The following is a 72,089-nucleotide window of genomic DNA, read 5'->3' on the forward strand; positions in this document are numbered from 1 at the left end:
ATAAATTGTCAGATGTTCGACAGTAGCTGCTAATACAATATCAATAATTTTGTAAAGATTGCAGGCAGTAATGCTACTTTAATTGAACACCATGACAACTAATATAATATGCGATGGTTATCTGCTTGCATCAAGCATTTGAAGAATAGTTGAACAATATTTTCAATATCCTGCCGAAATGCCCATGTCTGTCTTTGTTAAACATGCATCTGTTATCATCAAGTGTCTAGCAAAATATTTCAAGCACATGTCATGTCAAGAAAACTTCAAACAACAAAAATGCTTATTATCGTTAGCTCAGCGTTGGTTGTCTGTTCCTTCCCAATAGTGCACAGAAACAGAAAAACGTACGCCTTTTCTCCAAAGAAGGATGCCGTCTCTCAATCAGCTAAAATATTTTATCAATGAATTACATCAATATGATGATAATTCATCATTCTAGTCAGTAGTAGATATTTTGCAATTGGTACAACGTAGCCGAAGAAACTTGTCGGCAATCCTGTACTCTGATCACCTGTCGTTGGCACTTGTTGAGACTTTTTAGGTAAATGAAATCAGCATAATCTTTCAAGCAGGCTATAATGATTAAATCCAGCTATATGTGCATGTTTTTGCGGGGGAGGTGTTGCAAAAATTTCTGGAAAAACCTGGAGCTATTTCACTCTGTGAAGGTGGGTGACCAGCCAAGCTGTTTCGCACAAGGATTTTGTTTGCTTACTTTTTTTATCTATACATTTATTAAGACTTAAAAGTTTAGCATATGCTTTTTTGAAGCAGTTCCACCTCAGTTTATGTGGCCTAGAAGTGCAACATGCAGGTTATGGATTTATGTATGCATTTACTTCTTTGCTAATTAATTTTTTCGTTCACCTTTTTTCTGTCTAATTTTTTATGCCCCAGTTGCGAGTGGTAATGTTTGCCCCATTTCTTTGGTGCATATCCACCAGGAGCTTTCTGTAGATTAGGTATGTGTTTGCGGAGTCGCAGTACGGCCATGCTTATTACTCTCACGGTTGCACTGACGTCAGTCAATTCGCCTTGTGCTTCAGCTGCCAATTGAACTTGAATCTAGAGACGGTTGACGACCATAATTAATTTTCCGTTGAATATGCAAGCTCGTGGAGTTGTGTGGACCTATACACACAACTGATACATTCCCGCTTAATACAATTTCTCAGCTGATTGATATGTGTGATTTAACATCCCAAAACCACGATATGATTATGAGAGACGCCGTAGTGGAGGGATCTGGAAATTTTGACCACCTGCAATTTCTTAACATGCACGCAAATCTGAGCACACGGGCCTGCAGCATTTCCACCTCCACTGAAAATGCAGCCGCCGCAGCCCGGATTCGATCCCCCGACCTGCAGGTCAGCAGCCGAGTACCTTTTAGACCACTGCGACAGGGAAATGATTTCCCGGCTGCTACGCTCGCAATCGCGAAAATAAATTAAACCAATTTGGATCATAATTATTGTCAGCTCCTGCACTTACTGTGCGCATTTTTTTTTCAGAAACGTATCGACGTTTTATTGTATATTGGTAGACTGCATCATGAATGTAAGACATGATTCCAACTTTGAGGCAGTCTAATCACGTAGAGATTAACCTGCTTTGACGAGACGACGTCGCTGGAATGTTGTTGTGTCTCTGTGCATGAATAACAAAGGAACCAGCACGTAATATAATGATAGCACTGAGGTAACATCCGAGTTCGCATCCCACTGTGTCGGTGCTGCAACATGGCTGTTTTAGGGCCAGCAGTGCAAGCCATGCATAGCCTTGCTGTCAAGAACATTGACACTACTCGAGTGCAGTGATCGAATTAGCAGCACCTATTTTACTGTATTTACATTTGCTTGCCATTCTTCATTTCTTTATGAACACGTGAACCATGCTGTGAAGGACGGAAAATTTGTACACATTGTAGAATATTGGTCGTTGTAAACTCTACCAGTGTGCCAATTGCGATTGTGACCGCAAAGTACCTATATGTGTCTGTTAAGCAAATCACGCTCCTGTGTAGCTGTGAATTATTTTAGATGCTGTGGTTGTTGGTGACGATGAATTATAGCTGGGCACTTTGTAACGGTTTGTCTTGGAATGACTTATATTAGTGGCCGATAAAACACTGGGCTTTTGTTAAAAATAACCTGGAACGGTTTTGGTGATTTTGTACAAACACATTGGGCTGGTAGATTAAGTCTCAAGGGTTATTTAGAGACCAATTTGACCACTCTGCGTAAACTGTGTAATTTATTACTACGCTTTAAAGCTGCCAATTGCTGGAAATCGGTGCAGATCGTAGCAACTCGGCCGAATGCCTTTTAAATTGCCCATTCATAGAGCAACATGCTCTGCACAGAGCACGTCACCAGCCACATCAACATGGCTGCTTATCTGATTGGCTGTCATGGGCTGTAGAGTGAGCAGAAGTATATAAGATCGACTGGTAGGGTGGCAGCACCTGTCAGAGGAGATATCAACCACTTACTTCGTGGTCTTTGTTTCTGTTGCCAGATGGCGTGCGTGCTGCCAGGCGCACTGCGTGATGGCCTCCGAGACTGCACGCAACCTGTCGGTGTGCCATCTCGGGGGTCTAGACTGGTGAAAGCTCAAAAAGGCGAGCGCACTCATGAGAGCTCTGCGATCGCCAGCGTGCCTCGTGAGTTGCGGCGGTCAGGCATAATTGAGAAGGAGGGCATGATATAATTGTCTGTAGCGGCCTTGGTATACTCTGTGTCGCTCAATTTATGGTGCGAATGGTTTCATGATGCTCTAACCTAAACGCTGACAAAACTTTAAAAACCGTTGCAGGGTCTCTTTGATGGAAGTTCGCCGAGTTGAATATGCGTTGAATTACAAGTATAGGTAGCGCTACATAGAGGCAGGAATGCATAATGGAGATTCAGGTGGGGGAGCGGTGCAGAGTCGGAGGTGCAGACACTTGATACTTCATGAACTCGGAACTTAGGATTAGGAGGTGTAAATGAACAAAGAAGAGGGATCTGTAACTTTTATAAGCGCTAAATGCATGTACATGACAGGAGTGAAGGACAAAGGACAAGCGGTTCGCCTTCTTACATACGTGCATTTAGCGCTTACTAATGCTATGGATCAATACCAACTAACCTGAACCCAGTGCCTTCTCAGAGAAGGAGGAAGTGTAGAATTCCAAAGAAGCGTGTGGCTTGTGTAGGATAGGAGTGTGTTTCACTTCTAAGTTACATTTCTAGTTATTCGGGCTCTTTTTCGTGTGTTTCTCTTCATCATTCAGTCCTCGTTAGCGCTCGTGTCTTTCGTGTCCTTCTTGTCTCTGTGTCGTCGTTTTGTTCTCGCGCTATAACTATTGTGTAGGATGCTGCAAATGATGGTTGTGTCATCTGTGCATAGGCGTACCAGACGGAGAGGGCAAGGGGGGCGCGATCCCCCACTGAGAAAAGTTAGGGGGCTGAGCCCCCCCACTTTCGACAGTGGTGACTGTTCGCTGCACGGCGGGGAAAGCAACAATTGAGGCGAAGTTTTCCTTCTCCACAGTATTCACTGAATTATGTTATTACGAGGGAATATTACAATATAGTGAAATTTTTCCAACATTGTAGTTGTGACGATTTTCCTTGTGGGCTCTTGCGGTGCGGGCCGCATAAGCGGCACTTTCGTGTCTTGTGCTCTAGCATTGCGGAGCAGGCCAGCGCTGAACAGGGGCCCAATAACACTGCATAATTTGTCCATGCTTTAGTTCTGCTGCGACAGGCTGATGCAGTTACGAATGCGAACGGGCAAACTTTTTATGGACTGGTGAAATCGTCTGCTGCTTCAAGAAAATTATTTTATTTGATCGAAAATAGATATCATCAACGCTGCTTCGCAGCTGTTGTGAGCTGATTAACGTTACGAATCTTTTTTAACGTTCTAGTGTTATCTGCAAGCACCAAAAAGGGGTTTCCGCTTTAGTCTCCGATAAACCTGATCAGCCTTGCCTATGGTAACTAGGAGCGATGGTGGCAGCTTGCGAAGTGGAGACGAACAAAGCAGTGAACTCGAGCACAGTTGGAATCTCAGCTTTTAAGCTTGTCCTTCAACTTGAGCCACCAGACCAAGAAGAAGGTGAAAGGTATGGTTTTTAGCACTATGGAGGCTTAATTGAGAGTCAAGCTAGTAGGTTTTCATTCAACTCGAACGGTCTTTTGCAGGTCAAAATACAACTTGGACAACAAAGAAGCACACACATGCAGCGCTGCTTATTTCTTTTTCTTCCTTTCTCTCTATCTCAGCAAGGACGAGCTCACAGATGTGTGCGGGCACAAACTACTAAACGCCTTGATGCTGCAAGTGAAATTATGTTATTACGCTCATGTTATTTCATCTCGGAAGCTGCTATAAGTAACCGTTCATAATGTGACCGGCGGCTACTTCACTTGAATATTATTTAAAAGAATATGCTCTCCGATTACCCCAAAAAGTTTTGGGTATTGTTCAGTGCGTGAATGCCCTGTTCAATGTGCATGCGCTGTAATGAGCCACCGCGATATTTCACAGATTCCTGATGTCATGTAAGAGGCAGGTGATTTTATGGCACACAGACAATTTTAAATGCCGAAAAACCAATGGCAAACAATATGCAGCCGTATTGAAAATAGTTTATTCTCTTCCTTTTTTTCGTGATCGTTTATAGCGAAATAGAGTCGGTAGTCAGTACGCCCTTGCATTTGTGTATCTTTTTTGCTTTATTCGTCCCTTTCTGAAGTCAGTCCTTCAACCAACTGCAAAATCCTGGAGCCTCTTTGGAGGCTGCATGGTTCTTTGAGGTCCGATAGAAATTCCAGTATGCTTCGGTTGATCTGTCTCTGGCTCACTGACTTCAATGTGTTTGTCTGAGGAAGGGCTAGCCCTGTTGAGTACTCAGTTCCTTCTCAGGATGCTGTCTTCCATCTCAACTTCATACCACCTGTCATTCATTGTCGCTTATCAGAATTCTCGACACCCAGTACATTGCGAAGTGAGTCTTTAGTTTCGGTATCACTTGGTTCGAAACCATCAATTTGACTTTGTCCACTTCCCAAACGTTGCTGTAATAATTGGCTGTAACCAAAACATTCTTTCCCTAGAGTTTGAGCATGTCGCATCTAGCCCATTCCCATGCATGGATAGCTTGGTTCTGTATGGAGTGAAAGAGTTTCCGTTTGCTGGGCTTGTGCCTACCTGTAGCATATTTCACAACTCATGAACAAGTGTTTCCATTCTGTGTTCATTCCTGGCCAGATGACATTCACGAGCGCATTGAAGACAGCTCTCAATTCCAAGATCCGTTGTCTGGAGTTTCACTTTGCTTTCACCTCACAGAAACATTACAATAATTAGGCGTAAGTTTTTGAAAATCAGCCCAGTCTCAACAGGTCTTCATTCTTGGAAATGACTTTTTCAGAAAGCCTTATTTCTGTGTGTTAAGTATAAGTGCATGCCTTTGGGTAGTCCATGTTTGTGTTGTGGCTAGCCTGAATGAAATATTCACTTTAGTCTTTGCAGTAATTCATCACACTCAGTCACAGCCTTCATCTTTTCCAAGGTTTTCTTTCTCACAGGGACGTATTGCACGGCATGGATGTTCCAAAGTTCCTCTTCATTGCTTTCGTTGGGAATGAAAGCCCTAGATATAATGTCAGCCAAGACTCATTCCTTTCCTGGTCTGTTTTCTATTGCAATCCTGTGTCTTTGCATCTGAAGGATAATGCTTTGTAGTCATCTTCGAACTTGATACAATCATTTCTTCAGGATTGCTTGCTTCAGTGGCTTACAATTGCTCAACATCTTTGTTTCTTTTCCGAGTGTATACTGATAAAACGTTTTTAAGGCAAAGACAATGGCCAGAATATCATTTTCTCTTTGTGCATAACAAACTTCCATTGTTATCAGTGCTCTGCTAACGAAAGAGACTTGCTGTCCATTTTAAAGAAGAGCTGCTCCGAGCCCAAAATTGCTCACATAACATTGGATTTCTAGCTGCTTTCATTGTTCAAAGAAAGGCTAGAAGTGGAGCTCTTCTCACGAACTCATGCCTTTTCGAATGCTTCGTCCTGCTGTTCCCCGTCTGCTATGATGCATTTTTGACAGTAAGCTTCCTCAAAAGCCCCAATACGCATGACAATTCAACTAGAAATCTGGAGAGGTAGTTAATTTTAGCTCAAAAGCACTGCACTCTTTAAAATTCATTGTCTTTGGCATCTGCTGAATTGCCTTGACTTTATTTGGATCAAATTTTTCAGAATTAGGAAGGTGGTCAGCAAGCTTGGTTTGTCATCGATTACCCCCTCTTGAAACTGATTCAGCTTTAAGAAAACTTTTGCTTTAGCAGGATCTAGTTCAACATCATCAACAGTGGACAATGCGTGACATGCTCTCTGTAGAGCTTCGAGCACTTGTGGATAAACGGATACTCGCATTGGTCCTTTTTTTTTAAATGCGGAGCATTCCTTAGCAAACTTTGGCCACTTTGAGTGTATCTATCTATCTATCTATCTATCTATCTATCTATCTATCTATCTATCTATCTATCTATCTATCTATCTATCTATCTATCTATCTATCTATCTATCTATCTATCTATCTATCTATCTATCTATCTATCTATCTATCTATCTATCTATCTATCTATCTATCTATATATCTACCTATCTATCTATCTATCTATCTATCTATCTATCTATCTATCTATCTATCTATCTCTGTCTATCTATCTATCTATTTATCTATCTCTGTCTATCTATCTAGCCACCTACGACTTTTATCTCTCCTGGCCGTTTGCATAATGACATAACATGACTGTATGATGAGAATATGTTACTAGTCATAACATGAAAGTCATGACTTGTATGTCATGAATGTAATGATTCATGTTTCGTGGTCTCACTGGTCTTGTGCTTTTGGCCACGACATGTTGCAAAACTGGCATGGTGTGACGTTACTACATGGTGAAGACAAGTGACACGTCCAGACATGATAATCATGACATGCGTGTCATGTAACAACGTGACTACATGCCACACTGATGATGCGTTCACGGTCGTTTTGCTAGCTTCACATATATCAAATTTGGTACTACGTGGCGTGAATGGACGACAAAGACAAATTACATGTCCAAAAATCATATTAATGGCATGCGTGTCATATAAAACATGACTGCATGGTACGCTAATAGCGTGCTCGCGACCATTTCGCTAGTTCCACATATTCCGAATTTGGTATTACGTGACGTGAATAGACGAGGAAGGTAAATGACACGTCCGAACATAATAATCATGATGTTCGTGTCATGTAAGACATGACCACATGCTACGCTCACAGCACGCTCGCGGCTGTTTCGCTAGCTCTACATATACCAAATTAGGTATCACGTGACGTGAATAAACGACGAAGGTAAATGACATGCCAAAACATAAAAACCATGACATGGAAGTCATGTACGGCAAAATTCACGTCCTCCTCGTACCGTCTTACTGATTTAAAAGTGACATATCAATCTTCCTCATTCGTGCTTCGCATAACATCGATTTCCACAGTACGTAGGATCTGCCATTTTTTTCGGTTGCGACAACCATTCACTTAACCCATTGTGTTGGCTTTTAATATTAACACAATGGCTTAGGTGAATTATGCTTTTGATGACACCTCTTTTCTTTAGGTTCATCAGCATTTGTTCGAGATGCAGTTTAATGTTGTGACTCGCACTAAGCAACTCATTATTGCATTTGGGAGCGGATCAGGCTTACTTTCCAAATGAAAAGTTCCCGGGAGTGTTCTTAAAGTGTATCCAAGGGCGTCAGGGTATTTTTCTATTATCTGGCGCATGAACTGCTCTTCGGGAAGTTCATGTATTTAAATCACAAAGTCATGGGTGAGGCGATGAGAGTTTTTTATTGGGAGGCGGGGACGGAGACAACAAGCGAGTTTCGTCAGGCCGGCACAGAGGCGGCGAAGTTATGCATCGTGTTTGGCATAGGTTTTCTTTTAGGGGGGGTCCCAGTGCAAACACCCCACCCTCCCCCAGCGCCGCTTTTGCATAAGTTTATAGTCTACAACTGTGAGGCCCATTTTATTAGATCTTGCTCTTCCAATCAGAAAGTGAGGTCTTCTCTAAAGACTATAATCTCACTGTTCGTTTGCTGTGGTGACGTCTAGTTGAGTTTCGCCCCAGTATTGCACTTCACTTCCGTTCTAAGTTCGCAGTGTCATTGCATATGGTTCTAGTTGCTGTGCGTTGACGTGTCTAGCCGAGATGACGTCAACAGTTGCTCTTCTGTGCACTTCAAGCTTTACCAGCTTCCCATTCACTGTAAGGAACGTGTGGTTTGAGCTTGGTTGGCCGCTTTCAACTGCCAAGATTGTTTTGTCCTCACTATCTACTGCATGCCAGGTCTTTCTACTTAGCCACTTTTACAAACTGCCGTGCAGCGCGTTTGTTTGTTGTACTTGCTGCATACCCTCTTTAAATGCTTCCATTTGAACTGCACTGGCTTCATGGGCTCACGCCTTTTCAGCCTTTTCTGACACGCCTTTTCAGCCTTCTCTGGTGTCGGACCTTCTATTTTTAGAATGTCTTTGTATTGTCCATATTTTACGTGTAACCGCAAACTTCCATAACGTAATCAGACACCTGCAGAATATGCTTGGAGTGCACGCCAAGTTGAAATCGCTCAATCGTTGGAACTATTGTATTTGAATTGGGTGTGTTTTATCTGTGCTAGCCACAGGTGTACAAGTGCAAATAGTGTGCAGAATTTGTTAACGCTAGTCGAGCCCAAGCTTCAGCAACAATAATACACATAGATTGAGGTTGAGGCAGAGGCTTGCACTTATCGAGCTTGGGGCACTGGGTCTGGGTATCTGCCTTGCGCACGATAGGGCAAGGTTGTGACTTGGCTGCACTGGAATGAGCTCACACTGGGTCGACACCTGGCCCAGACCAACTGCAGGGATTCACCTTTTTTTTTCACTAAACAGGATCTTCTGTATTCTTCACATGTGCCTATCAACATACTTGTACAGTTGCACGAGATATGAAAGTTGCCGTGCCACCGTTGGCTTGCCTAACATCCCCGGGAGCCTAGTGGCATGAACAGTGCAAATCAAGATTGTGCATTCTTCTCTCCCTCGTTGCCTGTTGCATGCTACAACAATCACCCATAAGGCGAAATGTACACATTTAATTTCTCTCAGTTTTGAGCCCCTCCTTCGTTGCAATCCAAGTGTATTCTTCATGGGCTTTTATCTCCACAGCTGGTTACAGAATTACTTGGGAAAATATGTTATAGCTGGTGCTAGGCACTGCTTCATTGAAACAGCTTCTCTAGGCGGGAGTGATCGCTGCTTAAGGAACAGCAAAAAGAGTGTGTGAAGCTTGCGTAATACCACCTTCTTCTCGAAAGTGTATTCTGAGACATGGAACTGCTGTAGTTCTTGGTTGTAGCTCGCGGGATAACCTTCAAATAGGGATTGAGTGTACAGTTTAAACATTCCTGGCTAACAGCCTTGACCGGTCAGAGAGCACAGCGTTGTCTGTAGCCTCTTATTACACTAAGGAAGGCTGTCAGCTGGCCTGCTCATTAATAACTACAAACGATCCTTCGTTGTCAGTTCCCCACACACACAGGGCAGACTTTTAGTCTGGCTGATGCACCACTGGCCTGCTTTTTGAACTCCTCACCAGATACTGCATTCCCTACCACATCAACGAGCCACGTCTCCAGTCAACCAGATCTTGGAAACTGTCAGTTGACGGAAGATGTCGTAGATGTGACACTGTATGTTCAAAGCCTCTAACTTCATGACAACCTAACTGTCCTCTCGTCCCCTTGCATTGTTAGAATACATCCTGTTTCTCCAGGGGCATTTGCATTTACATACAAATGCTTCGGCCTGGAGACTTACAAAGAGGGTTCAGCTTAAATTGAGGACGACGCAGCGAGCAATGGAAAGAAAAATGGTAGGTGTAACCTTAAGAGACAAAAAGAGAGCAGAGTGGATTAGGGAACAAACGGGGGTTAAGGATATCATAGTTGAAATCAAGAAGAGAAAATGGACATCTGCCGGGCATGTGGCGCGTAGACAGGATAACCACTGTTCAATAAGGGTACCTAACTGGATTCCCAGAGAAGGCAAGCGAGTTAGGGGGAGACAGAAGGTTAGGTGGGTAGATGAGATTAAGAAGTTTGCGGGTATAAATTGGCAGCAGCAAGCACAGGACCGGGTTAACTGGCTGAACATGGGAGAGGCCTTTGTCCTGCAGTGTACATAGTCAGGCTGATGATGATGATGTTTCGGCAGGGATACCCTATGGGCACATACCATCCTCATTGTCTCACTGGTGAAGACATGCTCACGTCATTAGATTGTACCAGTCTAAACAAATGGTCAGTTTAGACAGGTACATTCTGGAAATGAAAGTCAACCGAATTTCATTATAATTGTTTCAGACATTCACCGAGTGAAATTCCTTGGGAGCAATGATGAGGAGTGCTAAAAATATTGACCACAGAATTTGAGTGGAAAACAAGAAAGTCTATTTTCTGCTGGCAACAGCAGCGTACAGCACATGTGACATGGCAGCAGCATAAAGTCAGTCACACTGAAGTTAATAAAAAGAAAAAGTACAGTGCATCATCGATGCATGTGCTTGTACGAAACAAAGTTCACACTCAGTTTGTTTCAAACAAGTGTACGCATCCATGATGCACTGTTCCTTGAGTGCACACGGAGTTCAAGATGTCTTGCAAGAATATTTTACAGGGTGAGTTTTACGTGGTAACATCTTTCTTGCATAATCCTGAAGTGTATGCAAAAAGAATGAGCAAGGTTGGCACTAGCAAACAAGTGCGGGAAAACATAAAAATTAAAAACGAAAGCAGATGACAATTACTGGCATACCTTGTGATATTTCATTCGCATAGCATGGTGGTTTTCTCCTTCCAGTGAAAATGCAGCCGAGATAATGTGGTAAAAAGGATACGTAGCCACCACCACAGTTTTTTGAAGGAATGATTATGAGTTACACTAACCACATGGGTTAGTGTAACTCAAACACTAGAATTTGAGCACTACAGTGACTTCAACAGATATTATGACTACCATGCGAGTACCCATAAGAAAGTAAATGGTTTTGTCCTAATGTAGAAATGCAATGTAAGATTTCACTTTGTGTAGGATGTTGGTCAACACTATTTTTGTTGTTTGCGCACAAAAGCGAACCGTTTCGCATGAATGTACATCTTTTTTTGCTCCTCGGGAAACATGAAACACGCTTCTATTCTTAGCATCATAATAATATCCACACCGCAAGCATGCACAAGAGATTCTTTATTTTGGGCCAATGAATACTCGCACTTGAATATGTCATGTGTGTTGCCAGAAATTCTTTGGATCGAAATGCTTTGATTTTGTCACTTTTACTAAAAAAACATGAAAGAAAAGCAGCATGTATCATTTGAAACACACGGTTTCATAGGAGGGTACGGCATAATGCATAATTCTGAAGGAACCCAAGCTTGTCAATGTTTGCGAAATAATAAATTACTTTGTGTAACATGAGACAACAAAGCAATGCAAATAAGTTCTGTGGAAACCTGCAAGGGGGCAGAATGGTTCAGAAAGAGAAACTAGACAACCACCCGTTTGTGGCATGAGGCCATAAGTAAATCCGTACGGATTTCTCGCAAGGAAAAGCTTCTTAATTGCCGAAATATTTATTCTGGTCCGGGGATCGAACTAGAGACCAACGCCTTTCCGGGGTGGTCGTTCTACCAATGCGACAACAAAGGGACAGGTAGCAGAAAACAAAGGCATACAGTGGTGGCGCAAGGATTTCTTTACCATGGGGCATCACCCATGATACGCAAGTTCCTTCAGTGGCAGGGACGCTGAGAATTTCTGTGCTGCGTTTCACTATGTTTGCTTTTATGCTGGCAGGGAGGGGGGAGGGGAGCAGGTAAAAATTTTCAGGAAGCTCCAGCCCCCCCAACCTCCCCCCCACTGCTGGCACTGCACCTAGAGGTGTACTTACTAAATGGCAGGCAACTGTTTGCCATTAGTAATCCCCTCAGCAATTTTATGGAAGCCAGTTTTACATGCAAAAATGTCATTGCACGAGAATTTAACGTTAAAGTTGAACTCACTATGCAAGTGGCAACATATGCTGTTTACACTTGCATTGAACCACATTAATTGTTTCAAACCAATAACTGGTATAATAATTGGCAATGTGGTTGCAGACACACTTCCAAAAACATAATTTCAGTTATGTGTTCAGTTGTGGTACCGCTGGTTCGGTATAATGTCCTACATTTGAACGTTTTGCTCTAAATTGGCAAGATATATTTTTTGGCTTGGGTTCAGGCGGGTTCTGAGAAAACTGATTTGGATTGATTCTTACTAAAATTACTCTTTGGGCACAGTTTTTTTATTGGAATTTGATGCGACACCATGGTATTACTACAAATAATTAACGAGCAAATATGTTGCGAAGAAGGCATCTTACAACATGCATGCCGACTAGTATAAGCATGACGTGCACAGTGCCATCCTCGACGACCCACTTAAGGTTGCTTTCAGTGCAATAAGGTACCATTCCCATGATTTCTCAGGCTTAGTGCTTAAAAGCTAGTGTTTGGACATAGCTGAAATTTTGTTTTGAGGAAATCAGGAGTGGGAAGGGGGGGCAATATAATCACTATGTACATACAAATGTGAGTGTACATGATCTTGCACATTCAAACTGAATCATTTTTAGGTGTTTCAAACATATCCTTTAGCTTGTTTGTGGTCTGTAGCATAGGCAATATAAAAAGGAATGAAGCATTACTTGTGTTGTGTGGATTTGCATTGAGTATGTGAATGCACCATTAATTGACCTTCAGCACAATGGCTTGGCTGCTGTGGCTTTATAACAACACAGAGTCTTAAATTGTTTTTTTTAGTGCTGATGGTACTGTTTCCATTATACTTGTTTATATGAATAGCTTACTGTAAAACATGCTCACAGTATCACATTTGCATGCAACATATTTTGCACTGTTTTAAAGGGGTGCCCAAGAACTGCGAGTCTGTACTACAACCCAAGAACAACGTGACATCTTTTCCTGCATATCCTATGCTATATCTTGTGCAACCTGCTAATAAACTACCTTGAGTAATACAACCGTTATCGTCTTTCATTAGAGGATACAAAAGTTATTCAGACAAAATTAATGAATTGATAGGCCATAACTTGTAGCAGTTTACAATTAGTATGATAGCACATGTGGCTCAATGTTCTATCCTATGTCATTTATTGCAAGTTTTCATCTCATTCTCCATTTAAGCAGCTTGCTAGAAGGAATGCACATGTTCTAGAAGGTAAACCTCTTTTTCTACGACACCACTGAACCCGCTTTAAATTTTAATCAGTGTATTATCTTGGTTTAGTTTAGAATAAAATACAGGTACTGGGCAGCTGTGCATGTCATTTCATTTTATATTTTTTTAGCAAGTGCTGGCTTTTTGACACTTTATCACTGTGCTATACATTTTTTTAATAAAGTGTAGTGGCAGATGGTCAGCCACCAGGACCTTGTTTTGTAGGTTTTTGTGCCTTCTCTGCACTTGTAATGCTTTATACTCAATAAATGCATGAATGAAATTTGGCACTATGCATCACCACATGAGAAGAAAAAATACCACAGGTGGATTTTTATCTACTGTTATTTGTTCTCACAGTGGTGACATTAAAAAACAATAATTAAAATCAATTTTGAATTTGTATGAGGATACTGTGATAGTCTGGTTCAAGACAAGGGAAGACCATGAGCAAGATATAAATTTACTGCAAATAAAAACAGACTTTTTTTTTCAATAACGTGGTTTTTCTGAAGCGAAATTTTCTAGTGAAACAACACCTACAAATAGAGTATTTCACATATTACAAAAGTAATAACACTGCAAGTAATCATCTTCTTGGGGTGTTCATGAGTATGTTTAGCCATTCCTGTTCTGCTCTATGGCAACAGACTGTCACAGACAGACAAAATGTCTCATCATACTGACTCAAGAAGGGCTTCCAATTTGCTGATGATGCTTCAGTACTACAGGAGCAATATGAAAGAGACTCATGTTATCAGCAGAAAACACTTCATGTTATCAGCAGAAAACAATTAGTGATCTACCCACTAAATTTACATTACTACCACAGGTGACAGAAAGAAACGGCTTGATGGGCTAGTACAGCATAATTGATATTTGATTTTGGGATGATACAACAAAAACATTAGCATGCCAATGCCCCATTTCAACTCCACATGTCACATCATGTTCACCCTGCAGTCAGTGGAAAAAGGCTATGCATACACATCTTATGCTTAGAGGACAAGGCATACAATGTTGATGCAGCCCAGTGGCAAAGGCAGGGGTTGGCACACCAGGCTCACACCCTCCTCCCTTTTTCGAATATTTTCCCCAGTAGTATACAGAGTGCAAAATAACGCTCGATCACATCCACGGACCGGGCCCCACTTAAGATCATAGTGGTGCCCCTCTTCCAATTCCATGCCCACAAAAAAATTGAAAAAAAATCTGCCTACACCCCTGTGGCAGCCGACACATATTCTGGTGCTCACTTCAGTGCTGTCAATCGATGCAATTACCATGTGTACGCATAATGTGAAGGCACACATTACATGCACATTTAGAATAGAAGGACATGCATACAAAAAAATAAAGTGCTGAAGTTCACGCACTTTCACACCAGTCAGAATTCAGGATAATGTGGCAGATTTTGCAAAATAGTCTATACCTGTTAACTTGGCAACCAAAAAAAAAGACATCACAAATTGTATCACAAGTTGTTCCGAGGACAGCTAGTTAAAGCCAAGGCCACGCCTTGTGCCAATAGAGTGGTCTTGCACAGCGTATTACACTACGTTGTGGCTGTTCTTGTTTATGTAGCCAGAGTTAAAGCGAACAGAAGTGTTCTCTCTGCCCACTGAGGAGTGAACAGATTTTGTCTTTTCTGAAGCTTTACACATTTCAGCTCATTTACATTTTAGACAAGGTTTCTTTGCAAGAACCTTAAAATTCATGAATTGCAGAATTGACAAATGATTTGAATTTACTGATACAATTATGCCCCAAAATGATTGCTAGCTGCAAATGTGTCTCAGAAGGAGATGTTGTGCACAGCTCAACTGATCATAGAGAAAATGCCTTAGATGCTGCCCATGTTTTACTGCATTTGGCACTCTGCACCAGCTAGCAGAATATGAAATGGAGGAATTCAGGCTACCCAGAAGAGACAGATATTGAGTGATGAGAAAGAAGGTTTACCTTAGAGTAAGCACAAATATGCGTCAGTGAACGAGATTAATAGTTTCATTGGTGTCCAAAAAGAAAAATGCATTTGATTCAAACATGCCCTTCACTGGACTACTGTGAACATAGCCAAACAGAAGATTTCCTGCTAACAATTACTTAAGCGGGGGGAAAGGGAGCTGAAGCACCAAAAATTTGTCACACATCATCCACAGAACATTCAAGTGGGTGGAGAAACCTAATATTTTGAAATGAAAACCTGGTTATGACATCATGTTAGTCCATGTAGCATTGAGGCTGTGTCGGGGTTTGTAATGAACCATATTGCCAATGGGAAAACATGATAAGGTGAGCAACAGGATTGTAGAAGTGAATGGGTTGTAGCAAATAAACTGTGAAACCTTCAGATGAGTTAAAATAACGGCGATGTTTGTGGTGTCATTTTTTACATACACCAAAAGAATATGTAGACATGTGTTTTCGACTGCAACAAGGTGTCTTGCATAAAATGTAAACACACATTACACTTCATATTTGGATTCTTTTAAAAACAAGCTATAGCGCCTCTCATATGATGCATGACTACTTGATGTGCACATACATTTAATTCCAGCTTTATATATCACACATGCTAAACATTTTCTTCTAGGCTAAAACTTCAATATCTGCAATACTTGTCGAGCTCATTGTGACATGTTATAGAGCAAACTCGAACTTCTATTAGAGCAAAGTAACGAGTGCGTCAGCAAACCGCGCACAACGACATACATCAGCGCCCAATCATAAACATTACTGAGCGGTCAATTCCTTCGGCTGTTTGTAAATAGCATCGCGGTATCGCAGCGTGCAATGCCGCTGCCGCTGTAGCCTTTTCTTCATTGTAATACAAAGCTTTGTGCATGTTGGCGCCCGCATTCCTGTTAGTTGTAAAAGATCACCGTCGCGCCAAATGCAACTCGAGCGATACGACCTGTGTGCGGTAACGACGACGACAACAACGAAAAGGGAGCGCGTAATTAGCCTCGAACACAGATGACTACGGCGACGCAACACTTGCGGCCAAAAAACGCGTTGTGAAAATACAACATCCTCAATTTAATGATAAACGTGGCGGCTTGAACCAACGCATTCAAGAACTCAGTGTCAGCGTTATCTGCTGTTGGTGATGGTTGCCGACCTCAAAAACTGAAGCTCCGCCAAAAGGTTGCCAGCCTCAACAGTCGTCGCATCGTCCAACCAAGGAGGATTAAAGAAAAATTGCTGAAGTTGAAGCTCCTGCGATGGCTTGCCAGCAGAAGTGAAGCCACCTTTTGCCACTGCCAAGATGGCGGAAACATGCTCTTTTCTGATAGTGCCCACTTAAAGATCAAGTGGCTTTGATACGTTATGTAAATGTTACGTTAGTTCTATATAAATGGATAGTTGTTCCCGACGAAATAACACACAGAAACAAGTATGGATGGCTGAATCTTCAAAGAACTTCGCCTCCAATTAGAGGCTCACTACGGAAAACTAGTAACTTTAAGACGCACTTGGAGCACTATGTGGCCCGAAAAAGTTCCCACATTAAACCCGTTGGGCGTGCGAGGAAAACGCTTCGCTTTTAATCGCTGAACAGCGATACTTTATCATGTCCTTAAGATGGCTGCCATCTTGCCAGAGGAACGGCTTCACTTCTGCGCAATCGTTTCCACTTCAGCAATTTTTTAATCCTCCTTGCGTCCAACCAGAGTGCGCATCAGAGTATAGTGTACTAGAATATGGGGTAGTGTGTTCAGAGAGGAGCCATGGCTGCCGCGGTTGGTATCGACAGCCGCGAGATGACGCCAGCTTAGCATAGGCTGTCACCTCACGCATTGCCACTTATGCACTTCTGTGCTTTGATATTAGTAATAGCAGGGGTTTAACGTCCCAAAACCACCATATGATTATGAGAGACGCCGTCGAGGAGTGCTCCGGAAATACGACCACCTGGGGTGCTTTAACGTGCACCTAAATCTAGGCATACGCACCTCAATATTTCCACCTTCGGCAAAAATGCAGCCGCCGCGGCCGGGATTCAATCCCGTGACATGCGCTTGCATATGTCGCTCTTAATAGTCCTGTGTTTAATTGCTGACACGTCCGCGAAAAGGTTTCTGAATGGGTGTGTTCATACTGCATTGAAAACAAAACGGAATGTCAAAGCTGCAACGCACGGTCCGAATGCAGGTATTAACAAACGACGGCGAAGCAGTCATCCCTGGGGAAACTGCCTGCAGTTTTTAAAGCTCGATTGGTGAACGAATAAAAAATTAGGAAGATTGAGGTACTTAAGGGGCATCTCTGAACCCGAAAGTTTCTTGTTATATTACAGCTATAGCGAATCGTAGTCTGCACACTGTGACAGCTTCGACTTCCTTCGTTACGCGTGCGGCACCGTTCTTGTCGATAGTTGCATCATGCAATTGTAGTTTTGCGGCTAAGGTGACAAAACAGCCATTTGATTGAGAGGCATGCCGTAGCTGAAGACTTGGGAATTTTGACAATCTTGGGTTCTTAAACGATTACACGCCCACCAAAATACTGCTGCTGTGGCCGGGACATTGCACTGTACAGTCAAAAGCAAACATCACTTGGCACCACTGCCAGAGTGTAGGAAGAAACCCTTTATTCACGAGCGCGCATACTGCAGTGAGAAGTAACACCGATCAAATTCGTCGCCATTCCGTAGAATTATCTGTTTACGATCACTTCATCATGGTGACACCTATATGAACACAAACTGATCTTTGCGTGCAGCTTTTTTTTTTTTTCGTTTTGCCTCTCGAGACTGGTTGATACCCAAGGGTTTCACAAAAAAAAAATGAAATTGTGACAGCACGCAAATCACCGCTCTCTTTGACACGAGATGCAGTGCGATCGAGTACATATATAATGAAGGCAAACAAAGCTTGAGTAAGCGTTTCAGCGACGCTGCAGTCCCTGTAGTGTTCACCCCCTCGGGTTCGTAGCCAGCAGGAAGGTCCATCGATGAACCTGAATCAGTGGCCTCACCGTCAACACAGGGTGCTGCAGTTTTCTTGGAGATGGTAGATTCGACCGCCGAGCTCTTCCGCTTTCTCGGACGTCTTGAATGCGGCGCTTTATTCGATCAGTAGCTTGCAGCGTTGGGCAGTAGCACCGGCAAGGCGTCCGGCGATAGCTCTGGTCTCCTACGTGGTACGCGAACTTCTTCGCCGTTTATAACGTGCACGTAGGCTCCGAGAACACATGAAGGCTCGATGTGTAGCTCACCTACAGGGCAGCTTTCGTTCAAGGTCCCATCCTTTCAATGTAAATTCTGTTCCCAAACCTTCCTCCGTGCTTCGTCTTTGGGTGCAGGGAAAAGCGACGGCTGCTCACCTTTTTTCCAAAGGTATACCTTGTTTCGCACCTAGGTGCGAAGCAGTGTCGTTGCCACTGATGACTCGGCATTTGGCTCACTGCCACGTGGCCAGCAAAAACATTGCCAGAAAAACTTTCGTTAAGCGGGCGTGAACACAAGCAACAGGTCACTGAACAGCACCCGAGAAGGCAGGGCGGCGCGGAACTGACAATCCTGACAGCCCATGCTACGGCAGCGCCGCCTTGAGAACCGGTTTTTTTGTCCACGTGCGCCGCTTCACGCGATGCATGGCGAGAGAGGGTGCCTGAACACACTATAATCAGAGCCACTCATGCGGCTAGCGCTTGTGTTGCATTTTGGCGCCGGACCGCCATTTCGCTCTCCGCTTGCAGGGGACACTACGGACGCATGTGAAACGCTGGCACATTATCCCCGCATCTCGTAGCATTTCACGAGAAAAAATGAAAGAAAAACGCGCACGATTTTTTATTGCGTCTCATTATTTATTTCAAGTTTTATTAATCTCTTGAAGCAACAAATACACAAACTACGCATGTTGTGTTAAATAATATTGTCATGTCATGTGGTATACTGTTGACAACGTCAGAGCAGAGTCGTCTACGTAGAGGACCAACGTGATTGCATTGGCGTTTACGTAGGGCCATTCATACGCCCACGTCATGCCCTCATTCTCTAGGCGTGTGCAGGGGAGGGGGATCAGCGTTCATCTTGAAATTTGGCCCATTTCCGCGGCGCGTAGCGTTGCAAATTTTGGCAGACGTGATCATGAACGGTTCCTATACGCATTGCGCTTGTCAGCTCAAAATTGTCAAACCTGGTGAGTGGACCTTTAAGCACTGAATTTCAGCGACCCGACGCTCACTCTAGAGTAGATATATAGCTCGAATGTGCGCCGCGGGATGGTTCAAAGAGCGATAGATAGGTTAATAGCGTGTAAACGATACCAAACAAATGTCCCAGGAAACGAAAAAAATTGCTTTATTATAGCGATCTCACACCAGCGAATAACGCGCCGGTTAGAGTACGTGCAGCCCAAGACGGTGATTTCGCCAAGTTTGCATGTTAGTACGGCGCTGATTTTAATATGGCACCTCCCTATCGCGATTATTAAAAAAAGGTGTATAATGGCCATTCCTTTACGCGAAAAATATAACGTTCACGTATGCGGTAAGATTGCCTGGTGCTCGAAATCTTCTCGCCCAGAGGTTTCACATTTCTGCGGAAAACACTATCCCCAGCGAATGCATAGGCCTCACACGCAATGTAAGCATCGCTTTCTTGCCTTACAAGAAATTCGCGCAATACATCGCGTCGTTCGGCAATTAGCGCGAAATATGCCCATACTTTTGCGGCGATTCCCGCAGAATGTTTTGTTTTTTCGCACCATTAATTATAGCGTTTCAAAATTAGTACATGAAAAAGTTCTCGTCTTAGGATTTAAAAAGAAAAGTAATCAGCAATACTTTAGGCCACTCGGAAAGAGCTTTGCAGTTGTACTTGGCGATTTCCTCAGAGATCAAGTATTCGAACCTTCACATCGTAATGCATGAATGTGAAAACGTTTTCTTAAATATGTTAGTTGTACATAACTCTCACCATTAGTTGTTGTGTTTTCCTTCAGCTGTCCTGTCTGGACCATAAAGGTATGCACTATCGTAGAAACAAACGAATAATATATCCAAAAGAAAGATGCATTCGAATTCAATTGAGTGATCAAAGTAACACTCACGCGTTGCGTGCTTCTGAAACCGGCCTCACAGGTTCACTACTTAACAAGATCTTTGAGAGCGCAACGCATGCAGCTCCAGGCATTACATCTCGTCTCAATCAAGCACTGTGAGTGCGTACCTGCGCGAGCTGTGTAATCGTCAACACTTGCACAAAACGACGCGTCTTGTGCCAACACGTGTTCTGATTTGCTTTTGCACACGCCGGAGGAGCTTTTCCAGGAGGACGTGGGAAAAAAGGAAAGACTAAAGAAGTGTGTGCGCGTAGCAGGGGCAAGTAGTTGTTCTATCGTGTTAAAAAGTATTCATTTCTGTAAACCATGTGGGAGCACGGCACGGCGTCGTTAGGAGGAGGGTAAAGAGGGATAAGGAACTTAGATAAAGGAAAGGAGAGTTTCCCTCCCCTCTTGCTGGTTGTGATGTCAAAACATTCAGCAACGAAGGATAGCCGGGTTGGCATACTGTGTAATACCTCTAGCCACATCAGGATAGTTAAATAAACTGGCAATCGATTTTTATGGAACCTTTTTTTTTCTTCAGCGTCTCGGAAATTTTACCAGTCATGGCGTTTAATTGCGGAACTATACAACGTGTAAAACTTCGTGAAACGCTCGTTATCTGAATTTTTCTACCCGCGATGAATATGAAGTCGCATGCACGCGTCAAAACACGTGCTCCAAACCGCGAGCGTGATAGTATAGACGGTTTCAAGGTTGCAAGCCATGTACCCCAAAAAACTTTCGGTCACTTCATTTACCAGCTCCTAACGTCGAAACTGAAAGCACGTTTTCATGTTCCTTTCAATAGTAAGGAAAGTTTTTATTTCATTTTTTTTTCATTTAAAAGCAACGTGCGTAAAGTACAAGGGAATATTTAATAAGTTTTGTGCAGCTTCGAAGAACATTTATTTGAACATATTTTGCCAAATAAGGGAATAAACTGTAGAAAGTCAGCGGGTATTTTCTGAAGCTCTTGTTGTCCACCGAGGCTATTAGGGCACGTCGGTGGAGAAAACCGGATGTCATCAAGGACCTGTGTATGTAAACATTGAACGGAGCTATAGGTAGTTCACACGGTCACGGCTGCTCGATCTCTCCTTTTGCTGCGGCCCGCCGAATTGCCGAATAAGCACCTCTAAACCGGCCGCGCCTGCGATCGCGTGAGGGCCATGTACGCTAAGTTGGAGAAGAACGATTTACCCTGCTCTTTGAGAAGCTGCTCTGAGTCATTAGAGGAAAGATAAGGAAAACGATCGGGACGCGCGGCAGACACAGCCGCTTCGGTGCGAAGCTTACCGAACGGGCCTTCAATCACAACTGTAGAGATTGGTAATTAAGCACTCTGCTCCTCGGCGACTTGCCTGATCCACGCGCATTCTCCTGTAAAGTCATCCGGAGACACCAATGAAGGATGGACAACGTCCATGGTTGCCGCTGAGTCTCGAAGGGCTCGACACGTTTTCCCATTCACACTAATTTCTTTGAGATACGGCTCTAACAACCGCATGTTCTTTTCCTCGGATACTCGGATTGTTGCGAAAGCAAACTTTTGCTTACAGTTTATCGCGATGTGCCCTTCCTTTTTGCAGTTTTAGCAGATTAGCGGCTTTCGTGATTCAAACGCCTGTGTGAGTGCGTTGTTTGGGAACTTCACTCGATTTCTCCGCTTCCGTTTGCCCTTCCCCTACAGTGTCCTTTGTAAGAGACGGGTCCTTCCTGAAATTACGGTGCAAGCGGGTTTCCGTTGATCAGGTTTCTTTGAAAAGCCCTCTTTCCTGTCATATTTTTCAACGCGCACTGCCCTGCTATGCAACTTTCGGCGAGTATATCACTCCTCAGCTAACTCTGCTGCCTTGTTTAGCTGTACTTCACCAAGTTTGTCCTGCGGCAAAGCTTGACATCGTCCTCAATGCAGCGGTAGAATTGCTCCAATGCAATGCATTCTACCACTTCATCGCGTTCGTCATAAACACATTCCCCCTTGAGCCATTCAATTGAACCGGCTTTAAGACGAAACGCGAAGTCAACGCGTGACTCTTTCCCCTTTTTAGCATACCGGAACCTTTGCCTGAAAGCCTTGGGTGACAACTTATAACGTACCAAGAGCACTTCCTTACCTCGTCATAGCTCTCAAACACTTCCCTCGACAAGCAAGTTATCGCGTCGGACACTTCGCCGGGAAAAAGAGCTAACATGTTCTGCACCCAAAGAGACCGCTCTAAAGCATTTCGCTCAGAGACGTGTTCAAACTTGACGAGATACTTCGCCATGCCCTCGCCTACTACGAACGGTGGCAGTTGGCCCCGAATTCTATAACCGCTGACCTGAACTGTCGCAGACGCTACACTAGGCGCCTGCGAACACTGTAGGATTTCCAATTCTATTCGTTTCAACTCGAGGCGCCCCTGTCTCTCGGCCTCCTCACGCTCGCGACGTTCGCGCCTTTCAGCTTCTTCAGGTTCGCGAAATTCTACTTCTCGCCTTTCAGCCTCCTCGCGGCGTGCTTTGATATCCACCCAGGCCTCATCGAATTCCTCAGCCGACACTCCTTCATCCTTCATGATCTCAAGGATCCCTTGCTTTCGTTTCGCACGGCCCAAAGTAAGGCCAAGTTCCTCGACGAGTTTCTTCACTTTAAGGTTCTCTATCGTTCACGCTAGCATCTTGCTGTTTGCCCCTGTTAAGAATCTACTTGCCGTACCCACTGTAAGTCTACTAGCAAGACACGCAAGCGATTTTTAACACTGCCGTGTTTACACCCTCCGCATTAACTTTGGTTTCAAAGCGCTTCGACTTGACTTTAAACGATCAAAGCTTACTCTAATGCTTCACACAGCCCTTCTCTAAACTACTATAACCTGTGCTAGAGTAGTCTGGTGAACTAAGGGGAAAACATCAGGCACTCACCACGTCGGTGTCTCTGACGCCGGCCGATTCCGCAGCTGCCATCCACTGTTACGAAGCGTGCCGCCGACGAGGTTACGATGGGCGCCACGAAACTCGCCACTTAAAAACGACACCGGCCGCGCCGACAGCGAAGGGGCTCGAAGCAACGAGAGCACAGAACACCTACGAGAGGCTTCCCTGACACATAGATCAACTGCAGGTGACGCGCCGCTGGGCTTTTTAGATAGACACCGGGTGGATCTTTGCGCCACAAACGTCCAACCAGAAGCGCCGCTGGCCGTGACGTCAGAATTCTCCAACGGGGACCCGCCACTGCGCGTGGTCACCCAAGGACGAGGGAGGTCGCCACGCATTGCGTAACACTCGCCACACAGGAAGGCGCCGATTGCTTCATCGGGATGGTGGGGTGAGGGAGCTCGCTGTGCGTTGCGTAAGACAGCCCGGCGCCACCGCTTGATGACGTCGTTGAGTTAATCGCGTCAGGCGGGCTCGATCGCTGGCCTTGACACAGTTTGCCTTTGCAGAGGCAGGGGCGTTCGGTGTGGACTCCCAGGCGTAACAATTCACTTTAGCTGATTAGTGTCCGTTAACTGAGTGACACGTATTAGCGCAAGGACTACGACGAACGCAGGAAAGAGGATGACCCTAGCCGCGGCTCGCGGTGGTCTAGTCGCTCAGGTGGTCGGCTGTTGACCCGCAGGTCGCGGGATCGTATCGCGGCTGCGGCGGCTGCATTTTCGATGGAGGCGAAAACGATGTAGGCCCATGTGCCCGGATTTTGGTTGCACGTTAAAGAACCCCAAGAGGTTCCCTCCATTACGGCGTTTCTCGTAATCATATGGTGGTTTTGGGACATTAAACAGCATATATCTATCAATCGATCCTGGTCGCGGCGGTTAGAGCCGTGTGATGTCACCGAACGTTAAAGAACACCAGATGGTTGAAATTTCCTATAAATTTACTCCCATGGCTCATAATGATATCGTGGTTGTGGCACGTAAAACCATGAATATTATTAAAACGTTTCTATTGTAACTATATAGTTCATTAGCTTCGATTTAGACATTTCTACGAACTTATTCAAGTCCAGCAAAATACCAATTTACTCCCGAACACCGACAATAGTGGGTTATATGTAGATCCTAAATGCAATATAGATTTTGAGGTGTTTTGGTGACATTGGAGAAAAAAAAAATGCTGGAAAAGGTCTAATGATGTCAGTAAGAAAAAGAACTACATTTCGCTCAGTTTCTCTAAAGAAGAAAAAAATAAATGCACATCTGTATTAGATGTGCACCGTCAGACTGGTGTTGTGCATGAAGTGAAGCAATGTCTAATTTGTTTTCGGTTATATGACAAACACTCACTAGCCCAACAATTATTTCTTAGAGGTAGACTGTTCTCCATACATACGCCCTACTCGATGCACGCGGCGAGTTTGGCTGTTCGATGGAAGTAAGAAGGAAGCACAGGATCATCGTCTTGTTCTCACTGGTACGACCAAGGACGAAGGCAGAATTTTTTTTTTTGGGGGGGGGGGGGAGGGGGCACCTTTGTGAGCTGGTGAGTATGTGTTTTAGAAAGGGCGCGTAGCCGGTGTGCCATCCCTTGGCTACACCACAGCCCTACGATAACGAAAAACTGCATTAGTAATATTGGGAATAATTAAAACGTAGTGATTCGGTGTTCAGTTTGAACTAAATAGCCGAGGTATAATGTGTGTTTTATTTGTAAAGGTACGCTGAGAGCACTTATTTACGCGTCGTGACGTATTTCCACGACATATATCTATGGTTTCAAAGTGAATCGGACACCTATCAGTACTGATCCTCTTTATAATTGTGTACTTAGCGCACATACTTGCGTGTTGTGGCGTATTTATCTTCGTGAGACATATCTAGGTATAATGTGAATCAGACGGTTATCAAAAAATCGATTCCTTTTAAATATGCTCACTTATACATATAAGATTTATTACACAAACTTTGCAAGAGTTCGTAAATGCAGGGCTTTGCGGAAATGTGGTTTCCGGAAATGTCTGAGTATGTTTTCCAGTGAGCTGCTAAAAACTCCACCCGGTTAGGCAGGAATGGGCCCGGTAGCTTTTTGAAAAGAGCACGGACTTTTTTACCTAAGGGTTCGTTCACACCGAAGGCGAGGGGTTCGTTCACACCGAATCCACCGGCTCCGCCTTCAGCGAGGGCAGGTGGACAGCGCAGCCCCGAACGATCAAACCCTGGCCGTCCAGAGTGCCCGTGAAGGGCCACCAAGCTTGGCTTGACGGTCCCTACTTGGGATTAGCGGGATGGTGCGGCGTCTCCCCTGCGTCTTCTCAGGACCGAAATAAAGTTTCGATCAATCAATCAAAAGGAGGCACGTGGTCTGATCAGAAGCACGCTGTCACCATTTCGAAAAGCCCGCTTTGCCTTCACATAAACAGTTACAATCTCTTCGAACCCGGTGAGCAATAAAGGATTATGTAGTAAGCGGTGATCTAAAAGTCGAGCAACGCGATAGACAACAGTTGGTGAGCAACAAAGAGATGCTGTCATCGCCGCGAAATCGAGATTGCGCGCTCGCGCATGACCACGTATATACGAGTGGTATCTCTTTGACGGCACAAAGAAACGATGAGCGGAAAAGCAACAGTGAAGATTGCAGCACAGAAAAAAAGAAATTATTCCACTCACAAGCGACGAACTGGCCGACCAGCTTTGGGCCGTCCGGCAAGCTGAAGATGCCGCCCGGGTGCAAGAACTTCGAGCGGCCACCTGAGGCACCGCGACATAATCAACGGAGAGTGAGAAGAGACAGGGGTTAATCCCCTCTTCCCCCCCCCCTCACACGATAAAACTGCTGGACTTTAAAAAAAGTTTATTCATTCATTCATTCATTCATTCCATTCGCAATAGATACCAGCACTTGCTCGCCCTGCTATTGAACGAGTAGAAATATTCCCACATTTTTCCAGTAGAAACAGTGCCGAAAACACACAAGATCGACTACATGCGACGCGATTGTGCCATCGCGTATTATATCTGACCCTGAACGCATTGAAACCTTTCAGGTCATCTCACAGACTCATACTTTATTTAGATTGAATCAGTTAACACAAGTTGATGATTGATTGATTGATTTGTGGGGTTTAACGTCCCAAAACCACCATATGATTATGAGAGACGCCGTAGTGCAGGGCTCCGGAGTTCACACAAGTTTCAGCGCGCCAGAATGAAAAAAAAAATGGCAGCATATTTACGGAGTGAATGATGGAAAGTGGGGCGAAGCATTCGTCCGTCCATTTGTTCTTGCTTCCATCCGTCCATGCGTCCGTCTGTGTGACCGTCCATGCCTCCATCCGCCCGTCCGTGCGTGCGTCTATTCGTGCATCCGTCCCTGCGTTCGTCCATGCATCCGCCCCTGCGTCCGTTCATGCGTCCATCCATGCATCTGTCTGTGTGCCCTTTCGTACATCTATTCAACACTCCAAGTACCACCATCTCGCATCTTTTCATCATATATTCCCCATATAGAAGCACCGCCATCCAGCGGACATTCCAGGGACGAAACGAGAGGTGGCACACGCACACTTTCTTACGGCTTGCGCTTCGTGTCTACTTCCCACATTTAACCACCTCGAGTTCATGGTATATACAAGTTCATTGTATTCACGGCACTGCGGCCCAACGCTCGCTAAATAACCTTTCTAACACCAAGGAGGTTACGCCCAGCGAGTATAACATAGCAACCTTTTCCTGTCAGATAGTGCTCAATGTACGTGCCAATGGCTGCTAATAGGAAATGAGAGACAGGAGAATTCGGCTTTTACTTTCTTGCGGCTTGCGCTTGGTATCTCCTTCCCACCTTTAACCACCTCGAGTTCATGGTATATACTAGTTCATTGTATTCATGGCACTGCGGCTCAACGCTCGCTAAACCTTTCTAAAACTAAGGAGGTTACACCCAGCGAGTATAACGTAGCAACCCTTTCTTGTCAGATAGTGCTCAATGTACATGTCAATGGCTGCTAATGGGGATCGCAGCGTACGCGTTAACTAAAAGCCAAATGCTCCTGCCTCTCATTCCCCCTTAGCAGCCATTGGAATGTACATTGAGCAATATTGCCACAGCTCGACCATCGCAGAAGACGCGTACCACAATTCGCGTTCGTAAAAGCCGTCAAGCAAGTAGCAAGAAAGCCGCGCCATGGAACGCCGTCCTGCACGCGCCACGATGCTACGCCATGGGACTGGCACGAGACTCGAGGGGCAGAAGAGGAGACCGACGAAGTTAGAGTCAGCGGCACAGACATTTTTTGGCTGACCATTTTTAGCTTCGAGTTTACGGGCACAAGTTCGCCCTAAATAAAGAGTTTATATAGTACCAGGTGCTATATTTATTCGTAACAATATCTTTTATTGTTCAACAACGTACAGAAGAAATCTCACGCCGGCACCACCTTGGAGGTCAAAATGTTGTACTTGTTACATACTACAACGGCTATGAGGGACAAACAGGTGCAGCTTCGCCTCTAAAAAAGTCCCTGCATATCTATGGAGTGAATGATTATGAGTGGAGCGAAGCGCCCATCCATCTGTCTGTCCATCCATCCATCCATCAGTTCCTATCACACTGGAGGACACATCGGACGGACGGACGCATGAACGCTTCGTCCCACTCACCATCATTCACTCCGTGCACGGATATGCTGTGACTTTCCCATATGAAAACCACTAAAGCCATCTAGTGGCATTGTTTTTGAGTGCGGAGAGAAATATCATTCGAAACGTGCTACGCCCCAGCGGAGACGCTGAGCATGAAAATGCATTTGAATGGGGTTTATTGATCCAGTGGAATATGCAGGTTCAACCAACCCCTAACGAACGAAAACTTCAAGCGACTGAAAACTGGCCAGAACGTTGTTATGCCACAGACATTGTCCTCGTTCGGGAGCACTTCTCACGAGATCGAGCGCTGTTCCGACGGAGTGTCTTCCCCCTCCCTGCGCCGCCTTCCGTGCAGAAGAATCGTGCAGTTCCGGGGATAACGTCGTTTCCTTCGCCGAACCACCTTGCAGTTCCGGGTATGGCTGCTTCTCCTCCGCCGAGCCACTGTGCCGTTCCGGGGAACTGGTCTCGCAGAAAAGACCAAAACGTTATTTAGGGCCGTGCATGTTTAGAGGATGTGCCCCAGCCGACGTTGTCGTGCTGGCCTGCTCTGTAAAAAAAAACGACAACCTGCTACAGTAAACGCTCCTTCTTGTTGCTGTTTTCAAAACGGATTGCCTCCCTGCTTCGCTTTCGGGCAAAGGCTTCAGCGAAGTCCGCTCGACGGCTCATCACTCTTCGCCACCGCTACCCTCGCGACACAGCGAATACCTAACAACGTGCAATTGGGCCCTTGCTGAAAAGAAAATCCTATTAAATGTTGTGATAGCTTCGAGCATCCTTTTCACGTTGTGGAAAGTATTTATATGTTTGAATGAAGTTTAAAAATAACAAAAGATCGGCACGTTGCTTGGCCTTGCAGAACAGCCCTGCAGCTATAGATTATGGAGTCGATTACAATTCTGTACATACATCTGATCCAATCATGCACGCCGCAATTAGTACTCAAAATTAAATTATGTATACACCCACTCTATACTCTGCGCTGCTTACGATGGTACGGTGAGAAGCTTATTGCTTCACTGATATGCGGAGTTTAACGTCGCAAAACCATCATACAATTATGAGAGACGCCGTATGGTGGAGGGCTCCGGAAATTTCGACCACCTGGGGTTCTTTAGCGTGCACCCAAATTTGAGCACACGGGCCTACAGCGTTTGCGCTTCCACCGAAAATGCAGCCGTCGTAGCCGGGATTCGATCCCGCGACCTGCGGGTCAGCAGCTGAGACACTAGACCACCGCGGCGGGGCGTACATATATGGTGAGAAGCGGCCCTGCCTTCACGGTAGCCAGAATAGGACATGTCGAGCATGGAATCGCGACGCATGCGTGCAACTTCATATGCACCGCGTGTAGAAAACAAAAATCTCATAACAAATCACTCTACCGGGAAGTAGCACACTTTCGACCGGGACAAATGAGACAAGATGTACACGAGACCGATAACAAGTGTTTCCCGGCCTTTCGCACGTTACCATTTCGTGATTAGACAATCTGATCAGTACGCTTTTCGTTGCACTCAAGAAAGGACGTTTCTTGAAAATTGGACATCGGTCCCTTCAGGTATCTATTGAAAATCTGGCTAGAAATGGCATAACGTGTCAAGGCTTCATTTTTTTTTCTGCCGCATGTTCTGATAAAACAACGAGCGAGAAAGGAGGTACATTTTCCTATCATTTATCTTCCTACACAGCTCTTTACCCTCCTCCTAACTATGCAGAGGTGGGCTCCTTTATCGGTTGCGGAAGCATGCGCCTATATTATCTTCAAAGCACTAATATACTAGTGCGTGCTCTCCGCCTTAGTCTTTCTTTCTTTCCCGCGCACTTGCGCAGAAGCAAATCAGAACGCGAGGTAGCACATCGTCCAGCACATGTGCTGACGAACTGGCGCCTTGTGGAAGCCCGCATTCACAGTTCTTCATTGATGCTGTAGTGCCCGGAACTACATGCGTTGTGATCTTCGAAGGTCTCGGTGAACCTGTGAAGCCGGCTTCAGGAGCACGCTGCGGGTGAGTGTTACTTTCAGCACCCAACTACAAGTTTACTTTCTATTGGAATAATTATTCATTCATTTTCATGAGAGGGCCGGCTTTATGGTTTAAGTATAGGGCAGGTAAAAGCAAAATACGAGAATTAACGGTGAAAGTTCAGTTCAAATAGTGAGTTACAAAAACATATTCGCATTTTTTTGTAATATTGATACGTATGCACATACGCATTGTTCGAACACTTGACCTCTGAGGAATTCGCCAAAGTGAACTGCAGTGCTCTCTTACAGTGGCCAAAAATACTATTGTTGACTTCTTTCTCTGTTTTCGAAACCTAGCTTAAGGCCCGATATATTGTTCGGGGGCGGGCAGTTCGAATCGGGAATCCTTTTCGGAATAAATTATCCAGAAAAGGCTGGAGCACTTTTCACACATGGCCAGCAATTTTCGTGAGAAATGGGGACAGTATTCGAGCCGTGCGGCACGAGGCATAGCGCAAAGGTCTCGCCAGACAAGACCAGCGCTTGGGTTGCGCGTGACGCCTCTGCATACGTGATGATTAAGTATGCAGCCGAAGCTTGAGAATTCTGAACGTTTGTTTAGTGAACGTAAACCTTTACGTAATGTAAACTATACCTGCCTGATAGGCTTTAAGTTTGACGCCATATCTAGCAATTGCACCTTCGTTCGTAACTCGAGATATCCGCACTGCGAAAACGTCAGCCGCCGAAGAAAAAAGCCGAAGTGCGAGCACCAGTAGCGATAACATTGTTTCAGCTTGATTACCAAATACCCATGATAGAATGGCCTAAAACAGGGGCTTTTAGCTTGTACACGTGTACTTCTTTACGTTAACGTGTTAGCGGATAACGGTTTGCGTTTACCGTAACACCGGAACGCATGTTTTTCAGTGTTTTAGCTCCCATACGTAAACATAGAACTTTACGTTTTCGCAAACCATAAATGGTGATGCCAACTGCTTTCTAACATTCCTGAGGATGAAGCCGCTCTGGCTTCTGAGTTTGGGTTTCTGAATTCAATTTTTTGTTAGTTTTATATTTGCCACAAACTATATTTAATTTGGATAGACATCAGACTCTAGTTTTGCAGACGCGCATCGCCATGTGTCGACACAGTTTTGGATCGACAGGTGGCGATACTGCCTTGCACGGTTAGCTGTACGACAGCGTGCATTTACGGTGTGCGAAACAACGATTGAGCTAAATATGAGGTCTGTTTGCGCATTCAACAATCCGGGAAAGAGCTAGGATTTTGGCTCCACTATTCGGACGCGTCACCGAACCGCCATGAAGTGCTTTCGTGGTTTACGCGCCAGAACGACGGCGAAGACAAGAGCAGACGCGAAACCTCAGCGACGAAGAATGACTTCAGGGGACGCCACTGTTGCGCTACGAATCGCCACAGGCGTAAAGCAATTCAGTGTTACCGATTTTCGTATCTGTCGCGAAGTACAACGGTGAGAGCGCTGGATACGAGCCGTATAGTGTTGGGTAAGCGAATAGCTCGCGTTCTCCACAGCTGCTCGCATGAGAAAGTGTGGTGACGTAGGTACCCTGTTATCGTTTTGAGCAGCCTTGACGGAGGACCGTGGTGACTTCGATTATGAAGCTCAACGGAGCCTCCTCTGACCGGTGATGTGCGCCGCGTTATGTGCAGATTGGCGACGCCTGCGATAAACATCGCACACGCCGTGATGCCTGGTGTAATCTGGAGTGGCCACCACACAGCATCGCGCACGCATGCTTTGAAGGCTCCAAGTTCCGGCTTTAACTAGCAAATGCTAGCATGTACGCCATGCAGGTAAATTTCGAAGTGTAAGTCGTGACCACAAAATGGTTTTTCTTGGCGTTGGTCTCTGCGATTGCCGGAGATGTATCTCGGAGGCCTCGCTTTTGCCTGCCGTTGTACACCGAGAAAGACGACGCGCATGCACGTGTCCCCATTTGCAATGTATACAAAATGGAAGCCCGGCCGTCAACATGAAATTCTAGAATGCTTCGTGAAACATTTCTACGCACATGAAACCAGCGATAGGATCGAGAATACAACTGTAAAGGCGAAAATTGCCGTCCGGAGTGATTCGCGCTAGATAAAACGAGCTTCGTATACCACTGATCGTAAAAATAAATTGCTCGTGTATGCACTTCAACGCTTTGGCAACATGTTTACGCCTAAATTTACGCCTTTATGCGTTCTTCAACACTCGTCGAAGTGCTTGCCTCGATGTCCTGCGATCCTCGCTTGCTCTTAAAGGGCCCCTGACACCAAATTCGGAAACTCGACATGCTTGTGTTCTTTGATAGTACTGCATGCGGGGCCACCTCTGACTGGTTATTAGTGGCGACCGTTGCCTAGAAGTGATATTAATTTGGTTTTAAGGTAAGGGCGCGTGCTACTCCGAGAAATAAGGCACAATCGCCATTTTCTGTGGTGTCACGTAGATAGGGGATCCACTTGTGACGTTGCAGAGCTCAAGAACATCTGCGGGGCGCACACAATGCCGCGTCATGGAACCCGGCGAGAAGTATTGTTCGTCACCCTTCTCGTTCTGTTGTCGGGATGCTCTCGAGGTGGTTTACTCCCGTATTCACAAACGCTCCTCGACTCGACTTTCACCCTTCACTTCACATAATTTAGCACTGCGCCACCACTCGGCTAAAAATGACGCTGCGCTGCTCAAGAATTGCAGCAGACTGTTGCTTATGTGCAGTGACTTGCCGTACCTAGAGACGGCGCTCCCATCGTCTTTCTCAAGTGAAGGCCAAGCGTTGAGTGAAGGAAGGTTCTAGAATACGAGGGATAGTCTGCTTACGCGAAGAATGCTGTTCTTAATTTCTGAGGGAGACATGCGCAAAGCCCCACATCGTTTCATTATTCACCGCCCGCTGGTCCCCCTATTTGAATATAGCGTGTTTCATCGTCGCCGAAGCTTGAGCACACGTAGTTTCAGGTACTGCTTCACTGTGGGGAGCTAGTTTTTGACGGTATTTAGGCGGGCGTGTTGAACTGACGAAAAATCGTTCTGAATTAACGCCGCTAGCATTAATTATACGATGCGTTAGAACATTTACGATGTACGGTTTCGGCATTACCAGACGCAAAGCTACAAATGACTGTAAAAAAAAAATCGGCAGATCCCACGTACCTGGAAATCTACGTTATGCAAAGCATGCGGAGGGAAGGTGACCATGTTGCATTTTTTTTTTGTTGAGCAACAGGTCACGAAATGACGCTAAATATATGTACAAATGTTACAAACACAGACATATGTCGAATAGTTGCAGATATAACCAGCTGTTTATACAAGCGCAATAATGCCGACTAGAACCTGCGTATTATCAACACCAGAAGCTGATCTGAAGCGCTGATGCTCGCGAGGATGCTGGCCCTGGACACTGCTATATGAATCTAACTTAAGTGCATGGCAACTAACCACAAATATTAAGGTTAACCTGACGTGATGACTGTATCGAAGTAGTACATCAAAGTACTAATGTATATAAAATTGGGTGGGCAGCACTGCAACCAGTATTGGCGTTTCACGAAGATTAGCGTCTATTTGAACAGTAATTTCAAGACCTGTCGTAGCTTTGTGGTAAAACGTTTTATTGCCGCGCAGAATACTTGGGTTCGATTCCAACTGGTACTCTAACATTTATTCTTTGAATTCTTCTTGCCGACGCTACCGATGTCGGGTATTGCTTAACGCTCGCGCGTTAAAATTGTCAATGTGTGTTCTCGTCGTTCCTGGGTAGGTACGAAGTGTCAACCACTTGTGGCACATACCCGCATACCAGCGGCACATACTCGCCTGTGGGTATGTGCCGCGAAGTGTTTGACTACGTACACAACAGCATTGCGACATTATTGATGTCTTGATCAGCGCGTCATATTTGTCAAACCATCTTACCCTCCCATGCTAATTTCGGTTCACGCCAAGTTAAGGGGGTGACCATGAGCGCACCCAAACCTAAGTGGCTAGATAGATAGATAGATAGATAGATAGATGGATGGATGGATGGATGGATGGATGGATGGATGGATGGATGGATGGATGGATGGATGGATGGATGTGGATGGATGGATGTGGATGGATGGATGTGGATGGATGGATGTGGATGGATGTGGATGGATGGATGTGGATGGATGGATGGATGGATGTGGATGGATGGAAACGCTCAAAGTCGCCGAAGTTCGCTAGAAAATGCTTGGCATTTAAAACTCGCAAACAAAATTTTCGCTGTCAGGGGTCCTTTAATTTGTGAGTTGCAGCACGCCAAGATAACTGAAATTTCTTTTACATTGTACCCGCAGTTCACTTTGATGGGCTTCCTGAAGCGAGGTTGTATTTAACCTTGCTTCAGGTTTTGATCAAGAAGCTGAAGCTTGTCAGGTCCTTGATTTTCAGGAAATCACGCTTCAGCATAAATGAAAGACGATGGTCTATGCACGTTAGTTTGCGAATGGCCCTCTTTGCACTACACAGGTATGGGCAGCGAAGCGATGAAGGCGTTGGTGGCGGCGTTTTCCGCAGCGTCGCCTCGGCAGAGTCTGATGTCTATGAGATATAATTACCGCTGTGGTAAAATTGCGAGTCGTTTTTTTAATTCGTATACAGTATACCCGCATTCACAAAGAGATCTAGAAATACAAGGTTATTGACACAATGGTGTCGACATCTTGTGACACTTCGTGCAACCACAGTCATAAACATATGGCTTACGGCTTATGCTTTTCAGGTGAAGATGATCAAAAAGGTAACTCTTAGTGACAACGCCACAGGTTTTTACACCAGATGTACAATGCACGATGTTTCTGCAATAACAATATTGCGATTTCATGATGATGATGATGATGATGATCATTTAGCTTTGCTGGCACTCGCCCACAAAGGGGGATCGGCTAAGAACCGAGCGGCAGGATCATCAAGTGAGTTAGTTATGAGTCAGGCATTCAGGTAGTCTCGTAGCCGGAAATAATAGTAGTAGACTAACAAGGCAATCTCTTTGTTGCCAATATGTACGCACACATGGCAGAGTAAACCTCCCTGTGACTATAACCCTATGTAATCCCTCCGAAGGAGTTAATGTTATTACGGCAAAGACAACCATTCGTTTTCCTCGTCAGGCACACACGCGCGTCGCCCCTACAATATCGATTGCATGCATGTAGCGTAATCCCCGGCGGCAGAAGCGTCGTCTCGGCGCATCTCAATGTCACCGTCCCTGGGAGAGTGGTAGGGTTTCAAGCGTGTAACATGTACATCGGTAGCATGTGGGGCACACGAAGGCGATGGGGCGACAGTCCCATTCAATCTCGTGCAAGTTAAATATAGCTTAGATGTGGTTAGCATCACCATTTCTGGTTTACGAAAACGTGGTCATGCGTTTACATTACGCACGTAAACGTTTACATATATAAGAATCTAAAGCGTTGAAAAGCATGCGTTCCGCTAAGACGGTAAACGCAAACCGGTATCCGGTTACACGTTAACGTAAAGAAGTATACGTATACGTACAAGTAAAAAGCCAATATTTACACTTAGTCCCCACTGACCGAAACTCAGTTTTCTCTCTGAGTCGCCATATAGGAAAGCTTCCGCAAATAAAATAGCTGTCACTTTTTGGGGGGCGCTAAATGCTAGTCCTATAGGTCACTATAGTCTTGGTGAGAGGCCTTACGCTTGTCACATATAATGAGATATGTTACTTGAACTACCAATACTGATCAGTGTTTTTTTAATTCTCTTTTTCGCATTAAGGTGTGGTCGCACCCACGACTTCGACGACTGATACCTCTGAAGACGTGTACGCGCAAGTTAAAATTCTGTGCAAGTACTTCACCGAAAGGACGCAAGGACACAACGAATGTTCCTCGGTCCCGTATAGGAGCATTTCACAAACCGGACACTTTCGGAAATTTGTATCGACAACTTGCATGATCACCTCACTGCGTTTAACTCCGGTGTTCTGCAAGCCGCGCTTCTATGGCAGCCTAATTATCACGGAAAACAAACGCAGTTGGCTATGTCAATGACAAGTAAACAAGCAATATACTGCGACCCGAACACGAACGACTGGAACGCCGATCATGTAGACACTCAAGACACTGAAGTTCGAGAGCTTTATAGGAAAGGACTCGAAATCTTCCGAGACGAGAAAGAATCGCGTCGTCGCCAACGAAACAATCAGGATGGCCCCAAAGTCGCGTACGAAAATATTCCAGAGAAGGAAGCGACCATTCTTCGCAGATTGTTGAGATCAGGTCCACCCGTGAAGACGCTTCTCATACGCTATATTTCTCTAGGTGCGTTCAAGGCTGCCTTCCACAACCTCGACCGATGCCCTTCACTCATTAGTGTGTGTGTCCATGTTCATTTTCAAGGCGAAGTGTTCACTCTTTATACAGGGGTACTTAGACGCTTGCATTCATTGGAGCTTAGCTGCGAGAATCCAGGGAGTGGATACGCGAATCAGATTGCATGCTACATCAGAGAGAACAAGTGTTTGAAGGAACTACGCCTTCGCAACTGCTGTGGGGGTGACGAAGGTGCCGATGTGATCATCAATGCCCTCTTGTTGAACAATACACTCAAGGTATTTGCATTAATCGACATAAAGTCATCTTCGGACACCTTGATTAGTTTTGCGAAACTGCTTGCATTAAACTCGACGTTGGCTTTGGTAAGCCTAGGTGACGCGTGTCGCGTGGAAGCGGACGAAGTGTGGTCTCTATTGGCCCACGAACGCTACGCCGGCGTCTTCCAGAGGCTCCAGATCGTGTGGCCCGACGAGCTTCTATCGGTGCTCACCATACTCATGCGCAGACAAGCATGCTCGCGGGAGTTGTCCGTCAGGGTCTCTTCCTCGGTCAACAAGGGAATTCTTCGAGAGTTTTTTGAAGCCGTCGCCGAAAGCATGACGCTTCGTCGACTAGACTTTGAATCCGACGTATTCGACGAATTCGCGAGTGGCATAGCTTCTGTGCTGAACACTACCAGGACGCTTCGGGATATTTATAGTGAGAAGGAGGTGCGGCGTGGCAGTGAGCACCAAATGGTAACCATACTCAACGCCCTGAAGGAGAACACCTCCGTTATGGAGTTCACAATGTACGTCGAGACGGTGACGCCCGAAGTAGCGACGTCCCTCGCCGAGTTGCTCGCAGCGAACAAGGCGCTTAGAGAGGTTCACCTGTGCGAAGAATCTGGCATCTCACCAGGAGTAGGGGAAACCATCCTGCAGGGCTTGATGGCTAACTACACCCTGACTGAACTCACGGTTTGCTCTTTGTACGATGACAATGACATAACGCGCAAGATTGAAGCACTTCTGAATAGGAACTTTGAAATTCTCGAAAAGGCTGCCGACTTTGTCATTTCCGGCGGTGAGCAGGTGGGCTTGGATGCTCTGAAGAAAGTTCACTCGAGCGCTGGCTTTGTGCGCATGTTGAAGTCGAGAACAAAGAAGACGAGAGCAGCGACGCTCGAGGATTGTGGTCCTCCAAGACAAGGCTCGTTTTGATTTTAAATGAGCTCACGTTACCGCCATCTTGAGTATTTTGTGTGTTGACTTACAATTGCGGTGACTCTGTGTAGTGTGCATGAAGGTATAGAAAATGATCGATGTCGTAACGTTCTTAGATGCTGCACTTTGCGTAAAAATAAAGTGTCGATAATTCCGGGCTGTCAATGACTGCGCTAGTGCATTTACTGAAAACATCCTTTTTGCACACTTAGTTACGCCCATTACTATACCGCTCAAGTGCCCACAATAATTTTAATTGACAGATAATATTGCTTGTTTTTTGTGTGTTTAAAATTTTTGAAAAACCCTCCGTTGGATGTAGTTATGTAGGGGCAATGTGAAATATTCTCAATGGCGGTATTAATGAGAACTAACAATGGTGCGGGGAGAAGTATAGGACGTAAGAAGTAATCCTTATGTTACATATTATAATGAAATAATTGGGAGCGCCAACTAACGGGGCACAAGGAGACTGAAACTGATTATTCAACGAAGATATCATGTACCAGAAACACAAGAAGAGAAAGGGAAAAACTAGGGGGGAAGGTTCCACCGTGATCAAGTGTCGTCCAGAAACGAGATTTCACAATCTAACAATTATATAAACGGTGAACTGACGCAACTATCAATATTCTTTTTAATAAAAAAAAGGCTTCCGCAATCCCTCTACTTTTTTGTGCCGTGATGTCTGCACAAGGCAAATGTGCGCAAAAATTCAGGTACGCAGCCACATTTTTTGCAATGGGCGGAGGACAGATGTAAACCCGGGGCTGAATTCAGACCATTGTAGTGTTCTCGCAGGCGAACGTTCGGGCAGCGCCTAGTCTGCTCAATACATAACCAGCCACAAGACAGTGGAATACATTAAACGACGTTAGACCGACAATTGGTGAAAAAAAAAATGGTACGCTTAACACCACAACCTTTCCTCACGAGCCCTGCCTTCACTCTGCTTTTTCGGTCAATTCTAGAACACGTTTGCTGTAATTTTTTCCACTTGCGGAAAATACAACGTCCAGGTTGAATTTTTACCACGTTTTTTTATGTGAAAACCAGTGCACATATGGGACTACCGCAAACTCAAGTCGTTTATCTGCATTCTTTATGGGACATCCCTTTCCTTTCTTTTTGCGCGGTACCTTCTGAATGGCGAAAATGAGAACATTGGGCGGAAGGCCTGCGTCTCGCAACTAAATATTTAATTTGAAAAAAAAACAGGCCGTTTTGTGGTGACAAGATTTCGTTACAGCAGAATTAAGGTTAATCGTAATAGCCGATTTCACTACGTTAGAATGTGAAGAAGAGTCGCCCAAGATTGGTTTTTTTTAAGCGGGGAGAGTAAGAGCAGCATAGGTGATATCTTCGTTAAGAGATAACTCAAGATCGAGAAAGTGCAATATATTATCCTGGTGAACATCATGCGTGAAACGCAGTTCATGTCCTTTTTGTTCGAAGGTTTCAATAATCTTCACCCGGTTTTGTTTCGAGGAAGCTGAATGAACGAGCACAAGCTAATCGTCCACGTATCTAAAGACGTCAATTAGGAGCACTGGTCCTGTGTGACACATTTCTGACTTATTTTGATAGGGCTTTGAAAACGGCACTGAGCCGGCTCGTATAATTAATGTTGAAGAGTTGATCTCCCAAGCAATATGGTCCCAAGCAAAGGGTCTCTCTCCCAAGCAATAGCAACGTTCGGCGAGCTTCGTGCCTCTATTCGGCAATAGAGTACGAGTAGGCCCGCCGTCAAAGCATATTATTCGCCGACGCGTTGGCTAGCACCACTCGCATAGAAAACACTGCGGCGTACATTCGTATGCGCGCCACCAGCCGCCTGTCAACACAAGCACGGTGATGGTGCTGCCATCTATAGCCGGATCACGGAGTGAATAGAGACTTTAGCAAAAAAAAAAAAAATCTCAGCAAAAAAAAGGAAAAAAAGAAGTTGTGTTGCTGTCATCATCCGCCATAACCTGAAGAGTAATGGTCGCACCGACGTTTGGCGGCGAAACGCTGCATGCCCGACTTGTCGAATGAGTGGTGCGGCAGCTTTAGAATTTTGGGGTTTCAAGCCCGAGAAACCTCACCATCTCCCTCGTATCTCCCGAAATGTCTCGAATGTGGAGCTCCTAAATTTTTGTTTCCCAAATGTTATCAAAAAAATCTTTTTTTTTTCGTTCGATATCCTCTGAACAGCTAAATAAGGTACCAAATGTATAATTGCGGAAAATTATTCCAAAGGCAACGATCGATTTCCATAGCATCATAAAAACAAGACAGCATGCATCGAACTCTGAAATATCTTTGTGGGAACAAAATACTTGTGCGAAAAAAAAAAAGCCACCAGTGCGCGCTTGGTGACGCACTCACCTGTGTCCTCTATGTCTCACTTCACAGCGTTGCCATCGTCATCCGTTTTCTGTAGCCGTGGTTTTTCGTTGCCTTTCTGTGCTTCAACGTGTGCTCTGTGGATTCGTGCGGCTGTGTACATGTCATCGTCGAGGTTGCAAGATCTTTGGGGGTTTTCGTCGCTACAAAAGGTATGTAGGACCACCCTGTTTTGACGGAGTTGAAATCGGATATTTGTCTTGCGCGTGAAAGGGGCGTAAGGTCAACAGTGTTTGCGAGGGCAAAGTTTTGAGTTCACCGCTGCTGTCTCCATTTCCTCTGCGCTGTGCGATGAGTAGGGGAAAAAAAACGCGGGCACGAGTAGGAAGGAAACCTTTACTTAACAAAAGTGTATAAAAACAAGCACTAAATTACTGGACTAAGAAACGACCCTAACCACGTCCCTAACAACGAAACCGTAGTGGTCATGCTTTGCGTGTACAAGGTCGCACATAATCTTAGGAAAATGGTCAGTGGTGCAGGCCTGAACTTGTTGTTTCCCTTAAACAAATTAAGCTTGGTATAGCTTGGTATAGGTTAGCTTAGTATAGCAAATTAATCGAGAGGTGTAAGACGAAAACATGTAGCAAGAAGCATCAGCAGCAGTTCGTTGAATGTTGCTGTGGTGTTGCGTATAAGATTCCTTTTTGTTCTGGACGTTGGTCAAACGGGGCGTTGTGCTGATCAAGGCATGCGTGTGAACGCGAACAAGGTCCGTAAACAATTACCCTCGAGATATAACCAACTGTCTGTTAATAGTAACGATGGCTCGGGTCAGCAGCCTTTTAAAGATTCAGCTTTTCCATCGAAACACTATGACGAATGCGCGTCACTCATTTCGGAAGCGTACATTATCTACGACGGCAGTGAAACATATGTGAAACTTCCCTCGTTTGCACTCCTTTAGAAGGAGTTAACATGTCTGCCTCACTGAGCGTTTTTGTTGCTTCTGCGATTTTCTTTTTTTTTTTTGAGATTGTGTAGCGGAATGTATATTTGTGGACTAGAAGAACAAAACACATATGGTTGTTTGTCAGCGCCATGGTTTGTGTCCTTTCTTGGTCCCATTTTAGCCCAGTTTTATTATTGAAAATCATGAACGAACCAGCGCAACTGCGTGTCCTTCTGTATATCGTTTGAGACGAATTGTGACGTAATTCGCTGAATTGTAACAATAAAATTAATACCCACTTTTCTTGATCTTTGTTACGGAACTATAGATCTCTCCCACACATCCCCATACTTTTCCCGCATCTCGTTTTGGTTTTCGCATGCGAGAGGGCTGTTGAAATATTATTATATGCACTAATGCGTGCCAACACGAAGAACTAACCAAGAGAACGACACCACGTAGAAATAACCCCAAGAATTCTCTATATATGAAGGATATAAGCTATGAATATAAGCTATGAATATAAGCTATAAGCTATGAACCGGCTCTTCTTCCATTTGTGTTTTCGGCTGCTCAAGAGGAGATGAAGTCAAAGAACTCGATATAACCGGTAGGCTCAACGCTTAGTACTATACTGTCCACTTGTTTTTTTTTTTTCATGAAGTTGCTAAGAAGAAAAAGCGCTCGAAAATTGGCACATTTTCAGTAGCCGACTCTGCATGTATGCTTCTGCGACAGATTCACTGTCAAATGACGTCATGTATGATATAGAAACAAACCACACGTGCAACAACAATAATGACCCTATTTATTGTTGTTAAACGTGGCAAAAATTAAAGGAAACCACGTAAAAGTTGATTCCGATAACTTCTCTTCTTGTCACGTATTGTTGTGCATCTTAATAATTCGTACGAACTACCATCATCGTACGCGGGAGTCGGTCACGCAAAAAAAAAAAAAGCTGCACGGCCGCCGCATTTGCAAAGACCACCATGGTTTATATTGAATTGCGAGGTATATATCAACCACCGGGCGCGGGATCACGACTTCTCTGTGTTTAGAACAAGTGGGTAACGATTCAGAGTACTAGGTACTCTACAGTGGGAGAACATATATAGCCGTGCCGTGGATTCCGATTAAGGCAACCCGTGCATTGCCAGTATGTCTCTTTCAAATTTAGAAAAATGTAGTAAACGATTTAGAGTATTTGGTACTCTACTATAGGAGAACATACGGCCGTCTCTTGGTTACACCCCGCCAACAATGCAGGTGGCATGCCGCCTGTGCATTTACCAGTTTATCGCCCTGCTGATGCGCAGGGGCGGCGCCAGGGGGGGGGGGGGGGCAAGGGTGGGCTGGAGCCCCCCCAAAATTCTCGCCTGCCCCCCCTATGCCCACCCAAGTGCCCGGAAGCATATATTGAAAACCTAGTAGGAGCAGAGCTAGCTTGCCCCCCCCCCCCCCCCGGAGGAACTCACTTTTCGTGGTTGCCCCCCCAGTAAAAACATCCTGGCGCCGCCCCTGCTGATGCGTGTGCACACCGCAGCTTCCTGAGGGGAAGATCATGAGTCGATCTATGCAGACCCCTTGCGAAGGGAGTTACTACGGGTTTTATCGCATTAAGATCAGCAGCACGGAAAAAATTAGCTACACGTCTTTTTGTTTATGTATCAAAGAGTACGGACTTTTTTTTATTTGATGCTTGATTAAGCGATGCAACGACAGCACGCATGTACTTAATGGGTCGGCTTTTTGCGGTACTTTTTCTAATAGTCAGTGGACGTTTAGCACTTGCCCCATGCACTGTGTTTTTGCTCTTTCAAAGTTCCTGTACATTCTACTTTGCGCTAAAAATATGTCGCATGCATGGGCTATCAATAAACAAACGTGCCTGCAAAGTATTCAAAGTATGCGAATGCCGAGAAGTATTCGGGACACTAATTCATGAAAAACATAAAAGTTTGGCAGCGATTACTTCGCGCAATATTCCAAAGTTCGGTCACTGGAATAAAGTCAAGGTAATCAATGAAGTCCGAAGGAGGCCGAGAAGAAAAAAAAACGAAGAAAAAGTTTCTTGAAGGAACATTTTGAATTTATTGAACTTTGAGTTTCCTCGCTGATGATTTCTTGGCTTCATCGCTGCACGGGGTTGTGGCTGTAACTTCATATCATTAGCAAAAAAAAAAAAACAGAATGCGCTCGACGAGTTAAGCGCAGTGGTAAGTGCTCGATTGTTGGGCACGCACGTTTCTCTCATGTAGTTCATTGGCAGTAGATATAGATCTTCAACCTCCCGGAGAAACAAATGCTTTTCAGAGTGTCATGTCCCACTCGAAATTTCTTATGGCAATGCTTGGTGGTCTTTTTGTCATACTCGCAATGGTCGTTTTCTAAATCTGGCCGCAAGGTAAGCATGTACCCCCCTTTCACGTTGTGGGGCACAACTTCTAATCGAGGCAGTTGCCATGATGGACCTTCCAGCATGCAGTAGAACTCGACACAGAAATACATAAAGTTTACGTCTTCAGATACGTCAAGGATAAAGTACGAGTCCATGCTGTGCACAACTGTCACCCTACAGAGCGCTGTCCTCTCGTCTCCCTGCGGTGGCACGTGCTCGGGGGAATAGCGGAGCATCAACACATACTTCTCGCTCCAAAGTGTCTTCCACTTAGTCCTTGGCTCCGAGCATTTGGTGTCTAAGCCTAACACATACCCAGTACCCGCAGGTTCACAAGGAGCAACAAAATGCTCCGGTAAATTTTGCCAGGAAATTTTGTCCACGCGGTTTACATTAGCCCCTGGCATGTGCAAGAAGAAATCGCGCCTACGAGTTATCTCTGGCCCCGACCATGACGACGACGACTGACTGGCCGCTTCACTGGGTCCCTGCCGAGAAGTAGGCTCTGTCGACCACGTAGTCGATGCTGCGGCTCCATTCGCCACTTCCTTCGATTCTCTGACGTCGGTAGGAGTCGTAGCCAACGTGGATCCTTGGTTATAAGTAGGCTCTATCAACGACGTAGTCGTGGCCACGACTCCAGTCATCACGTCTTTCGATTCTCCGCCGTCGTCAGAAGTCGCAGTCAATGTGGATCCTTGTTTAGAAGCAGGCTCTGTCAAGCAAGTAGTCGGGGCCGCTACTCCAGTCACCACTTCTTTCAATTCTCCACCGTCGCTAGAAGTCAGAGCCAACGTGGATCCCTGGTTGGGAATAGGCTCTGTCAACGACGTAGTCGTGGCCAAGATTCCAGTCACCACTTCTTTCAATTCTTCGACGTCGCCAGAAGTTGCAGCCAACGTGGATCCCTGTTCAGAAGTAGGCTCTGTCAAGCACGTAGTCGAGGCCGCTACTCCAATCACCACTTCTTTCGATTCTCCGACGTCGCTAGAAGTCGCAGTCAACTTGGATCCCTGATCCCCGATGTGTTCTGCGGGCGCGTCGGTGTTCCTCTCGATAGCAGGCTCGTCGTTCTCCCTAAACGGAGTCTCGGCTTCTTCAAGAGCAGCACCGACGTCTTGATCTGTCAGTGATTTTCGTTCAGAGGTCGCGTTTTCAGTGTCCACTGGAGAGACAGCGGCCCCACATTCGACCAGGTAGTGCATCAACAGTTTCCTGTGCAGGACTCCTTCGCCGCACCGCGCGCATTCCGTGGTGTGGAACGTGCATTCCTTCTCGTAGTGTCCCAGCATAACTTCCATAGGACCTTCGAAATGGCATCCGTGGTCTTCGTTCCAGCAATGGACCTTAATGGCAAACGGAACAAGAAAGCAGAAGAGCATAAGCTATTTAGAAGATGCACATGATATTTTTTCCACCAGAATTCAAGGAGACAATGGGGAATACAGTTTAGCGCGAATGAAAACGATGAATACAGGGCTTAAAGCCTTGAAGATATCAGACTTGCACCGGTGTTTATCAACTGTGTATCTGATTATGCATGCGTGCTCTCTTCTTCTCTATCTGCCCCTGTCCTTTCCCCTGTGCAGGACAGCATTCAAGTTTTTCTAAACTGGTTAACATATTTGCCTTTGACGCTGTGGTCTAGTGGCTAAGGTGCTCGGCTGCTGACCCGCAGGTCGTGAGATCGAATCCCGGCGACGGCGGCTGCAAGTCTTTGGGTACAGTGTGACCGAAGCGAGCATAAATTATACTGGGCCGATTGGCGAACATGAGAGACCTTTGCTCTGCAGCGGGCGAAGTCAGGCCGCTGATGATGACGCTTATATGTGCAGTTAATATTTTTGCAGATAATGCGCCTGTGTTACATAAACTTGTCCTGCAGTCATCTCTCGCCCACAAAACTTTGTGTCAGTACTCTTCTAAGCGCACATGTGAAGAATTCCGTTCAACCATTTCGCAATGGAAGCAATTGTTTTCTCACCTTGATCGTGTCCGCTTTCCCGGGGGGGTAGATCGTAACGGATGCAGTCCTCTTCGCCAAAAGGCTTTTGGTCGAAGGGACACCTCGCTCCGACGCCTCTGGAGTTGGCTGTGTGACACGATTGGCAAAGACCGTGCCGGCACGGCAAGAGTACAAGTTTTCTCGCAATCATACCGCAGAGGTCGCACAGATGTGATCGGAACACCTCGTCGACAAACCGCGTCGGTCGCCAGTTGACGCCCGTGATAGGGTGGTCCCTAAAACGGTGCACTCGTCCATGATCCCGCATACTGCTCTCTCCAGAAACGAATGACGTGGTCCGCGAAGGCAGAAGACGGCGGCACAAGCTCTCGCACCAAAGCGGTGGTAGTAGTGGTTACAAGAAGCACGCGCCTAATTTCGGCAGCCCGGTAGGGGGCACGCCACAGCGAGAGCGGACTGGATTTTATTACCTAGTGAGGGCCACAGAACCGAGCAGAGTTGAAAGGAGGGGGTGGGGAGGGTCACATGGTTGGCCATGTTTGAGAACAAAGTGGTGCGGATCCCCCTTTCTTTTTCTTTCTTTTTTTATGGTGTTCCACTCGGCAGGTTTGTGGAGAGGAGGTGAAGGAAGGAGAGCTATTACATCGGCCTGAAAGCAGCGGGGAGGGGGGTCCTTTGCGCTTAGAATGTTGCGAGTCCTTCGTGTTCGGTTGGGGGGAGGTAGGCCACTTTTTCTTGGACACCAGAACACTGGCGCATGGTCAGTCTAGTGGCACGCAGGCGCCTCAAGGTACGGCCGAGGCGGAAGTTTTGTGACTGGTGAGTCGAAGGATATGGGCCTATTCATTGGAAGGAGAAGAGAGGAAAAGAAAACGACGCTTCTTTCTCGGGATACGCCTTGCGGGGAGGAGAAGGGGGCTCAAAGGGGAAAGAAAGAGATAAGAAGAGGAGAGCAGACAGCGTAGTAGAAGAGGAGCGTCACTTGAGCGTATCCTCCCGGGGCATGGGCAGAAAGGGGTCGGTCAGGTGTTCTGTGAGTCGGTACAGACAACAAGTCTTCTAGGTGGTGTTGGTACAGATCGCGTGCTTCGATGTCTGGCGGCCCCCGAGCCTTTCAAAGCAGGACGCAAAACTCGCCTTTCATTCCGCTTTTAGTTGAGGAAACAGCAAGGCTGCCCTCGCTTCTTGTCTGATGATGACGGTTCCAAATACGTAAACCTGCTATACATCTGTGTTTGCTCGTAAGCATTGTTGTATGTAAATCTGCTAACTCTAGTCTGTTCAAGTTTTTCTTTACATTGAGCATCTTGGGCAGCGACATCACCCACCGGTCGCTCGTCCTCTGGCTGAATGGTAAACAAAGGTACGAGAAAGAAGAACCATCCGTTTACTGCCGTCTACCCTGAAGTCTGCTTCCCGCTGGTTAGCGGTACAACATGGACAGGTACAAAATTCAGGGGCCCTTGCGCTATCGTGAAGATGGGCCAAGCGAAGCTTCGTCTGGGCGTACTTAGCGTATTTATTTTCACGCTTCTTTTATTTCTTCCTCTCCTTCATTCTTTCTCTCACATTGCGCAATGCTCCGTCCAGTTTATTTCCTCCATGTTGGGAACTGGATCTTCATACGCACGCTTAGTAGCGCCACATCTTAGCTGCTGCACGAAACAACGACGGCCATGTGTTCATACCTAAGCAGCGATGAATCGCGGCAACGCAAAGCTAGAGGCCACCTCGAAAATATATCCGGCTGCAATATTGTTCCCGTCACTTGTACTGGTAACAACCGTGTCAAATTCGACACTGCGCTCCAACCAATTCATTTGATTTGTCTGATGATTCTTCTAAATTATGATTGCATGATTTGTTTAGTTGATGTACGAGCAAGTGTGTCGACAATCAACAGTACCATGGAGCCGTTCTGCCAGGTGGCTTGAAGCTTGTCGTTTCTAAACATCACTCGTCCACGAAGTTGATTGCACTTGCTGGGGCAGCGATGTTACAAACCAGAATAGACTCCCAGGTTTACAAGGTTCAGAGGATTCGCTATAGCTACAAGTGATCAGCCAGTCACTTGACCAAAGTGAACGACATACCCTGCTCAACCTTAAACAGCTGATCACCGACAAACCTCCGATGGAGAGAGCGCGATTCGTTGGAAAATGACGGACACCAATACGTGTTGGACTGCACCCTCCGGGCCCGTATTTATGTACGCTCGTCGGTGGCGGGTTTTCAGTTGTGCGACACCACCACCTTCATCTTCGAGTCGTAACAAGCTTTGCTCGAATAACTCTTTACCAGCTTATCGATGAGGATGATAACCTCTGCCTGATGCCCGTTCATTCATAAACGGGGATGGGCCAAGTACCTAACAGCAGGGTATTTAAATCCTACTGTCACCCCCTATTTTCGATCATATTATGCGTCACGTTTGCGTTCCCAAATAAGCTGGCGATATGGCGGTGCCTTTAGTCGAGCACTGAATTAATTTTCGAATAGTACTGTTGAGTGGTTCGATAATCGGGCCACACTGGCGTACTCGCGCGCAATGGCGCACGGAAGTGAGCTCGTGCCAGTGTCTGCAGCAGTGCGGTGAACGATAACGTACAGCGGTGAGCACTGTTAGGGTGAACACACGAGCGCGTGGCCGACGGCACTGTCAGCGCCCCGTTACGGCCATCACTGGAAACATTGCGCATGCGCATTGCGCCTTCCGCGAAATAATTGTTCCGCCGCGCGCATGACGTCATGAATGCACTTGTTCGTCGTCTACTAGCCCCATTTTTGTTTTCTAAGCCCATGCATCCTGCATTTTAAGATTTCCTTAAACATCTGTGCTTGAACAGAACAAGACAAAAAAACTTGTATATCTATGGGGGCGTGTCTATTCGTTCCCTTCAAAGTTGTTGTGCATGCAACGCCGTATAGAAAACAACCAAACATCTTTTGCAGCCGTTCATTCTGTCGCCAGATTGTATTATGGCTAGGGTTTATGATAACGAACGGCGCTCAATTGTCGATCTTTCCCTGAAAGGTTATTCCCAGTGGTATATTGGAGCGTTAGTTAATAGGCCCCTGAAGACTGTGAACAGGATAATTCAAGCCTAAATGTCTGAAGGTTGCATTCAGGATGCACCCCGCGCGCCCCGCCCTAAAAATACCACAGACGATGAAGACGCCCTCGTAGTTGCAGCTGCTGTTCGTAACCCTTTCTTGCCAGCCCCAGCAATACTCGAGGACATGGATTTGGACGTTTTGGACACCACTGTTTGACGTTGCCTGCGTACTGCGGGCCTTCGCAGTCGCCGCGCAGACGCCAATATAACGGCGGCACACAAGGGCGCACGACGGCAGTTCGCTGAGTTGCACGAAGCATGGACATCAGAAGAGTGGGGTTGCGTCATCTTTTCGGATGAGTCGACGTTTTCGATGCGACAAGACCAAAGATTGCGTGTTTGGAGACTACCAGGCCCACGGTGAGGCAAACTTCCTGCTTTGAAAAGCATTTGTTTTAGTTAACGTCAAAATGCCACGCAGGAACGACCCAGACAACGTGCAAGGTGTTTCTGCCAGTAGTAGATCCAGTGTGAGCGTGTGGGGTGCTGTTTCAAGATATGGTTTAGGGCCCCTGCAACGTATACGTGGACACTTATCGTCGGAACAATACTGCAACATTTTGAACAATGTGCTGTTGCCATATGTGAGCAGTTTATTCCCAGACGGTGATTACCTGTTCCAACAGGACCAGTCACCGTTACACATGGCGCGGGCTGTCAAGGAGTTTCAGGCGAAGCAGCACATGCAGCTACTGGAATGGCCTCTGAAAGGAGTAGACCTGAATGTGATAGAAAACGTGTGGGGCCGCCTGAAAGCTTCTTTGGCAAGGAAGCCCCTTTATTCCGCGACTTCGGACCAGTTGTGGGCGCAAGTCAGCAACGAGTGAGAAAGGCTGAAAGCCGATCGGGAATATGTTCGATCACTTTACGACTCGTTACCATCCAGAATAGCTGCAGTCGTTGCTGTAAGTGGTCACATGACTCGCTATTAGATTTGCTCATGTTTTTATATTTGTTCTCATGGTCTTGTTTAACTTGCAAAAGTGCAATTTTCTTGAATAAAAAGTTTAATAAGTATCCCTCCACTCACTCTTTTCCTTCACGCGCCAATCTTCAATCCAGATGGACCATGAAATGCAGAAGGTATCAGCTCGGTGAACAAAAAATGCGGCTAGCAGACGACGAACAAGCGCATCGATGACGTGATGCGTGCGTTGGAAAGAGCGTTTCACAAAGCACATGCTGCGCATGTGCAATGTTTCCAACGATGGCTGTTACGTGGCGCTGATAGTGCCATTGGCCACGCGCTCGCGTGTTCACCCCAACAGTGCTCACCACTGTACGTTGTCAGCTGCGCGTGAAATGAAGATAGGTTTCTTGAGCTTGTCACCGAAAGTGAACGATTTGCGACAGCTATAACATATATAGAAGAGGACGTCTCCACTCGATGACGTCTCTGACGATGACAAGACGCAATGCCAAAACGTCAGTCGCCAGCGGTCGGTGGTGTTTATAGCCGGCGACTCCTAGGGCTTATTTTGCGCTGAATTATTCTTTTACAGTCTACCTTTTATATACGTGTTGGCATAATAGACTCTGAACTTCTACTGAAATTAGTGGTTTTCTAGTGAAAACCACTAATTGTTCTTTAAGGTGAAGACCTATTCAAGTAAAAAAAAATGGAATTATGGTATGTGCCATCCCATCCGCCTCGATGGAGTAGTGGATAGCTCTCTGATGCTGACGGAAAGTCGTGGGTTCGAGCAACCGTGGTTGTCACATACTCACGGAGTGCCGTGTGATGTCGGTGCACGTTAAACTACACTAAATAGTCAAAATTTCTGGTGCGCTTCATTATGCCGTCTCTCATAATCCTATCCTGCTTTTTGGGACGTTCAAACCTAGATATTATTATCATTAATATTATTATTATTATTAATATTGATGTTATTATTATTATTATTATATTTGACACGAGCCTTACTTCTCATGGGTTATCTCTTGTCGGACGACATAAACAATGAATTGATGGCTGCAGTGGTTTACGTCTTGGAATGAGGAATCAACAGGTGCGTTGTTAACAAGTTTAACGCGAACCCTTAGCAGCCTATTCTAGACTGGTTTCACCAGCAACGAAGCGATGGGCGCTGTTGCTTACATAACATCTCAGCATGATTGAATAGTATAGGCATGCGTTGGGAAAAATCTCGGAAACAGAACCCAAAGCTAGAGGGCGGTGGCATCGACCAACTGCGGGAAGGCTACATGAGCGGCCTACCAAACCGTTTCAGGAGACAATGCGCAGTCTTCTAGTTGAGTTTTCTGATGATAGTACAATTCAGTGAGCCTTCGTAAGTGCGACTTAAAGCGAAAGGCTTGTCTGAAGCCATGGCACGCAGCAGTGATATCCTGCTGTGAAAGGGCTTGGTGCTGTTATGACCCTCGTCAGTAGGCGCCATGCTGTCGCTGAGAAACGCAGCCGGGCAGCGCTCCCACGCCCGGACCCCAGTTTCTCGGATCCAGCGGCGGGGAGCGACAAAAGAATTAGAAGACGGTCCGTGAGCAATTCCTCCGGGCCAGCTTGTTTAGCTAGACGGCGAAGCAGACTGGCCACACAGGTTGCGATACAGGTACCTACTCCTTGGCTGCCCTTCCAGGGAAAGGCAGAAGAAGCAACCTAACCGTCAAATTGTTACGGAAGAGAACCCCACGCCCCCTCTTCTCCGAGCATTGAGTTGGGAAAGTGTTTGTTTATAAGAAGGGAAATAAGAGAAAAGTGAGCCCCGTAACTGTCTGCATCAGCGTTCGACACCTCAACAGTAGCTCACAAGGAATGGGGGTTAGGAGGCATTAAAAGGATAGGATTTAAGGTGTAGAGAGAAAGAAAGAGATACGCTAAGCCAGCGAGCGAGGACATATAGAGGAGATAGGAGAGATAGGAAAGAGGGAAACATGGTCACAGGAGTCCGAGGACGGAGCACGACTTGTGAGAGCTCTTGTCGGCGTCAGGAGATGGCGTAGAGCAAGTCCAGTAGGTTATATCAACGCTGTCGTCGGAGATCGGCGTCAGGAGATGACGTAGGGCGAGTCCAGTCGGCCAGAGCTACGCTGACGTCGGAGATCGCGAGAGCACAACCAGTAGCACGGAATCCAGCGAGCGAGTCACATTGAGTTGGAAGATGCAATAACTATTCGGCGTACCGCGTGTTATTGACTGATGGCCTGTGGGTGGTGTTTTGTGTGTGTGATTGGTGTTCCGATTAAGGAGGAGGAGCCCGACAGGACTTAAAACGACGCTGCACGGTGCAGGACGTCGCTCTGAACCATGTAACGGTTCAACCACCACGCTCGTGGTTTTTGAAACCCTAACCTTTCCATGCTGTAAATAAGTGTAAATAGTGCCATAAACCTGTTTGTTTTTCGTATCCTCATCTTGTCAGCGTTCGTTTCCTCCCCCCGAAGTTACGCCACGCTACCAAAAAAGACCGGGTAGACCCCGGTCGGCAACGACGGGTGCTCAGAGCTGGGATTCGGAGCGACTACTGGTGAGCAGCGCTGGGATCCACAACAACTGGTGGGCAGCGGTGGCATACGAAGCGGATACAAGTGACAACAGTCAACCCACGAGAAGCAGCTGGCTCGAGACATGGATCACGTATGGGTGAGTGCTTGGCTTTTCCTTTGAGTGAGCCAGGTTCTAAAAGAGGGTAAATTTTAGAACCGGTAGTTAACTTTGCCGAAAGACTCATATTTGCCGTTTCGGGAAGTTATTTTTGGAAGTAGCGAGCACTCAGTACGATCATGGACTCACGGGAGCTGCTCAAGCCGGACTTGTTGCTGTTGTGTGAGGAATCTGGGATCGATACAAAGAGTTTGGCACGAAAACCCATAATCATTCAAGTGATTAATGATTTGGGGGCTGATGTTGAGGAGCTCTGTGAAGCATGGGACCTCATCAGTCAAAGAAAGAGACAGCATAAAGAGGAGGAAGATAGGCGTGAGAGCGAAAGAGAGGAGCGTCGCTTAGAATGTGAGCGTGAAACAAAAAGGCAGGAATCTGAGAGAGAGAAGTGTCGCATAGAACGTGAACGTGAAGCAGAAAGACAGGCGCACGAGATCGAGATCCGCAAACGAGAACTTGAGTTGAGGGAAAGGTTGGGTAGTCGCCAGCGAGTGGCACTTTACCCCACCAGGGAGGCAGAGTCCAAGATGTGCCGGTACATCCAGCCATACGTGGTATCAGGGGATATTGGTCTGTACCTGGTAAATTTCGAACGAATGTGCGAGAAAATGTCATGCGAGCAAGACACCTGGTCACAAAGGTTGCTCACGGTTCTGCTCAGAGAGGCAGTGGAGGTTGTTGCGCGACTCAGCAAGGAGGACACAGACAACTATGAGAAGGTCAAGGCTTGCGTTCTAAGAAAGTATAAACTTTGCGCAGAGGCTTTTAGGCAAAGATTTCGGGGCGCTAAATAGTCTAAGAGCGAGAGCTATCATGACTTTCTGTACAAAATGAGAGCGACTTTAACAGAATGGCCAAAGAGCACCGAGTCATACAGTGACAGAAACGCTGTAGTGGAGAGGATTCTATTAGAACAGTTTTTGAACTGTTTCCCAGAGCAGGAGAAAAACCGGTTACTGGACCGGGGTGACACTAGTTCTGCTACGAAAGTGGCTGAACTTGTCAAACAGTACGCATCGCACAGATATTATAGCAGCAACCTGGGAGCCCATAGAACCTATAATTCTAAATCAAGCTCGAATAAAGGTTATGGGAAACACTTTTCGAATTTTCGAAATCAGAAGGGGAAAATAAAGGTCCCTTCTGGCAAATTTTAAAACAAGGAGGATAGTGAACCAAGTGAGGAGGGGCAAAACGCGGGACCAGCGAAGAATGCTTTTAAAGCTAAGAAGCCGTTCACTTGCTTCAGATGCAATGAGACCGGTCACATAGCAGCGAACTGCCAAAAAGATAAGATGGCGTTTTCATATATCAGTGACTGCAAAGAAAACATGAGGTGATTGGAGCCTTACATGCATGACCTGGTTGTGCATGGAAAGCCATGTAAAGGGCTGAGTGACTCGGCGGCAACAATAGATGTTGTGCACCCGTCGTATGTGTCACCATCTGACTACACAGGACAATGCTCGTGGATTCGCCAGGTGGTGGAAGAGCAGAGGGTATGCTTGAACGTTGCAGCTGTGGTAATCGAGGGCTCTTTCGGTAAATTAACAATCGAGGCTGCAGTTTGGGGAAAACTTGATAAATCTTATCGGTACTTGTTCTCAAACAAGCCAGATATGTTATTGCAAGAGAAGGGCATTCTTTTCGGTGACAGGTTAGTACAAGTGTTAACCCGTTCAAAGACACGAAAATTGGAAACTCAGTTAACGCCTGAGAAAAATGCTATAGAGGAAGCGCGTGATACATAAGTGGTGAAAACGAAGGAAAGCAGTTCAGACAACCGTGATAGCGAGACACTTGAGGTCCGCCACTCAGATAAGGAATCTCGCGAGTATGCGTCACTTCCGCCAGCATCAGGCAGGTTCATTTTATTTCTGAATGGGAACAGGGGTAGCTTGGCTACTGAGCAGAGGAGGATACCACCATTCAGAAAATCGGAGAGCATGTCGAGAGCGAGACCTTGGCCGGTCTGGAGGTAGAGACCTTTTCGAAAGACGATACTTGCGAGGGTGAGGTGGGTGCCAGCCACCCTAATGGGCTCAGTAAGGAGCTGGAAACCATCCTCATGCCTCGAAAGGACGCGGCAACATCGTCAAATGTCGGCATGGTTAGCGCAGTGGCCGATGAGAGCAAGAACACCACGCTTCAGCAGTGCAGCCATACCATCGAGGTGGTTTGCAAACATCGCAGAAAAAGAAAGAAGCGGACGCGTTCGGCACCGCGTAAGCCTAGGGCAAGTCCCACTCCGTCCCGAGAAAGGCGAAAACATAGGCCGTTAATCCGTTTAAGGAAACGTCAATGGTGGCGTTCTTGGGGGTACAAGTGGCGAGCCAGGTGTAGAGAGGGAAAGCGAGGTGCGTCACCCCAACGAAACATAGGGTTCAGTTCGACAACTTGGGGAAAGCGACCTTGTCCCAAGAGTCAGTCGAAAAGGCACAATGGCTAAATACCGCGTGGGGGCAAACACAAAGGTACCATGACCTAGGCTTCCCCCCTGCTTCTAGCGGCCCTTTCAAATTCCTGAGGGGAACAGGCCGAAGTGTAAAATGAGGTGTGACCGCAGTGCACTGCATAGCGTTTGTGCGTTTTGTGACTTCTGGCGTGCTCGAAAACTACCGGGACCACGACCCCATCGGGTGCGATTCAAAAGAATCTAGTTGAGAAAGGGGAAAGGTCAGTTCGAGTGAATTTTGCACAGGCGTGTTGAATATGGTTATTCAGTGCAACATTGGAGATTTATATTTGAGTCGTTTTAATTCTGTATAGGTTACAAGATTTGATGTAAAGTTTACGGAAGGAAAACCGCCGAACTAGAAGTGATTTAATCATTAGAGCAAATATGTGCATAAATTAAAAACCAAGAGAAATGTGTCATTTTTCAAGTGTTTTATAGGGTTAGTGTTATGTGGTATGCCTTCACTGTCATGTGGATGTGGCGTGATGAGCATTTGAGGAAGATGTTAGCATGGACCCATTGATTTCGTAAAATGATAAAGATAGGCGCGACACGGTACAGTTGTCGTTACGCACTATGAGAACTGAGAGCCATTGGTGCAAGATTTTAGGATAAAGTCAACGCATGTGTTGTGAGGTGGTTTTGATGTGTTTTGACCAAGGATTACTTTTGTGTTGTTCACTGTGTGTTACAACGTAACATAAGAATGAGTCGTTAGACAAACTGTAAGGGATTATGCGTTTGGTTAATAGTGCTGTGTATTTTACAACGCTGTAGAAATGAGAGTAATTGAACGCTCAGAAAAACCCAGTGAGTTTTACTCAGAGGCATTAGCATAGGCAGTTTGCTTTAACCGAATGAACCTGCTAGAAGGCAGTGGTTGTTCTCTGTTTTGATTTTAGTTTGAAGATTCATTGATCGAGTGATCATAAGAGCGAATCATTGAGCTTTCCCTAAACGTTGAGATAGACCGTTAGGTCACAGCGTAGGTTAAGATTTTGGAAGCTGGTGAGCCTCATGTCTCCGCAGTAGACGGTTATTTGCTGCCGTAGAAAAAGACAGACGTTAGGACAATTGTAGCGCTTGCTGAATCCGACTTTGTTCAGTGTTCGCGTACTTTACCGATGCTCTCAGTGGGACAGAACCGATGAAAGTAGTCGGTCATAAAAGGAGCAGGCAGCCTTTTTAAAAGCAAAAGGGCACAACTGATCATCGTGTGGTTTTGAGAGTTTCCTATTACGACCGAGAAATAACGGTTCAGTGTTATGCGAGAGATAAAGGCCTAGGTGCCGTGATATGTAAGGACGACAGTGGGAAAGAGTATGATGCGATCTACTTGAGCCAGAGATCGGGCTCTCGAGAGATGACGTACTGCGCTTCAGGAAAGGAGTGCGCTTGCATTGTGTAGGCCATTCATAAGTTGCAGTGTTATCTCGGAAGTGCTAAATTTACAGTAGAGACAGACCATTGTCCCCTTACATGGCTGCAAACCGCTACATCAAAGAACAGTCGCCTCTTGATGTGGAGCTTGATTCTTCAAAAATATCATTTTGACATTAGATGAAAAAAAAGGCAAATAGAGTGGAAACGCTGACGCGCTCGGTCGCTCTTTCTAAGCTATCTAAGGGTGCTCTTGATGTATCAAAATTGATATTTTCATGTTTTTTTCGTGCAACTTATTGTGTGAAATGTGTAAGGTACGTCTGGTTTCTCAGATCAAGTGAGTCCTGAGAGTTATGAGCGTGAGCTTCTTGTTTAAAGCTAGTAATGAATATTGGTTTGCCATCCCTCTTTTGGCTTGCTTTGTTCGAAGGGGGCCGAGTGCTTGCTTGTGCATGTGACTGAGTTCCAGAGACGCTGTCGAAGTTTTCGGCAATTACTCAGACAATGCGACAAGCGAAGGCGAGTTGCTGGCATTCAACTGCGGACCCTTTCGTCGTCTTTTCGAGCAGCAGCGGTGACTGCAGCCCTCTGTGACTCATATGGCGAGGGGGAAGCTGTTATGATCCTCGTCAGTAGGTGCCATGCGGGCAGCGCTTCCACACCCGGAACCCCAGTTTCTCGGATCCAGTGGCGGGGAGCGACAAAAGGATTAGAAGACGGTCCGTGAGCCAATGTCACTACAAGCGATTCCTCCGGGCCAGCTTGTTTAGCAAGGCGGCGAAGCAGACCTACTTCACAGGTCACGATTCAAGTATCGACTCCCTGGCTGCCCTTCCAGGGAAAAGCGGAAGAAGCAACCTAACCATCAAATTGTTCCGGGAGGGAACCCCGTTGCCCCTCTTCTCAGAGAATTGAGTTGGGAGATGCAATAACTATTCGGCGCACCGTGTGTTATTGACTGATGGCCTGTGGGCGGTGTTTTGTGTGTGTGATTGGTGTTCCGATTAAAGAGGAGGAGCCTGACAGGGCTTAAAACGACGCTGCAGAGTGCTGGACGTTGCTCTGAACCATGTAACGGTTCAACCACCACGCTCGTGGTTTGTGAAACCCCTAACCTTTTTATGCTGTAAATAAGTGTTACTAGTGCCATAAACCTGTCTGTTTTTTGTATCCTCATCTTGTCAGCGTTCGTTTCCTCAACCCGAAGTTACGCCACGCTAAACCACCAAAGACCAGGTAGACCCCGGTCGGCAACAACGGGTGCTCAGCGCTGGGATTCGGAGCGACTACTGGTGAACAGCGCTGGGATCCACAACAGTGCCCTTGTGATTTTTCGGTGCACTGCACGACAGATTCAACCGTTGCGCCCGGTTGGATGAGGAGCTGCGCTCTGTGGGCGAGAACCTTTCGTCCCACACTGCGTTAAAAAAATTCGAACGTTTACAGATCCAGCGGCACGCTAACATGAGTGCCTCCGCAAAGAGAACCCCGCAGATTCTGGCCCGTGGCATGTTGCGTTTTGAGCTGTTCGAACGCAAGGACTAGTGGAAGGGCCCAAAGTGGCTCAAGAAAGAATACAGTCTCACAGTCGGACTTCGCTACGAGCCAGCATTTCACGGAAAAAGAGCGAATGGTTCCAGGCACGGTCGCAGTGACATGCCCGGAGCCATGCACTGATGGATTTGTAGAATTGCCGCTCTTTGATGAGAGAACTCCGCTTAACAGAGTGGGTTAGGCGTTTCATTGGCAACAGTAGATACTAGTTGGGGTTGAAGGAAGGACTGACGGCTGAAAAAGCGTACCCGGCGCAGAAAAGCTTTGGCAGTAACAGTGACCTGCCAACAGAAACGTTCGGTAATGGCAATAAATCCGTTCTTGGACAGCGATAGTGTAAAGAGTTGGTTGGTGGGTAACTGCAGTAGAGTACACAGAAGTTTTCTCTGGCACTGTCACCGTCTCATCCTTTCACGCACCTGATGTATTCACTGGGTGCGTTTACCTATATTGCGTGCTGGAGTAACGAACACGTTATACACTCTTCTTGAACGTCATTAACGCGACAGCGTTGTATGTCTCTGTAACCATCTGCGGTTGTTGCTGCACGCCAACTTGTCGCGGCGGATGAACCATAACTCAGAAGCTTGCTTCAACCCCCCCTCCCACCCCACCCCTTTTTATTCACGAGCCAAGTTCCTCGCCTTATTGAAGTCGAAAGCATGCACCGCTGTCCAGCAGTGTTCGTACGAGTTCTGTCTCGGAATGCGTGGCATGGCTGGCGACATCTCCTGCGTGCTCGTTGAGCCTCGTTGAGCGCCTCCTGCCTGTTTGACCAATGCATGTGGCATCGCAGTCACCTCATGGTACCTTGTACACGACCGCACTTTGATCGTTCGCATGTCTACGAATATTTTTATTTATTGTGAAAGTAAATCGTTTGATATTTTACGCCGTACACACCCGACTCGTAGAACACTGCTGGACAACTGCGGATACTTTGGACTTCAGTGTTGCCACGACTTTGATTCGGGAACAAAGAGGGGGGAAGAGAAAGATTCTCGAGTCATGGTTCATCCGCCGCGACAAGTCGGCGTGCAGCAACAACCACAGCACTATTCCGGATGCGTACGAAGACATACGAAACTATCAGTGGTTACCTTCCCTCATTTGGTGAAGAAATAATGAGGATGCTGCCCACATAGGCGGCGAAACTTCTGTGAAGTTCTTGTTATATTTTGTTGTGTTAAGTGGGAGAACACATTGTTGATCAGAAAGTCACCCAACGTTTAGAATATTCTTGCATACACGGCAAGGCAATACGCAGCAGAAAGCCGGTTTTATCGTTCCGTTAATTAACGCCCCCACACGTTAAAGACGATGCAATAGGGAGTTTTAGAATACCGTTCGCAAGCGCTGCGGGCGTTTCGGGCATAGCGGGCGCCATACGAGCTTTAGAATAGCGTTTGCCCTGCTGCACCGCAACGCACGATTGCAGCGGCACCGTAGCCTCGAAACAAGCGCTTGCGGACCACATGCGGGCCGCGACCACCCCACGCGATTTCGGATATTTTGCGTGCGGTCCGCGAACGCCGACTCTCATTACGACGCTTGCGCAGTGGCAGCGACCGCACTGCAAGGGCTCGTGGTGCGCTATTCAAAAACTCCCTAATATCTCGAATCAGAACACCAATATTACGGAGAGCCTACATTCTACGAAACATCGTTGTCATTGAGAAAAAGAACAAGGAAAAATATTTATGGCAATTATGGAAGTCCTAGTGAATATGTCTTGGCTTTAATGTCCCAAAACCACGATATGATTATCAGAAGCGCCCTAGTGGAAGGCTCCGGAAATTTCGACCACCTGGTGTTCTTCGAGGTGCACTGACACTGCCCAGTACACTGTTCTCTGCTTTTTCAGTTCTACACGCTGCAGTGAAATTACTGTCAGTCTCTCCCCCACCCTTCTTTTCTTTTCCCTCTTTTCCCTCTTTCTCGTCTTTCTTGTCCCCTTCCCTAATCCCCCAGTGTAGGGTAGCCAACCGGATGTCTTTCTGGTTAACCTCCCTGCCTTCTCCCTTTTTGTTGCTTCCTCCTTCACCTCCATTGAAATGCAACTGCCACTGCCGGGGTCGAACCTACCACCAGCCGTCAGCAGCCTAGCCCTTCAGCCTTCATAATTACTTTTTTTTGTCATAGGAGACAGTAATGGATAAATATTTTTTAATGAGCAGGAACTGGTGGTTGGTGGAATAAATTCTGTCCTTCCAGCGCAAACGCCATTGCTGCTTTGATATTCAGAAAAATCAGCCTCCGTCCATTCTTTCAGATAAATTTAATGCAACCAATAGCATCAGCGAAACCATGAGGGCAACAAGCTGACTACCAGAATGACGTCACTTCTTGAGACTGCGATTGCAGTGATGCATATGTTATGAGTCTGCATATGTCAACGTATACTATATGCGTGCGTCATACGTGCTCTGACCGCTAACGAAAAACGGAAAATCGGTGACTGACGCAACAAAGTTCGCTGATTCCGAACCTCTCGGATGAGTATGGCAGCCGCGCTCTACCATGTTTTGTTGTCGCCCGTGAGGTTGATCATAATTCATTACTTGCTCAAAATGGCCAGGGATGCTTTTGTGAAAACTGAGCATTGCAACAGGCCCTTCACAGGAACTGCTGCGATGTTCCCATTACACGGCCCCCTGTGTTCAATAATTAAAAAAAAGTCATACTGATTTCCTCAATTCTTGTCATAACTGATGCCCCCACTCTACTTGTGGTGGCAGCCGCCATTGAAGAATAATATGCGAGGGCAACATGAAAGTATACGATGTTCCATAGGATTTTCTGACACAATTCTCGAAACATTGTGTGTAGCCCAAAATTTTCGGACTACCGTCGCGCTGATGCCATTGCTCGTGGTCCCCGTATTTCAACAATGAACACTCACACAATGCGTACAATCATGTACGACTTTCAAGTATTAATTAAACAAATATATCTGTTGTTCGAACTCATTCGATTGCTGAAGTCAGTCCATTCTAATGGCAGTGTATATCGCTGTGTAGCAGCCGCATTATGTCATTAGATGCGAGTGTCATTCCATTCGAATAACCTTAAAATGTACAGTTTGACAGGAGTACAATATGTATGTTAAATTTTTCCTAATGTACATCACATTATCAGCGGACTCGCTGCTTGACAGGTATAGTATATAGGTGTTTCATCAACTCATGCAGCCGTTAGCTGCTCAAGGCATACCTGCCAACTAGGAAACCTGCATATCCAGGGATTAGGTTTGCGGCGAAACAAACGAATAAACAGAGGCACGTAGGAATCGTGGGTGAATAGTATTTTAAGAACTATGCAAAATATTAAACAAACTAGCGCAGAACATTGGGAACAAAGATTTCGCAGTGATTACTTCGCACAGTACTCGACATATCGGTAATAACACGGTTGTGTGAAGTCAAGTTCTTTCATAAAATGGAAAGGAGGTTATGTTTTATTGTGTTCATTTTATGTTTTATTGTGTTCATTATAGCAAGGCAGTGAGAAGCAAACTTTGTTGAAAAAGACAATCTGAGTTTATTAATATAGTGGGTTTCTCGCTGACGAAACATTGCGGTGTGGCAAGCACTTTCATACATATGCCATCGTTCGAGAACAAAATAGACTACGACGCAATTGGCGAGCGAGAAGCCCTATTTTTGAGTACGCGAATTTTCTTCGCGTGTTCTAACGGAAGCCGATCAAAATTGATGACCCGGAAAAATTGTCACCCTGCCACAATGTATTGCCTAAAATTCGCGATGAAAATTCAGGGTAGACGCTTCGCCATGGTTGCAATGGGACGGTTCGGGAAGTGAATCCAAATAAAATGGTCGCCGTCTCTTCGCATTCCGGGAAAGAAGGTGCCGAAGCTGAAGAGCCACCCAACCTGCCGTAAAACTCGATACTCGTACGGATGAACTTTACATTCTGAGCAATTTCAAGGTTGAGATACGAATCCCTCGTGTACTCAACCGTTATTCTGCAAAGCGTACGTTGTGCCTTCGTCTCCCTGCGATGGTATGTACTCGGTAAGCATATCGAGCTGCAGCACGCACTTCCTGTTTTTGCAATCATTTCCTCCATGAACATCGTGTCTCCAATGAATCTCAGATTAAGCCTAAGGTACACTCAACCTTCGTATCGGTCACACGGAAAGATGGGCTAGTTGGTTTTCTTGCATACAGAAGCTTTAGCACACACACACACACACACGAGGACAAATACGATAGAGACATTGGGACCAGCAATGTAGTGTCGGAACACAATTCGTGGCAGTTCATTGTGTTTGGTTTCCTAAAAAAAATACTAGCTTCCTTGTCTCCTTAAGACCCATTTTCCATCAGGAATTCAGAGGAAGTGGTATCGTATACTTATATGGTGTTAAAGAAGGCCGCTGTAGTGGTTTCAGCGCTGCTCTTCAATATTTATATATAAAAATTTACTCTGATCTCTGTGTCTCTATCGTACTTGTCCTCGTATGGGTGTGCGCTAAAGCTTCAGTATTTTTCGTTAGCCCACAGCGAGAAGCCACATTCTTCAGCGAATTCACTCCAGGATAATACATGATTGTCCATTGGATCACGAAATGGCAGGGTTACGGAGACACCCCACTGTTGATCCATCTGCTTCTCAAGGTCCAATCGTGATGAGGACTGCTTACTGGCCTCCTCAGTGGTACAATGCCGAGGAGTAGGTTGTCCCAACGACGCCGAGCTAGTTGCGGCTGCGACTCCAGTCGGCGCTTCTTTTGATTTCTGCTCAGTGCTGTGTTGGGGCTGGCTGGTCCCGACGAAGCAGAAGAAGAAGAAGACGGCCGACGGAGACGTACGCGGCCGGCGGGGACACCGACCAGCCTGAACACGCGGGTTGGCGCGAAGCGCCGAAAGAAAAGCACAACAACCACACTCCATGGTTGCCCAACACACACTGCCTTTATTTTACAGTCGCCTTGAAATCCTAGATGCCAGAGCGGCGCGCCCTGGCATCCTCACATGCCAATCCGAATCCGAAACCCCAGAACAGAACACTCAGGTCCTCCGGCCTTTCCAGTAGTCGATAGCGTGGATCCCCGGTTCTGCAGGTGTTGTGCAGGCACTTTAGTGTTCCTCTCAATAACAGGCTCGTCGTTGTCCTTCGACGGCGTCTCGACATCTTCAAGCGCCGCACTGATGCCTTGAAGTGTCAATGCCTCAGACTCCCAGGTTGCGTCCTCGGTGCCCGCTGTAGGGACAGCGATGCCGCATCCGGTCAGGTAGTGAGTGCGTCGACAGTTCACTGTGCAGGACCCGCTCGCCGCAACGCACGCATTCCGAGGTGTGAAACACACATTCCTTCTCGTAGTGTCCCAGCATAACTTCCACAGGACCCTTGGAATCGCATCCGTGGGCTTCGTTCCAGCAGTAAACCTTAAATGTAAACAGAACAAAGAAGCGTAGGCACATACGCTATTAGGTGGTGTACGTAGTACATAACTATAGGCAGCCATCAAGAACGTATTTATTTTATCTCGTTTACCACACCCATGTGCCATCCAAATGCATGGATACAGTGCCGAATGGGAACGTTTCATTCTGTCTGTCTCTCTTTGACAGCCCTACCTACAACTGAGATGACGTTTCGTGCAGTCGGGATACTCTGACAGCGTCGTAAATCCTTATAAAGGCAAAAGGGGGACACACAACTTACAGTGGTGGCCAAATGTTTTTGATAGATTAAGCTTTACTTTTAATGTAAATTTTAGTAAAATGTGCAAATAAACATGGATATCGGAACCTGGTCAAAAGAAATGACACTGAAAAGTAGGAGGATCGGAAGAAATTAAAGGCGCGGAGATCAACCACACGTGCGTCTGGTTTGCTACCCTGCGTTGGGGAGCAGTGAGGGGGTTAGAAAAAGAAAGAGAGCAGAGGTTTAAGAGCACCGCCAGGATGCATGTGTGCCTTTCCATGCTTACAAGTTAGTCCGGTCAGCGGTGATGACGCTGAGCGCCCAGCAGTATGCAGGCTGTTGTAAAAAAATGTGTCGAATGATACTTAAAAATTACAGAAAGAAAGAATCTGCGTTCTACCTGCGGCACTCCCTTTACTGAGAAAGGAGGCATCTTCAGATGTGCACTCACATTATTTACGGCAGCAAATTATGGAAATCGAAACGACTAACTTTATTAACCAGGGGAAATTGCCGATCGAGTCCAATGGGCAAATTAAAGCCCTTCCTGCAAATAATTCGTAGCCATATTGAAATTTTCGAAAGGCCGTCTCTGGTAATCACCGCGAAGCGATAAAGTCTGGCTAATTTAGTAGGTGAAAGCGACGCGCCAAACAGGGCATCTCCAATAACTTTAAAACGCCTCGAATGACGACAGTGTTTCCGTCGTTTTGGGGGGAGGAGGATGAGCGAGCGTCGACAAGCAGCCACGAAGTGAAGTGTTTAGATTGACGATCGATAACGCCAAGGCAAACAGTGTCGTCATTAAGTGGCTTTCCAAGATAATGGTAGATGCGCTGATTGGTGCGTCGGTTTCACCTGCCAAATTGGCCACATTTCATCGTTCCGCGGGTGATTACCATGAGACCACTTTTCGAAAATTTCAATGTGGCGATGGACTATTCACAGGAAGGGCTTGAATTCACCCATCGGTCTCAACTTGCTGAAAGGTTAATTGTGTTAATTTCTAAAATTACTGCCACAGTTATTGTTTATGCAAATCTAAAGATGCCTTCTCCCATGCACAGTATAGGGAACGACGCTGATAGCGTGCAGGTAATATAAAGTAATATAAGTTTCTGTAATATAAAATAATCTTGGATAAATTTCTTCAAGTGACATCACATGGTGAATTTTATTTCTAATAGCAACTCATGGGCAGGCGCTAGCGTTTTCGCAGAGACGTCATCTGTGTTAAAGTGTGCAATAAATATGGCAGCACCTTTTATGCTATAGTGCACAAAGGTGTTGCCTAACGAGTGTACCGGCTAAAATTACCTCGTTTCTGTTCAACGAAAGTGCTTCAGAATTCATAGTTGGTTTTACGGAAAGCCCATTGTTCTTGACTGTCAAGATATACAAATAGGACACTGGGAAGATAAATTTAGACGGAGGACAATTGGCTCGTGACTTTCTTTTCTACGCTAAAGGCCGCGAAAAATAAGCAAGTTTGATGGCACACAGATCATTTACGTGACAAAATCGAACACATCTAGGGGTAAAGCAAAGTCGTATGTATAAATTGTATATATAGTCATTCAGAATGGTTCTTTTTGCGAAAATACACAAGTTATTACGCAACCTAGATTAAACGGCGTAAAGGTACGCATACGTAGCTCAAATTGTTTCCAAAAACAAATAAGAAATGACATGTAGCAATATGAGCGCAACAACTCCCAATAGAAGTATGCCGATCCTTCCCAGTGTGACGTCTGAATTAACTCAATACACTTTTTAACGCTTTTTTTTGTGTTCCTGTATTCAGCTACCAGTGATCTGCCAAAGGGCTGACAACATACCGAGTGTTTTAAGAAATGTGTCCAAAATCGAGAAAATTCTAGAAAACGCGATATTTGTTCTACAACTTCACAATTACTTCTGTGCCATCAGGGATGTTCAGATGGCCAATAAATTATTTAGAGCAGTCATTAGAAAAATAATTAGCTTTCTAGTGAGTGAAGTTAGGAGATTACGTCTAAAGGGGGAATTGGCAGCACGAAGAACCCTGTGCTGCTGCTCCGATCATTAGTGATCGGAGCAGTGGACCCGGGATAGGAGCAGATGCAGCTCTTCCACCTTCTGGGAAGCTTTCTGCAACGTCACTTGGTTTTACACATCAGTGGGGCTCTTCGATTTTCTAATTCCTGGGTTAGTTCTGGAGACCCGCGGGCTGCCCGTTGGCTTCCCGAAAGCTACCGCTGCATCCGGTTCTGATAGGAAATGACGCAGTCCGGCTACGCGCACGCCCTGCGGCGTATTTGGAATTGCTGGCCCCGCATCGCACGAAAGAAGGAAAAGAAAGAGTGCGAGAAGGACGCCAGCGTCAGGATTTCTCGCGCACTATTGGTTCCTCTCTGTAGGTGACCTGCTAGTGACGTACGCACGCGCCTGCGATGGAATGTGCGGAGTTTTTTCCGGCTGCTCCATTGTAGGGAAGCACACACAACCTGCCACCACACTCTTTCTCTACCTTTCCCTTCTGCCTTTCTGCGTCCTTCTTTCTCTCTCCCTCTCAGAGCTGAGCCAAACCGTGCTATCCGCAAGAGTTATAGAAGAGTGACTGTTTTGTTTCGTTTTATTCATTCAACCACTACATCATACGCGCCACTGCTGGCGTGGTTGACGCTCATGTGCAAATCAAAGTTCGAAATTACCATCTAACGTTCGATCACATGCATGTCACTTCTGTCACACACCATGCCAGTTCCAACTGCCCTTGCAGAAACGCGATTCCGACTGTCGAGGCAAACGCCCAGACGCTCACGTCTGAATTAGAAGCCAACACATCAAACGGGAAGCGTGTTTCAATCAATGACGCGGTTACGAATGACATGGAAGCCTCGCGCACATTTACGTGCGAAGTAGACGCCAGTTCGGCCGGCCCATCTGACGTGAAGTGCCTCCTCGTCGACCTCTACAAGGACGGGCGCGCACGAGTGCCTCGCCAGCTACAGCAAGGCGACAAATACGACGATCCGCGTCGTATTAGTTGCCTTGCTGCTGTCTATGCTGAAGGCGTCGTGGAGGCACTTCACGTTGACAGTCGAAACCTCTTCGCTCATTGAAACCATCACCGTGCTATTGCCATCTTATCAAAATTCACTCGCTCGCGCCCTCGCCGCACGGTAGCGATCCATCCAAGACACCGAAGGGGCGAGGGTGCTCCCGCACGATGGAACAGCCGTAAACACTTTTCTGTGTTTAGTACCCACTGACATCCAATTTTCTTGAAGTCCAGATGGTAACTTGGAAACTATTTTGTTTATTCCTCTGGCGCTATACAAATAGTTAAGACCGGCGAGATAGGGATCAGATTTGGCAGCTTCGAGTTCCAGCAGGATGTCTCCGAGCTCTTGCAATTTGGCATTATCCCGGTACGATATTCTTGGGAATTCTTCCAAGCTCCTCAGCAGCACATCCTCAATTGCATCAGGACGTCTGAAGGTGTTGTCGAGCCGTTTCCACACGATGTTTAAGCCCTTTGAGAAGTCATCCACATGAACAGATTTCAACCTTCGGACTTGATGCGATGACTCAGGACCAAGCCATTTGATTAGAAGGTCGAGCTCTTCCTGCGCAGAAAGGTCTACATCTCTGATGACGCCTTTGAAAGATGACTTCCAAGCTCGAAAGTTCTCAGGTCGATCATCAAACTTCGTAAGTGACAAGGTCCTTGCGGCACAGGAATTTAAGGACGCCGGCAAGCTCTGAGCTGGAACTGTTGGGTGCTGGCGTGTACGCAGGCGGCTGATGATAGTCACGCAAGTCCGTGAGGTGGTTGGCTACTTCAGCATGCTCCAAGCTCTGGCTTCTCGGATGAACAACAGGCGCCCGAAGAGACGCAAGCTCGGCATCACGTATGGCGGCTTGCTCAGTGATGTAGCTCGAAACCCGTAGTGTCCGGTCTAAAGGTGGGTGTGGGCGCACACACTCCCCGCCATCCTGTTCCGCAGCTGCCTCGAGTGCACTTGCCTGCGCGTCTGCGGCAGCTATCTCTTTTTCATGTTGTAATATCTCAAGCTCGGACTCAATTCTCGCCTTCTCTAAGCGCATTGCGGCCTCTTTACGACCAAACTGAGCTCTTGCTTTGACGGCCTCTGCTTGCGCGCGGGCCTGCACAGCAGCCAGGCTAATCGTGGAGGAGCCCGATCGTCGTGATCGCGAGGAAGCTCTTCAGTGAGCCGATGGAGAGAACTGCAATGCTGTTTCATGTGTCTTGTCGCGTTCTTGTGGTATAGACCCTCGTAACTTTTCGCTCACAATCGCCTCACGGTCTTCATCGATTGCCTGTCGAAGCTGTAATTCGTGCCTGGCTTCAGACGTCCTCACCTTCTCGAGAAAGGCTGAGTATCTTGCGGTAGCATGCTCGTAGCACTCGTAACTTGCACGAAGCTGCGTTTTGGCGACAGTAAACTGTCCTCCCTTAGCGTGTGACAATGCCTGAAGAGCGCTCTCCACGGTTTTCTAAACAGAATCTAGCTTACGGCAGTGCTCTTCGTGGCTCATTTGATACGTTTCTTTAGCCCTCGTCGATAGGGTTGTTTTTATTTGCGGCCGAATTTTTGATGCGGAAGCTTCATCTTGTGGCAGCTTCATCATTTGGACACTCATGCGTGTGGGGTCTCGGCGAGGCGAACGCGCGCACCGCCACGCCACGCTCTTGGAGTGACGGACACAGTGAACACGGTCGGAACAAAGCACACAACATACATACATTTATTAACTAATTTAGACGACGATATCGTCCGCCGAATGATACACCAATTTCAACTAACACGCTACCATACAAACAACATAACGCAGGGACACACTAAACACACACTAACACACCCAACACACTAGCACATACCCAAGGCGGCGTCGCCAACGCCTGACCTTACACGCGGGACCCCGGCGCGAAGCCCGCGGTGCCGAGCACCGGGGAGCCGCGCTACAGACAACCGTTCGCGGCAGCCGCCACGCGCAGAAGAGGCTCGCTCAACGCTCGCCCACCACCAAGGCCCGCCTTCCGCCTGGGGCCACCACCGGCGCTACCACTCTACCAACAGTGGTACATGGATGGATGGATGGATGGATGGATGCTATGAGCGTCCCCTTTATAACGGGGTGGTGACAAGTATGCCACCAGGCTCGACAAAAAAAAAAAAAAACCTTTTTTTCTTTTTATGTTGGCCTAATGCCTCTACTTCGATAAATTCTATCTTAATGGAAAAAAAGGTAAATTTTCAGCTTAAGTTCTCTGCCATTTACGGCACACTGTCCATATTTTATTTTTCCAATATTTATTTTTGTCCTTTCTCTCTAATTTTCTGCCACCAATACTCTAACCGTCTCTTACTTATTTCAATCGCGGGTGTGTTCAGCTTTCCATTGTTGTCCCTAAAACCCAAGGCTTCCTGTAGGCTCGTGCCCAAACGTACACCTGGGTGGATATCTCCACATTCAATCAGAACATGCTCCGCCGTTTCCTTATCTTTCCCGCAGCATGTGCATTGTTCTTCTTCTTTACTGAATCTTGCTTTATAACTACGCGTTCTAAGGCAACCCGATCTCGCTTCAAACAGTAAAGCGCTTCCCCTTGAATTATCGTAAAATGCCTCCCTCCTTATTTCATTTTTGCCCTTTCGGTAGTTACTCAAAGCCGGTTTTTTCTCCATAGCTGCCATCCAGTAAATCCTCTCCGCCTCCCTGACTTTTCCCTTAACGCTCTTTGTTGACATACGGCTTACAATACCAGCCGTATACTTACTAGTGAGTCTTCTAGTTCTTTTTCTCCACTGTGTGTCCACGCTCTTCCTATACAAATAACGGAACACCTTCTCTGCCCATCTACTCTCCTTCATATTTCTTAGCCTTTCTTCGAACCTTATTTTGCTCTGCGCTTCCCTCGCCTCAAAACCTGCCCACCCCATATCGCCCTTTACAGCCTCGTTTGTCGTCTTCCCGTGAGCACCCAACGCGAGGCGTCCCACAGTCCTTTGATTTACATCCATTCCCGCTTGCACCTCTGCCCTCATGCACACCACTGAGTTCCCAAAAGTAAGCCCTGGAACCATTACACCCTTCCACAGACCTCGAAGCACCTCATACCTATTGTATCCCCACAACGCTCTGTGCTTCATTATTGCCGCATTCCTCTTTCCTTTTGCTGCCGAGGCTTTTTCCTGTACCTCCATGTATCTATCACTCTCATTTACCCATACTCCAAGGTACTTGTATTCACTTACCCTCGGTATTTCTTGGCCTTGTATGGACACCGTCTGATCACAGGGATCATTGAATACCATCAATCCACACTTCGTTACACTGAATCCTAGTCCAAGAGCTTCACCTTCCCTTCCGCATATATTCGCCAGCTGCTGTATATCATCTCGACTGTCCGCAAATAAGACGATATCGTCCGCATAAAATAAACCTGGAAGCTTCTGCTCAATCATCATGCCGCCCTGTTTGTGTGACAGATTAAAACCAATGTTGCTACCTTCTAGCGCTTTTTCCATACTCGCCATGTACAGCATGAATAACAGCGGGGACAAAGGACATCCCTGTCTCAGACCCCTGCTAACCTCAACGTTCTCTTTGCTACGCATTCCTTCCCACTCTATGCAAACTGTATTTTCTCGGTATATCTCCCTCAAAAGCTGTATACAGTCGTCGCCCATGCCCATTCCTTTCAATATATCCCACAAAATTTCCTGATTAACGTTGTCGTATGCCCCAGTGATGTCTAGAAAAGCCACGTACAAGGGCCTATGCTCTATTTTGGATATTTCTATACACTGAGTGAGAACAAAAAGGTTATCGTCTAACCGCCTGTCGACTCGAAATCCGTTCTGAAGTTCTCCCAAAATATCGTTATGTTCGGCCCATGTTTCTATTTTCATTTTTACTGCTTGCATCGCCATCCTGTATAGTACCGATGTAATGGTTAGTGGTCTATACGAGCGAATCTTGTCCTTTTCTCCCTTGCCTTTATAGATTAAGTTCATTCTACTTTGTCGCCAACTGTCCGGTATTTGTCCGTCCTTTAAGCTTTTTTCTACTGCTTTTAACAATGCTTCTTTAGTGTTATGTCCTAGTTCGTTAATGAGGCTAACGGGAATCCCATCTAAACCCGCGGCAGTGCGCTTTGGAATTTTTCCTTCGGCCTTTTTCCAGTTGAAATTATCAAGTACTAGCTCTTCCTCTGTTGCTTTCTCCGCCACACTTTTACTCACCGGGGAGATCCCCTGGACGCTCTTTTGAAACGAATCGGCTGTTACCTTTTGGATGTAACCTAGCGCTTCGTACCCTTCCAATTGATTTCCTCCTTCATCTAGAATATGTTGTTGCGTTGTGACAGACTTCCTACCTAGCGCCTTTATGTGGCTCCAAAAAATCCTAGGCGCGGCCTCCTTTTTTTTGTGTATCTCTGTCATCCAGCGTTCACTTTCACCTTTAATTTTTGCCTCTACCAATTTCTGTACAAGGGATTTTTTCTCTAAATATATTTCCCATATTTTTTTGACTTCGTCCTGCGGCCGCTTCTCCTTTTTTGCCTTTCTATGCTCCCGTGAGGCTTCGCGTCGCTCCTCGATCGCCTCCCGGATTTCCTTGTTCCACCAACTTTTTGGCTTCCTTTTTCCTTTCCAGCAAACAGTTTTCTTCTCTTTCCCTATCTCCTTCGTCATTAGATGTAACAGCTCACTATACTCCCAGTCCTTGCCTGCTTCCGCCTACTTCTTCCTCGACTCTTGCGGCTATATTTATTATTTGTTTGTCATTTAAATACGAGCTGCCAGACTTTGATTCCATGCTCATATTTTCAGTTTCGTATCCCATTTGTAATGTTATTCGTTTATGATCACTACCCAAGCTGTTAATGCCTTCCTCGTCTATCCTCATTTCTGTCAGTTTGTGGTAAATTCCTTCAGTCATGAGACAATAATCAATACTTGATTGCTTGTTTCCGACTTCCCATGTGATCTGGCCGTCACATTTAGGCCCCGTGTTAACTATCTCCAGACTATGTTGCTCGCAAAGATCTAGTAATAACTTCCCATTGGTGTCTGAATATCCGTCAAGGTCATGTATGTGGGCATTCATGTCCCCTAGAAGGATGATTTCGGCCCCATTACCAAATTCCTTAATATCCGCACTCATGCAATCCACTATCTCCTGATTATTTTCTCTGCAGTTATTCCCCGTCCACAAGTAGGCTACCCCTAGCCACGTTTCCTTTCCACCTACTGTGCCCCGAACCCAGAGGTGCTCTGAACACGTCTGTTTCACTCTAACCCATTTGGCTCCGCGGTGAATTAGCATTCCTACACCCCCACCTTTCCTTTCCGATATGGTCCTGTTACACCCTTCCCAAACATAATTTTTAATATGTGGTGGCTCTTCCAAGTCTCTAAGGTGTGTTTTTGTAACCGCATACACGCCTATCTGTTCTTTGTTTAACTGCTCCTCAATCTCTAACCATTTTGCCTTCTTTCTGCCACCCTGCATGTTTATGTAACTAATTGCAACACACGCCTTTTTCCTTTTTCTTTTACCTTTTTTCTGGTTTTTCGCAATTCTACCTGTCAAAGCGTCCTCCTGGTTGCTTTCCCTGTTACGAGCTACCCCGGACTCCGAAGGGCCCGTGAGCCCCCCAAAAAAGCTACTGCGCGTCCTGCCAGTCGCCAGCCCACCTCGTGTCCAAGCCTCTTATCGAAATGAATCCTGTCTCTTTGGAATCCACCCCACCTGTGCACTTCCCTGTTTAAATCCACTACCTCGAAACCCTTCTCTCGACTAATCCGCCATATCTCCTTGTTTGCGTCGACAACCGCTCTTCGCAGGTTGACGTTGCGCACCGGTACTTCCGGTACTGTGCATACTACAATTTGCACCTGGGGGGACACGGTGCGCATGTCATCCACCCCTCTCGCCAAGGCCGTCGCTAGTCCTGACGATTCTTTTTTCAGGACGTCATTTAACCCTCCCGCAATTACAACGAGGTTACGATTGCCAGCCTTAGCTGCGAGTTGTTCACCCGCTTGACTCATTACTGTCCC

General features: G+C 46.2%; 2 protein-coding genes across 2 annotated transcripts in view; both read left to right on the forward strand.

The window, feature by feature from the left end:
* Nucleotides 1–2,715, forward strand: part of LOC142772283 (uncharacterized) — a 7,328-nt gene extending 4,613 nt beyond the window's left edge. The window contains exon 2 of the mRNA XM_075874481.1: nucleotides 2,524–2,715. Coding sequence (XP_075730596.1) covers nucleotides 2,524–2,715 — 192 coding nt within the window. The remainder of the gene's footprint in view (nucleotides 1–2,523) is intronic.
* A 27,107-nt stretch (nucleotides 2,716–29,822) lies between these two features.
* On the forward strand, nucleotides 29,823–37,721 carry LOC142771832 (uncharacterized). Its single transcript, XM_075873733.1, has 2 exons — nucleotides 29,823–30,030; nucleotides 35,792–37,721. The coding sequence occupies exon 2, from the start codon at nucleotides 36,057–36,059 to the stop codon at nucleotides 37,551–37,553; it is 1,497 nt and encodes a 498-aa protein (XP_075729848.1). The 5' UTR covers nucleotides 29,823–30,030; nucleotides 35,792–36,056; the 3' UTR covers nucleotides 37,554–37,721.
* The last annotated feature ends 34,368 nt before the right edge of the window (nucleotides 37,722–72,089 follow it).

Source organism: Rhipicephalus microplus, chromosome 9 (assembly GCF_043290135.1).
Source record: "Rhipicephalus microplus isolate Deutch F79 chromosome 9, USDA_Rmic, whole genome shotgun sequence".
NCBI lineage: Eukaryota > Metazoa > Arthropoda > Arachnida > Ixodida > Ixodidae > Rhipicephalus > Rhipicephalus microplus.

Bases quoted from the DNA above. Each gene is read 5' to 3' on its own strand.
- LOC142771832 (XM_075873733.1), top strand. From the start codon at position 36,057: ATGTCAATGACAAGTAAACAAGCAATATACTGCGACCCGAACACGAAC.